The sequence below is a fragment of the Enhydra lutris genome, unplaced genomic scaffold, assembly GCF_002288905.1.
Source record: "Enhydra lutris kenyoni isolate GAN:26980312 unplaced genomic scaffold, ASM228890v2 scaffoldscaffold119, whole genome shotgun sequence".
NCBI classification, from domain to species: Eukaryota; Metazoa; Chordata; class Mammalia; order Carnivora; family Mustelidae; genus Enhydra; species Enhydra lutris.
In genome coordinates, this window is record NW_019154203.1 from 475,779 (window position 1) to 536,726 (window position 60,948).

The window sequence follows — 60,948 nt, forward strand, 5'->3', positions numbered from 1 at the left end:
AACTGTTTCTTGGTCCTGGGTCAAGCAAATCACCCTCATTAGACTTTTTATGTTACTGGATTGGGAAGTAGTTGGGGTACAGAAGCTGATACAGACCCTGGCACATAGTAAGTACTGTTATAATGGTGGACAACATGAGGAGCTATGTCTCAGCTCAAAAACAAAAAACAAAAAACAAAACCCTGCCCTTTTCTCCCCCATTGTCAAGACTGCAATAGGTTGTGAGGTTTTAGTCCTGACTTTCCCCCCTAAACTCATTGGGGACCAACATGGCTCCAGTGTATCTGCTTGCCCACGACTCTTGAGATACTAATTCTGTTGTCTAAGGTGTAACCTACTGCCTTAGTTTTTTGTCACCCACTGACTTCATCAGAATGCAATCAGTATACACAGGGCCCTATAGCATGCCTCTAGAGAGTTCTCTCTCCAGGCCAACATGAATTCACTCATCATTACCAGTATAACCATCCAACTAGTTCTAACTTTAATTGAGCAAAATTGACTGACCACCTGCTGTGTGTCAGGCCTCCTGCTCTGCACTGAGGAGCCAGAGATGAACAAGGTGTGTCCCCTGACACAGAACTGTAATTCAGTGTGGCCAGTGCAGTAGCCATGGGTACAATAAACTGTGAAAGCCTCTGAGGAACATAGAAGTCAGGTCAGGGGACCAGGAAAGATTTCTTAGAAGAGATGGCATATCAACTGAGCTTTAAAAATATAAGTAAGAAGCTTCTGGATGACTAACAAGGGACTTCTGATCTCAGACAGAAGGGAGGAGGATAGTCCGGGCAAAGGGTACAACCTGGGCAAAGGCCCAAAGATAGGAAGCAAATGATGTGCACTAACCTGCCTAACTATGATTACTGTACACCTGTCTTTCTTTGAGATCATCCTGAGATACTCTAACACCAAAACCCAGATATGAGGAATTGGTGGGCCTCCGACATATCAAGGTGTTCAGACTCCTCAGAAAAGTCATGAAAAGTTGGTCAGACATGACTGCCCATGAGCTTGTCCACACTAGCTTCCAATGTCCCTGGATTCCTTATCTAGACCACGATGTGTGACCTGCTTCCTTTAGGCTTCCCTGGGGTTGCAGTCATTCTCACTCTCCTGGAGATTAGAGTCTCCTTCAGCCCTATAGGATTCTCCCTCAGCCCTATAGGATGGGATAGGATTCTTCAGTGGGAACACGGGAAGTAGTGTTTAAGGGTGGACCCCTCTTGAGAGGTGGCCTGTTTTGGCTATTTCCTTAGTGCACAGCAACACCCAATGGGGGAACAGTGACAGTGAGGGATTAATTCGGGGCAAGGGATTTCCTAAGCATTTAATAATGCTTTTCTCTTCAGAACATACCTGTCAGTTACTAAGAGGCTTTAAAGGGTGTGACAGCTCTTCAGGCCAGAACCTGCGTCTGTTGAGGGGCAGGGCTGCTGCCAGGATTCATGCTCTCAGAGGTAGGACTCACCGCATCAGAAATGCTTTCAATCTCTGTTTTAAAGTTTCTTGGGCCCTCTTGGAGTTTGGCAAAAGTCTCAGTCTTAGTAACCATCCCAGACACAATCTGGAGGATATGGACAGGAGGAGGGTATCAGACTGGTGGTGAGGCAAATTTGAGGAAACCGTGTTAAAAGTGAAAGTTCAAGAGATACAAAAAAAATTTTTTTTGAGAGAGAGAGCAGGGGGAGGGACAGTGGGAAAGGGAGAGAGAGAATCTCGGAGACTCCATGCCTAGTGCGGAGTCTGATATGGCGCCCAATCCCACGACCCCAAGATCATGACTGGGAGCCTGCTTCTCCCTCTCCCTCTGCCGGCAGCTCCCCCCTGCTTGTGCTTTCTCTCTTTCTCTCAAATAAATAAATAAATAAATAAATAAATAAATAAAGTCTTCTAAAAAATCTACAAAGATAAGGGGCACTTGGGTGGCTCAGTGGGTTAAGCCTCTGCCTTTGGCTCAGGTCATGATCTCAGGGTCCTGGGACTGAGCCTCACATAGGGCTCTCTGCTCAGTGGGGAGCCTGATTCCCCTTCTCTCTCTGCCTGCCTCTCTGCCTACTTGTGATCTCTCTCTATCAAATAAATAAATAAAATCTTTTTTAAAAAATCTACAAAGACGAATACCATTTGCTTTGACATGGATGGAACTCAGTGGGATTATGCCAAGTGAAATAAGCCAAGCAAGGAAAGACACTTACCATATGGTTTCACTTATATGTGGAACATAAGGAATAGCATGGAGGTCATTAGGAGAAGGAAGGGGAAAATGAAGGTGGGGAAATCAGAGGGGAGATGAACCATGAAAGCCTATGGACTCTGAGAAACAAACTGAGGGTTTTAGAGGGGTGGAGGGTGTGGGTTAGCCCAGTGATGGGTATTAAGGAGGACACATACTACATGGAGCACTGGGTGTTATACGCAAACAATGAATCATGGAACACTACATCAAAAACTAATAAATGGTTTTGGTGACTAAACGGTTTTGGTGGTTAATGGTGGCACATAACATAATAAAAAAATCTACAACAAAGGAGGCAAGAATATAGAATATACAACAAAGAAAAGACAGTCTTTTCAATAAATGGTGCTGGGTAAACTGGACAGCTAGGTGCAAAAGAATAAAATTGGACCACTTTCTTATACCATACACAAAAATAAACTCAAAACGGATTAAAAACCTAACCATGAGCCCCCAAACCATAAAACTTCTAGAAGAAAACCTAGGCAGTTATCTGTTTGACATTAGCCATTTTAACATTTTTCTAGATATGTCTTCTCAGGCAAGGAAAACATAAGCAAAAATAACTTACTGGGACTACACCAGAATAAAATACTTTTGCCCAGCAAGGAAAGCATCAACACAATGACAACGCAACCTACTAAATGGGAAAAGATATTTGCAATGATATATCTGATAAGGGATTGTATCCAACATACATAAAGAACTTACACAACTCAGCAACAAAAACAACAACAAAAAAAACAATCTGTGCAGAGGACTTGAATAGATGTTTTTCCAAAGAAGACATCCAGATGGCCAACAGACACATGAAAGGATGCTCAACATCACTGATCATTACGGAAATGCAAATCAAAACCATAGTGAGGTATCACCTCAAACCTGTCAGAATGGCTAGAATCTTTTGGTTCTCTCTTTTTAGATAAGAAACAAGAAGTGTTGATGAGGTTTTGGGGAAAAAAAGGAACTGTCCTGCACTGTTGATGGGAATGCAAATTGCTGCAGCCACTGTAGAAAAGAGTATGGAGGTTCCTCAAAAAAATTAAAACTTGGGGTGCTTGGGTGGCTCGTTTGGTTGAGCATCCAACTCTTGATTCGACTCGGATCATCATCTCAAAGTCATGAGATCAAGCCCCATGTCAGGCTCCATGCTCAGTGCAGAGTCCGCTTGAGGTTCTTTCTCTCCCTCTTCCCCTCCCGCTGCTTGCATGCTCTCTCTCTCTCTCTCTCTCTCTCTCAAATAAATAAAAAATCTTTAAAAAAAGTTAAAGGGGCACCTGGGTGGTGCAATCACTTGAGTGTCCTACTCTAGGTTTTGGCTCAGGTCGTTATCTTGGGGTCATGGAATCGAGCCCTGTGTCAGGCTCCATGCTCATCTTGGTGTCTGCTTGAGATTCTCTCTCCTCCCCCTCCCACTTGCACTCTCTCTCTCTCCAAAATAAATAAATAAGTCTTTTTAAAAACAAATTAAAAATAGAGATGCCATATGATCAAGTAATTCCACTACTGGATATTTACCTAAGGAAAATGAAAACAGTAATTCAAAAAGAAATACGCATATCTATATTTATTGTAGCATTATTTACAATAGTCAAGATATGGAAGCGACCAAAGTGTCCATTAATAGATGAGTGGATAAAGAAGTGGTATATTACTCACTCATATAAAAGAATAAGATCTTGCCATTTGTAATAACATAGATGGACCTAGAGGGTATAATACTAAGTGAAATAAGTTGGACAGAAATACAAATACCATATGATTTCACTCATATATGGAATTTAAGAAACAAACAACAAAGAAAAAAGAAACAATGAAACAGGCTTAAATTCAGAGAACAGGTGGTTGTCACAGGGGAGGTGTGTAGGGGGATGGGTGAAATGGGTAAAGGGGATTAAGAAGTACAGACTTCCACTTACTAAAGAAATAAGTTATAGAGATGATCAAAGTACAGCATAGGGAATAGAGTCAATAAGATTGTGAAAATGTTGTTTGGTGACAGATGATTACACTTATCACGGTGAGCACTGAGCAATGTATAGAATCATTGAATCATTATGTTGTACATCTGAAACTAACATAACACTGTATGTTAATTTTATGTTAATTTAAAAAGTAGAGAATTCAGGGGAGCCTGGGTGGGTCAGTCAGTTAAGCTTCTGACTCTTGGTTTCAGCTCCAGTCATGATGTCAGTGTCCGGAGATAGAGCCCCACGACCCACCCACATTGGGCTCTGCACTCAGCAGGGGCAAAGGAGGGGTCTGCTTCCCCTCTCCCTCTGCCTATCCCCCTAGTAGCATACTCTCTCCCCTCTCTCTAACATAAGTAAATAGATCTTTGAAAAAAAAGCAGAGAATTCAGAGGGGCCCACTTCCCAACAAACCATATTTTTACCAGACAACTAATTTCTGGTTCACACAACAGCCCCCTGGTGCCCTAACTGGTGAGCTATGGGTCTGTTTCCCCAGACTCACTCATAACCTTACCCACTGACTTCCCCAGAAGTGTGTTTTGTAAACTCTTGTAAAGCTGAAGCCAGACTATGGCCAGGTTATGCATGCCTGGGCATCTTCACCTAATAATAACCTCAGTGACCAGCTAGCTGTGTGCTGGCCACTCACATTTTCAAAACAAAAGGTGCATTGCTTAGCAACATATACATGGGAGGTAAAATTTTCAAGAAAAGCTGGAGAATGATCATGTAAGGCTCAGGATAATGGTTTCGTCTGGGACAGAGGAAGGTGATACATGAAGGAATGCACAGGAGGCTTCTAAAATACTCTAATGTTCTAGCTCTTAACCTTGTTGGTGGATATATAAGTGGTTTATTATTTTTCCTTAAACTGTAAAAATAAGTTTCAGAAACTTTTCCATATGTTGAATGCAATTAAAATTTTAAAAGAAACACAGTTTTCAAACTTAGTAACATTTACCCCTGAAGGAACACATAGAATCAAAGAGAATCAATAAATGCATTAGAATGTCTTCCTATGGAGAGAGGGGTTGGAAATGGGAGTGGAGAAGGAAGAGAAAATGGAATGCTTGAATCAAGAAAAAAAGATATGCATTCTACTGATCAAAGATAACAATGTGATACAACCAGCGGAGTACAGTTTTTTCTAACTTCTGCACCTCAATATTGAATGTGATCAAAGCTGGGCCTTATTAAATCTGGTCTAGGGGCGCCTGGGTGGCTCAGTTGGTTAAGCGTCTGCCTTCCACCCAGGTCCTGATCCCAAGGCCCTGGGATCGAGTTCTGCATCAGGCTCCCTTCTCAGCTGGCAGTCCGCTTCTCCCTCTGCCTCTCCCCCTACTCATGCTCTCTCTCTCTCAGATAAATAAATAAAATCTTCTTTTTTTTTTTTTAAATCTGGTCCAAGACCAATAGGTACAAAGTCAAATCACATGAATATCCAAAAGATTATTATAACCAAGCAGGTGGTGGCTACAGAAAGGTTTTCAAGGTGGAGGATTTTGAAGTCCCCTCTGAGTGGTCATTTCTCCAAAGTTTCATCTGGGAACTACTGCCCAGTGTTCCTGAAGAAATCCAAATGCAGCCCTTGGCTCATCAGCCCGTTTTACAGTAAAACTCAAAAACCAGCAGAGAAAGCAGGGAAATAGACTCCTGTCCCTACAAGAGGAAAAGACCATATACCCTCATATGTTAGAAGTACAGTCCCATGTTGGACCATGTCTTGGAAATTGCCTCTGTAGTTTGTTTTTTTTTTTTTTTTTAGAGATGTTTGTTTGTTTGTTTGTTTGTTTATAGAGTGCATGCAGGCAAGAGTAGGGGCAGAGGGAGACAGAAAGAGAGATCTCAAGAAGACTTCATGGTGAGTGCGGAGCCCCACATGGGGCTTGATCTCACGACCCTGAGATCTCGACTTGAGCCGAAATCAGGAGTCAGTCACTCAATTGACTAAGCCACCCAGGGGCCCCGGAAATTGCCTCTGTAGTTTAAAGACAAGAAACTAAAACCTGGCTTTTGAACAAATAAGTGCTGGAGTAAACCTCAGCCATCCTCAGTCTGGAAAAAAATCACGGGTGTTACCATCAGTCTACTCAGATCACCTGTAACCACACTACGCCTCCTTTTGTGTCCCAGTCTTAGTGTCCCTGTCTCCTTTGATGGACAAATGAACATTTTCCCCTCTGTATTAAAGTCACATATTCTGTGTTGTCACTCCGCATTCAGTTTGCCTTGTCAGATCTATTTGCTGCAGTTGAAATCAAGATCAAGGCAAGTATTCCTTATGTGAGGAAATGACGCCCTCTTACCATGGGATGCCTCACTGAGGTATGCGCCTTCCTGGCTAACCCCTGCATGCATGTCTACTAATATATCTGGTAGAACTATTTCTTGCAAATTAAACAGAGTAATGAGCCGTAGGCAAGTCGAATGGTAACCGGACCTCCCCCTGCCATCTGTAACAATTTGATCTGACCCACAATAGCTGACTTTCTGGGTTGGGCACTTGCAGAAGTCCGAGTCAGCTGGTGGACAGCTGGCCTTAACAAGGGATGGCAGCTGCTTAGGACACGCCCGTTTAAGTCAAAATTACACAGCACCTGTTGCCACCTCTCTCCCAGGGCCCACTTTCAAAACTGGCAGAAGAGGGAAGAGATCCTGTTATCAATGTCCTCCTCAAATGGGGCATCTTAATGCCAACTCAGAATCTATGCAATAGCCCTATTCTGGTAAGAAAGTCAGGCGGATGTGGTTTTTTTTTAATTTTTTAAAAAAATTTACTTATTTATTCATGAGGGGGGGGCGGTAGAGGCAGAGGTAGAGGCAGAGGGAGAAGCAGGTTCCCTGCAGAGCCGGGAGCCCAATAGGGGACTCCATCCCAGGACTCTGGGATCATGACCTGAGCCAAAGGCAGACGCTTAGCTGACTGAGCCAACCAGGAGCCCCTGGACAGATGTATTCCTTTTTTTTTTTTAAGATTTTATTTATTCATTTGACAGAGAGAGATACAGTGAGAGAGGGAACACAAGCAGGGGCAGAGGGAGAAGAAGAAGCAGGTTCCCCATTGAACAGGGAGCCTGATGCAGGGCTCGATCCCAGAACCCTGGGATCATGACCTGAGCTGAAGGCAGATGCCCAATGACTGAGCCACCCAGGAGCCTTAGCAGATGTGCTTCTAAGAGCAGACAGGTCTGCCACCATGATCAGGACCCATACTGTATCAGTGAGTATGTCACCCCTTTATGCTAGAGTTCTAAAGCCGCTGTCATCCTCTCCATGAATCCAGTTCAGGCTTCTTTGAGGTTGATCTGACCAATACTTTGTTTTTCTGTCTCAGGACACTCCAATTCCCCCAAATTCTGCCTTCACCCACCATCAGCAACAGACAGCTTGGACTGTCCCTTTCCAGGCCCCACTAACTTGACAGTGTTATGTTGGTCCTCAGTATGCCTCAGCATCACCTGAGAGCAGTAAGTCTCCACACATGACTCCAGGTACATTTTACTATCCTGAAATGGAATTCAGTAGTAATGAAACCCACCTCCACACCTACTTCTTAAAAATAAAGCTAAGGTGCTCACTTCAACATAAAAAAGGAATATCTCAAAGGCTTGCTCTGCATCAGTTGAGCTAATCTTATGACTTTTATCCTTTAGACCATTTATATGGTGACTTTTAATGTTGAGCCATAACATCTTTATATTTCCGAGGTAAACTCTCTCTGGTCATCAGCTTTTGAATATACTGTTAATATCTGTTAGCTAACATTTTATTTGGGATTTTTGTTTCATAAATGTAATAACCCTAGGATTTTCTTTTCTTGGGCTCTCCTTATCTGGTTTTACAATCTAAGTTACAGTAGGCTCAAAAAGTGAAATGGATAAGTTTCACTCTTTTGTCATGCTTAAAATCAGAAACCCACAAGTCTGCTACAACTCACCTACAAAACCAACTAGGGTTTTGAAGAAGGAGAGTTCTTTGACTACCATTTCTATTTCTCGAATACTCATTGGACTGCTAAAAACCTCTCTTTTTTGTGCCAATTTTAACATGTTCTGGTTTTCTAAGAATGTATCCTTTTCATCTAGGTTTTCAAATTCATTGGCATATCATTCATGCTTCTTTTTGGAAAAATCTATTTTGTCATAGTTACTGCCCCCCTTTTTATTCTGCATCTGAGTTTTTAAATTTTCTCATTTTTTTCTTGATCACTCTTGTCAGAGATGTGTTCTCCTTTTTTTTTTAAGACTTCTTAAAATTTATTTGACAGAGAGGGAAAGAGAAACACAAGCAGGGGGCGCGGGAGGAGAAGTAGGCTCCCCGCTGAGCAGGGAGCCAGACCCGAGGACCCCAGGATCATGACCTGAGCCAAAGGCAGACACTTAACCCACCAAGCCACCCAGGTGTCCCTGTTCTCCTTTGTTAGTCTTTTCAGAGACCAGATTTTGTTGGGCTAATTTTGACTATTGTCTTTTGTTCTCAATTTCATTTATTTCTGCCTTATATAATGATTTCTTTCTTGTTTCTTTGAATTTAATCATATACACTGTGTAGCTTTGGCACAAAAACAGAAAAGTAGACCAATAGAACAACATAGATGGAGACCTGTGTGTATAAAGAAACTTAGCATATGAGATCAATGGAGAAAGGACAGTTATTTAGTTGATGGTTTTGAAAACTCTGGCTCGTGAGTGACATGGAGAAAAATAAAACCATATCCCCACCTCCAACCACATACGAAACTGCACTCTGGATAGAGGACCTAAATGTGGAAGATAAAACTCTAATGTTAATAGAAGAAATTGTAGGAGGATATCTTTGTGACCAAAAGGCTTGGAATAACTTCTGAGATGAAACTTCAAGTCTGTAACCTATATAGTAAAGAGTTGATTAATTTGATTGCATCAAAGTTAAGGATTCATGCTTGATGAGAGACATTATGGGCAATGGCAAGACATCTACAGATTGGAAGAGGATATTTGTAATGTCAAAACCAACAAAGGGGGACACCTAGGTGGCTCAGCCTGTTGAGAATCCGCCTTCGGCTCAGGTCATGATGCCAGGGTCCACATCAGGATCCCTGCTCAGCGGAGAGCCTCCTTCCTCCTCCCTCTGCTGTTCCCACTGCTTGTGCTCTCTACCTCTCTGTGAAATGAATAAATAAAAATCTTTTTTTTAAAGAAACTAATAAGGGATTTAATATCCAGAATATATAAACACCTTGCATGAATCAACGAGAATACCACCAGCAATATAAAATTGAGCAAAGTGTAGAATAAGCAGTTTGAAGATGAAATATTTGAAAAGCCAACAGCATAAGATGAGTATTCAAGTTCACCGAAAATCTGGGATGTTAAAATAACAGTGAGATATGACTTCGTATCTCTGAGATTGACAAAATTAGAAAGCAGGATGATGACAAGTGATGGCGGGGATGTGAGGACCTACAAACGCACCTGTGTGGCTGGGGGGAGTATGGAGTTGGGCAGCGGTTCTGAAGGGCTGCCTGACAGTACATTGTCAAGTGAAATATGCATGTTGTATATAACCCAGCAGTTCTGCCCGTGGGGTAGTAAGTCCCAGGGAAATACACAGAGACATAAGGGGACATATGTGAGGGTGTTCATCACAACATTAAACCCAAAAAGAAAAGGCAAAACACCAAGCCTCCAAGGGCAAAAATACAAGCCCTCAGTCATTAAAGTGAAGTTTTCCAACCCATGTACTCAGGTATCTTACAGTGCTGCAAAGCGTTTCTGGAGTGGGGGGTGGTTATTGACAGCTGTAATTTTTAAAATAATGCTAAATTTTTAAAAAATATCTCTAACAAACATTTACAACTTTTTTTTAACCTGTTTTGAATTAGTTGGAAACTGGGGCACCTGGGTGGCTCAGTGGGTTAAGCGTCTGCCTTCGGCTTGGGTCATGATGCCAGGATCCTGGGATCCAGCCCCACATCAGGCTCCCTGCTCCTCAGGGAGCCTGCTTCTCCCTCTCCTTCTGCCCTGCTAGTGCTCTCTCTCTCTCTCCCTCTCTCTCTCTCTGTCTCTCAAATAAATAAACAAAATCTGTAAGAAAATAAGTAAAATAAATAAATAAATAAATAAAATCTGTAAGAAAATAAGTAAAATAGTTTGAAACCATGTTTCAACGGTACAGTATTCGGTGGTTCCCTCTGTGAACTTCTTTAGATCCAGTGGTTATTACTCTGATACGAAAGGCTTAAATTTCGGAGAGAAGCTCTGTGCAGGCTGCACCATGTAGGACTCCTCTGACCTCTGGGAATTGTTTCCCTTGATCTGATTTTCACTTTGCTCCTGTCTTGTGTGCATATGTATGGCATTTAAAATTGTGGGGCGCCTGGGTGGCTCAGTCGTTAAGTGTCTGCCCTCGGCTCAGGTCATGATCCCAGGATCCTGGGATCGAGCCCCACGTAGGGTTCCCTGCTCTGGCAGGAAGCCTGCTTTCCCTCTCCCACTTGCCCTGCTTGTGTTCCTGCTCTCACTGTCTCTCTCTCTCTCTCTCTCTCTGCCCAATAAATAAATAAAATCTTTTTAAAAATAAATAAAACAAAATAAAATAAAATTGCGGGGCGCCTGGGTGGCTCGGTCTTTAAGCGTCTGCCTTGGGCTCAGGTCACGATCCCAGAATTCTGGGATCGAGCCCCGCGGGCGGCTCCCTGCTCAATAGGAAGCCTGTGTCTCCCTCTCCCACGCCCCTTGCTTGTCCCCCCCAACCCCCGTCAAATAAATAAATAAAATCTTTAAAAAAAATTTTTTTAAATATTGTGTTAGATTCACTCTGTTCTTTTTACCATTTTTTTTCATGTAACACAGAAGTTATGTAAGTTACATCTTTGTTATCAGAGTCATGGGCATCTACTGATCGGTGCTGCTAAAAGGAGCACAGTTGATTTTGCTTATTTTCTCAGTTGTTATTTCCCCCATTTTTTTTCTGCTTCCTCCTTCCCTCCCACCATTTCTCCTTCTCTCCCTCCCTTCTTGCCTGCCAGCCTCCTGCCTTCCTTCCTTCATCCTTTTTTCTTCTCTCTCTACTTTCTCTTTGTAATTCTCTCTCCCCAATTTCTCTTTCTTCCCCGTCTTTCTGTATTATTGGATTTTGATGTTAGCAACTAGCCGCATGCTGATTTTTGATAGAAATTCATTCTGAATTATTTCCTCTAAAAATATGAAAACGTAATATCGGAATTATTTAATTAGGTCAATTCATTAGAGTGCGCTGATTATAACCCCTTGCAGCTTCAGAAAAAATCTGTTACTGAAAATATATTCATACATGAGTATAAGTAACCTTTATTTTGAATATTTAGAATTTTTAGAGTTTTCAATTAGGAAATTAATCAACAATTAATATTTCATTTACCACATGTGGAGTTTTTAAATTTTCAATGAAATTTATTTTAAAGCATTCTAAATGCATCCTGATAATAAAAACCATTTTTGAGAACCTAACATATAAATAGGTGTAATTTATACAAATATTTATTTCTAAATCCGTATTAGAGTTCTCCAGAGAGACAGAACCTATATCCATGTATATGGAGAGGGAGGGAGAGAGAGAGAAAGGGAGAGAAAAAAAGGAGGGATAGATTTATTATAAGGAATTGGTGCAGGCAAATCAGGTAGGCTGAGAACCCCCAGATCTGTGGAATAAGCCAGCAAGAAGAACCAGGAGAACTGATGGTGTATTTCCAGCCCAAAGGCTGGCAGGCTCAAGACCCACAAAGAGCTGCTACTTCATTTTGAATCTGGAAAGGATTCAAAAGGCAGGAATAAGGTGATGTCCCAGTTCAAAGGCAGTCAGGCAGAAAGAATCCTCCCTTACCCTGGGGAAGGTCTGTCTTTTTGTTCTATACAGGCCTTCAGTGGATTTGGATGAGTCCAACCCACATCAGGGAGAGCAACCAGCTTTTCTCAGACTACTAATATAAATGTCAATACCATCCCAAAGCACCCTAATGGAAACACTCAGAATAATGTTTGGCCAAATAACCGACACTCTGTGGCCCAATAAAGTTGACACATTGAGTTAACCATTACAAGTTTACCCCCATCAACTTGACACTTATACACATCTCCTTAAACCAGACTTTAATCACCAAATGAAGACAATAATGAGGTCAAGCTTCCACCTAAGATGATACAGTTATCTGGCATACAACCAAAAATGCACTATCCACTTCCCCAGAATGGAAGATAAAATCCTTGAGAGATGTTAACTTTTCTTTTTGATATTTCATAACTTAAATCCTCTGGTGTAAAATTAACCATACTGAAATACCTTGATACAAAGCCAATGCATCTTATGTTACATGGTAAGGGGATAAAAGAGGGCAAAAACAAAGATATAGATAGATAATAGATAGATGATAAATAGATAGATAGAGGCTATGGGATAAACAGTACACACCCACATATATTCATATCAAAATAAGGAGAAAATAGTCATGACAATTATAGTCCTCCTTTCTGTAAATAGTAACATGGTCATCGTTATATTTATAGCCCCCTTCTTCCACCACCCACTCTATATTTCCTTTGCCTTTAACAAGCATCTCAGCTGGTTGTGCTCCTTTACTGGTGGGGTAACTCAAACCTTCATTCCTGAAGGGTCTGGGCCATTAATAGTCCTGCCTGGATCAAATTGCTGTTTTCCACTGACCTTAATCCCAGGGCACAGTAACGCTAAGAGATGCCAGAAAGGGTCATCCATACGCAGACAGACTATTCCCTACTACCAATGTGGGGGAGCAGTCCAATTTCCCCTGGGTAGTCAGGATCGATCACACAGCCAGCACAGTAACTGTCTTCTTTGCCTGTTGAATCAGAGGCCTGGGCAGCCCAGAGTGTCGGAGTGGCAGACTCAGCTTCCAGTTCAATGGACTCATTGTGTCTCCTGGTGGAAGCCTTCCTGCCTTTGGAACTAAGGCCTCTAGGCCAGCGGAGGATAAGGTTGTTGGAATAGGAAGCAAACACTTTTGTGAATGGGTCACTGGGTGTAACAGTGAGAGGTGCCACTTTATTTCCAGTCCTTGATTCCTGGACCCATGGATTTTGGCAATGGGAGAAATAGCACATGGGCGGATGCTGATTCAGAGCACATACAGCCTTCTGGAGAACCTTCCTCCAGCCCTGCAACTAGTGCCACTTAACTGGCCCCATAACTGAGCCTTCAAAAGGCCATTCCATTAGTCCATGAAGCCAGCTGCTTTCTGATGGTAGGGAATTCCGTGAGCATGGGCCCATTGCTGCATTTTTGGTGAGTTCTTTGACGGAACCAATGCTATGTAAAATAGTGTGATAGTGGGTAAGGCATGCTGTAAGTCCACAGATGGTGGTTTTGGCAGAAGCATTAACTACAGGGAAGGCAACACTGTATCCAGAGTAAGTGTCTTTTCCAATAACAACAGAATCTTGCCCCTTTCATAATGGAAGGGAACCAATGTAATCAACCCTCCGCCAGGTTGCTGGCTGATCATGCTGGGGAATGGTGCCACACGGGGGACTCAGTGTTGGTGTCTACTGCTTGCAGGTTGGGTACTCAGCAGTGGCCAGAACCAGGTTGGCCTTGATGAAGAGAAATCCATGCTGTGCACAACCTCCATCCTTGCTACAATGGCCATTTTGTTCCTGAGCCCTTTGGGTGACAAGGTGAAGGAGTCGGAGAGCCATGGAACAGGTCATCTTATCCACTTGACTATTAAAACTCTCCTCTGTCGAGGTCATCCTTTAGTGACCATTCACATGAAACACAAATATCTTCTACATGGTTTGCCCATTCAGAGAGATCTGTTCACATATGTCTTCCCAAAACGTCCTTGTCACCAGTTCTCCAATCATGTTTCTTCTAAGTCTCTTGACCATCCAGCCAAACGATTGGCCACAGTCTATGAACTGACAGATAAGCACACAGCTGGACATTTCTCCTTCCCATCGAAGTGAATTATGAGGTGCACTACCTTAACTTCTCCCCACGGGGAAGATGTCTTTTCACCACTGCCTTCAGGGATGTCCCAAGCTCTCGTGCATGCTGCTGCCTGTTGTGGAGAACCATCTGTAAACCAGGACTGAGTCTTCTCTCCCTCTGTCAGCTGATTGTAAGGAATACCGCATGAGGCTCTAAGGGTGGGCTGGGAGAGCGAAGGCAGTGTAGCAGGAGTGAGGAGCACGGACACTGGGGCTACTTCTTCATATAACTTACTTGTGCCCTCAGGGCTTGTCCGGGCCCCATCACATACACGTAAACACTGTTTCCATGGAGTGTCGGAATGATGCTGTGTGCTGCCAACTTTATGGCATAGTGGGTCAGATAACACCTGGTTCATGATGGGTAGCTCACATCACATGGTGACTTGGTGGCCCATAGTTAAGCTTTCAGTCTCTGCTGAGGTCCAGTAGCAGGCCAAGAGCTGTTTCTCCAAAGGAGAGTAGTTGCCCCCAGAGGATGGCAGGACTTTGTTCCAAAATCCTAAAGGCTCACACCGCACTTCATCTCTGGGAGCCTGCTGAAAGCTCCAGATGGCATCCCCGTCTGCCTCTGACACCCCAAGTCCCATTGGATTTGTAGGGTCATTTGGCCCAAGCGGCAGAGCAGATCGCATGGAAGCCTACATCAGTTGCAGAACCTTCTCTTGTTCCGAGCCCCACTCCAAACTAGCAACTTTTTTAAGGGCGCTAGAGGAAGGAGGCAGGGTAATACACCGAAATAAAGAATATGTTGCCTCCAAAAGCCAAAGAGGCCCACGAAGCATTGTGCCCCATTTTTAGTTCTCTAAGAGGGGCCAGCTGCAACAACTTATCCTTCCCCTCAGAAGGGATATCTTAAGACACCCCCATACAACCAGATCCCCCCAAATTTCACTGAGGTAGAAAGTCCCTGAATTTTTGTTGGATTCATTACCCACTTTCTGATGCCAGATGTCTTACCAATACATCTAGAGAGGGCTTGCTACTTCTCACTCACTAGATCCCAGTCAGCAAAACGTCATCAATGTAATGAAGCAGTGGGAGACCTCATGGAAGGGAAAGGTGATAAAGATACATGTGAACTAAATTAGGACATTGGGCTGGAGAGATGATATACCCCTAAGGTTGGACAGCGAAGATGTGTTGCTGGCTTTGTGAGCTGAAGGCAAACCACTTTGGGTGGCCCTTATTAGCAGGTATGGGAGGGGGAAGAAGTTTGCTGATCAACAGTTGCATACCAGGTACCAGGGGAAACCAGGGGATGTGTTAATTTGCTCAAGCAATGAGTCTGCATCTGGTACAGCAGCTGCAACTGGAGTCACCATCTGGTTAAGCTTACTATAATCCACAGTCATTCTCCAAGACCCATCTGTCTTCTGTATAAGCCAAATAAGAGAATTGAGTGGGGATGTGGCGGGAACCACTACCCTTGCATCTTTCCAGTCCTTGATGGTGGCGTTGATCTCTGCCATCCTTCTAGGGAGGCAGTACGGCTTTAGATTTACTATTTACTATATTCTTCAGTAGGTGCAGCTCTAGTGGCATCCATCTGGCCTTTCTCACCATAACAGCCCTCACTGCACAGGTTAGGGAAACAATATGAGTATGTGCATTCCGATTATGTACTTAGCGGCTGAGTATATAGATTGCAATTATGAATTCCAGACTAAGGAAATAACCACAAGATGGATTTGGGGACCCACCAGGGACATTGTGAGATGGAACTGAGCTAGAACTCCATGGATCACCTGGCTTCCAGAATCCCCTGCTCAGACTGGAGGTCCACAGTGAGGTTCAGGTGATTGTGGTATGTCACCTGCTAGATAAATATCACAGTGACATTTTGGATCTCCTGGAGTCAGGGTCAGTTCAGAGCTAGAGTCCAGGATTTCCTGCAAAGATCTGATCATTTCCTTTTACCCAATGCTGTTATCCTGGGGAAAGGCTGGAGGTCCCTTTGGGGGAAGGTTAAGAGAAAGATTAGCATTGTAAATCTGTGTGTTCCTCAGTGTTCCTCAAGGAGACCTGGCCTCACCATTCCAACTCTCAGGATCATATTCCTTCCCCCATCAATGCTTTCACTTTAACGGTAGACACCCTGTGAGCGGCAAGTTCAACTTGTGTTATAATTCAGCCAGCTGTAGAGTGAGATTCTGTGTTTGATTTTCAGCCATCTCGGCCATGTGGCTACAGAAGATAAGGGTCTCCAGGGCAGACATAGAAGCTTTCAAGTCATTTATATGGCTCTTGCACTGGGAATTCAAATCCTTGGGCTCATCTTCCAGTCCCCGTCCCCAGCCCCATCCCTGGCTAACTTTGTCCAGTAACATTAGGAACAATCAGCCAATCTCATTACATTTGTTAATTTGTTCAAAAGTAAATATAAGATCACCCAGATCCTTTCTTCTTTTAAGTGGTTGATTAGGAGTATTACATGGTAGTATTTTTTGTATCTCCTTAAGTCCCTGCCGTGGACTATCAGTTCTCTATTCCTGGAATAGAGTCCTTAGTGTTTTTAAATGTAATCAGATTAGAGATCCAGTTCCAGAAATCCCAGAACCAATTCAGAAAACTCATCCTTAAAATTCTGTTCCTCTAGAACCACTTTCAGTACCCAAATCTGTATTGGTCAGGGTTCTCCAGGGAAAGACAATCGATAGGATGCAAATATAGAGATAATGAGATTTATTATAAGGAATTGGTTTATACGATTATAGAGGTGGACAAGCCCGAAGACCTGCAGGATGACTTGGAAAGTGGGAGACCCAGGAGAATTGACGGTGTAGTTCTAGTCCAAAGGCCATCACAACCAGGAAGAGTCATTGTTTCGTTTGAGTCTGAAGCCAGGAAAACGCTGCTATCTCAGTTCAAAGAGAGTCAGGCAGAAAGAATTCTACTTTATTCTGGGGAAAGTCAGCTTTTTTCTTCTATTCAGGCCTTCAATTGACTGGCTGAGGCCCACACACATTCGGATCAATCTGCTTTCCCTGATCTACTGGTTTAAATGTTAATTTCAGCCAAATGACCCCAAGAATAATATTTGACCAAATATCTGGGCAACCCATGGTCCGGCAAAGTTGACACATAGAATTAACCATCACAGTATCATAATGGACAACTTTTGGAGTAAAGCTGCAATGGCATCATATTTTCAAGACCAACTCCAGGTCCATGAATGATAAGTCATGGGGATCAGCACACGTTTGGATTTGGGTGCCTAACAAGCCCTTCTTTCTCAGCTTAAATGTCTGATTTTCATGGAGAATTATTGAGAGAAGCAACAATGCCAAGCAAATGATTCCAAGTTAAAATATCCAAGCAAATATTTCATGAATTATCTTTTCTTAAGATTTTATTTATTTATTTGACAGAGACAGAGACAGCAAGAGAGGGAACACAAGCAGGGGGAGTGGGAGAGGGAGAAGCAGGCTTCAAGCTTCTGATCAGGCAGCCCAACACTGGACTCAATCCACCTGAGCCAAAAGCAGACGCTTAATGACTGAGCCACCCAGGCGCCCCATGATTATCTTTTATTTTGGAACAGTCACAAAGTTAAAGAGAAGTTGCAAGAACAGTATAGAGAACTTATTTTCCTGAAACACTTGAAAGCAAGTTGCAGACCCATCTCTTCTGAATATTTTAGTGGGCTTTTCTACAAATAAGGACATTCTCTTACATAATCATGATACAACCATCAATGTTAATATACCACTACAAGATAATCCTCATATTTCATTCAAATTTCACCAATTTTCCTGATAATGTCCTATAATTTATAGCCAATGGACCCAATCAAGGATCATACATTGCATTTTTATGAATATTTTGAAACAAAGAAATTTGTGTAGTGAGACACAGTGATAAGATATAAAGGCTTTGCATCTAGAGTTTGTTATAAAAATCCCGAGATTCTAGTAATACATTGTTTTATTTATTGTTTTATACAGACAAACCCTTATCTGTTGTAAGAGTATGCCTTTTGATCTGATTTCCATCGGAAATTTTGTACTGTTGGCATGATGACTCTAATTAAAATATAAGACACTAACGTCCCACCTGTTTTCATCTTTAAGACAAAAGATCAGAACATCCTTCTTTGCTGTTTCATAAGTGTGTAAGCTGATCCAAAGGAATAATATTTTCCAAAGTTTGTAAGCAAAAAACCAAATTGAGTTTTTTGCCACAAACCATTCTCACCTGGTAGATTTGTTGAAAAAAGATTAGCTGACTTCTTTGGGTCCTTGAATATAATTTATAGAAATTTGGAAGGACCACGTGAAAATAGATTAATGTGCACTGACAAAGATTAGAGGGTTCAAAGCAAAAATTCAACTTTGGAAAAGTGAGCTTTAAAAAAATCATACCTTGGGGCACCTGGGTGGCTCAGTGGGTTAAGCCTCTGCCTTCGGCTCAGGTCATGATCTCAGGGTCCTGGGATCGAGCCCCACATCGGGCTCTGTGCTCAGCAGGGAGCCTGCTTCCCTTCCTCTCTCTCTCTGCCTGCCTCTCTGCCTACTTGTGATCTGTCTGTCAAATAAATAAATAAAATCTTTAAAAAAAATAAAAAATAAAAAATCATACCTTGGTAGTATAGCTATTATAATTCAAATCAAAAAGAAAAAAATTAAAAGAAGTAGGGTAACATTTGTGGATAAGTTGAAGAAAGGAACCATTATTTAAAAACTATTAAAAGGTTCAACTGGATTGAAATGATTTCAAGAATGAAATAGATAGGTGCCTGGGTGGCTCTGTGGGTTAAGTCTCTGCCTTCGGCTCAGGTCATGATCCCAGGGTCCTGGGATCGAGTTCCGCATTGGGCTCTCTGCTCAGCAGGGAGCCTGCATCCCTCTCTCTTTCTCTCTCTCTCTCTCTGTCTGCCTCTCTGCCTGCTTGTGATCTCTCTCTGTCAAATAAATAAATAAATAAAATCTTTAAAAAAATAAATAAAAACAGGCATCAATGTCTTTAAAAAAAAAGAACGAAATAGAAATTCTGGCTAATAGAGAAAGTCTGCTTTTCCATTTCCAAGTACCTGCACCTACTTGAGAAAAAAAAAAAAAAAGCTTTTCTCATTAATAGCAACAATCAAGATTTAAAGGTCATTAGCAAAAAGTCCTGATCAGGAATTGTGTCCATATTAGAGCATAAAACCTTATGTAAAATGCATATTCACAGAAGAGGCTAGATTATATCATTAAGAATCTGAAAATACAGGGCGCCTGGGTGGCTCAGTGGGTTAAGCCTCTGCCTTCGGCTCAGGTCATGGTCTCAGGGTCCTGGGATCCAGCCCTGAGTCTGGCTCTCTGCTCAGTGGGGAGCCTGCTTCCCTCTCTCTCTCTGCCTGCCTCTCTGCCTACTCGTGATCTCTTTCTCTCTGTCAAATAGATAAATAAAATATTTTTTTAAAAAAGAATGAAAATACTTAGATATTTGTATAAATTAAAGATTTACTATCTTCTCTACTACTGTATTTTCTTTTTTGTCATAATGATATATATGTTTATTTATTTAAAGATTTATTTGTTCCTCTTTTTTAAAACTTACTTTATTTTAATTCAGTTAGTTAATATATAGTGTATGATCGGTTTCAGAGGTAGAGTTCAGGGCCACCTGGGTGGCTTAGTCGGTTAAACATCTGCCTTCAGCTCAGGTCATGATCTCACGCTCCTGGAATCGAGTCCCGCACTGGGCTCCCTGCTCAGCTGGGAGCTTGCTTCCCCCTCTGCCTGCTCCTCCCTCTGCCTGCCGCTCCCCCACTTATGTTCTATCTCTTTGACAAATAAATAAATAAATAAATATATTTTTTTAAAAAGAGGTAGAGTTCAGTTATTCATGGTTGCATATAACACCCAGTGCTCATTCCAACAAGTGTCCTTCTTAATGCCCGTCCCCAGTCACCCCATCCCCCTACCAGTTACCCCATCCCCCCCCCCCCCCTCCCGCAACCCCTAGTTTGTTTCCTATAGTTGAGTCTCTTTCTTTTTGTCTCCCTCTCTAACTTTTTTCTTTTTTTTTTAATTTTTTTTTTTTATTTTTCAGCGTAACAGTATTCATTATTTTTGCACCACACCCAGTGCTCCATGCAATCCGTGCCCTCTCCAATACCCACCACCTGGTTCCCCCAACCTCCCACCCCCCCGCCCCTTCAAAACCGTCAGATTGTTTTTCAGAGTCCATAGTCTCTCATGGTTCACCTCCCCTTCCAATTTCCCTCAACTACCTTCTCCTTTCCATCTCCCCTTGTCCTCCATGCTATTTGTTATGCTCCACAAATAAGTGAAACCATATGATAATTGACTCTCTCTGCTTGACTTATTTCACTCAGCATAATCTCTTCCAGTTCCATCCATGTTGCTACAAAAGTTGGGGATTCATCCTTTCTGATGGAGGCATAATACTCCATTGTGTATATGGACCACGTCTACCTTATCCATTTGTCCGTTGAAGGGCATCTTGGTTCTTTCCACAGTTTGGCGACTGTGGCCATTGCTGCTATAAACATTGGGGTACAGATGGCCCTTCTTTTCACTACATCTGTATCTTTGGGGTAAATACCCAGTAGTGCAATTGCAGGGTCATAGGGAAGCTCTATTTTTAATTTCTTGAGGAATCTCCACACTGTTTTCCAAAGTGGCTGCACCAACTTGCATTCCCACCAACAGTGTAAGAGGGTTCCCCTTTCTCCACATCCCCTCCAACACATGTTGTTTCCTGTCTTGCTAATTTTGGCCATTCTAACTGGTGTGGTTTTAATTTGAATCTCCCTGATGGCTATTGATGATGAACGTTTTTTCATGTGTGATAGCCATTTGTATGTCTTCATTGGAGAAGTGTCTGTTCATATCTTCTGCCAATTTTTTATATGATTGTCTGTTTTGTGTGTGTTGAGTTTGAGGAGTTCTTTATAGATCCTGGATAAGGAAGATGTGGTCCATATACACTATGGACTATTATGCCTCCATCAGAAAGGATGAATACCCAACTTTTGTATCAACATGGATGGGACTGGAAGAGACTATGCTGAGTGAAATAAGTCAAGCACGGGCGCCTGGGTGGCTCAGTGGGTTAAAGCCTCTGCCTTCAGCTCAGGTCATGATCCCAGGGTCCTGGGATGGAGCCCCACATCGGGCTCCCTGCTTGGTGGGGAGCCTGCTTCCCCCTCTCTCTTTCTGCCTGCCACTCTGCCTACTTGTGATCTTTGTCTGTCAAATAAATAAATAAAATCTTTTAAAAATTATTAAAATTTTATTTAAAATTTTATTTTATTTTTTATTAATTTATTAAAATAATAAAATTTATTAAAATTGTATTAAAGTTCCATATGAATTTTAAGATCGGCATTTCCATGTTTCTGCAAAAAGGCTGTTAGACTTTTGATAGCAATTGTGTTGAATCTGCACATTACTTTGGGTAGTACTGACATCTTAACAATATACAGCCTTCCAATCCATGAACATAGAATGTCTCGCTTAAGTTCTTTCAACAATGTTTTCCAGTATACAAGTCTTTGTGTACAAGTCTTATACAAGTCTTCCATATACAAGTCTTTGGCCTCCTTGGTTACATTTATTTTTAGGTATTTCTTTTAGATGCTATTGTAAATGGAATTGCTTTCTTAATTTCATTTTTGTATTGTTCATTGCTAATGTATAAAAGCACAACTGATTTTTATGTGTTGATCTTGTGCAGTGCAACTTTGCTGAATTTATTAGCCTTTTATGCATCAGTTGAGATGATCATGTAGGCTTTCCCTTTGTTCTATTATTGTAATGTATAACCTTAATCAGTTTTCTGATGTTGAATCAGTCTTGCATTCCTGGGATAAATCCCACTGATCATAGTGTATAATCTTTTTAATACACTGTTGGGTTGGTTTTGCTAGTATTTTGTAGAGGATTTTAGTGTCTATATTCATAAGAGAAATTGGCCTATAATTTTCTTTTCTCGTGATGTCTTTTTTTTTTAAGATTTTATTTATTTGACAGACAGAGATCACAAGTAGGCAGAGAAGCAGGTGGCGGGGTGGGGGGGCAGGGAGGCAGGCTCCCCGCTGAGCAGAGAGCCCGATGTGAGTCTTGATCCTAGGACCCTGAGATTATGACCTGAGCCAAAAGCAGAGGCTTTAACCCACTGAGCCAACCCACTATACCAAACCAAGCTATAGTCTCAATAGCTTGGTTTTGCTTTTATTTCCCTTACCCTAGAAGACGTATCTAGAAAAATGGTGCTCCTACTGATGTTACAGAAATTACTCCCTGTGCTGTCTTCCAGGATTTTATGGTTTCCTTTCTCACATTTAGGTCTTTAATCCATTTTGAGTTTATTATTGTGTATGGTTTAAGAAAGTGATTTCATTTTTTTATAGATAACCGTCTAATTTTCCCAACACCATTTGTTGAAGACAATTTTCCCCACTGGATAGCCATTCCTCCTTTGTCACAGATGAATTATCCATATAATCATGGGTTTATTTGTGGGTTTCCTCTCCTATTCCATTGATCTATGTGTCTATTTTTATGCTAGTATCATACTGTTTTAGTAACTACTGCTTTGTAATATAACTTGAATTCTGAAATTGTGATGCCTCCAGTTTGGTTTTTCTTTTTCAAGATTGTTTTGCCTATTTGAGGTCTTTTGTGGTTCCATACAAATTTTAAGATTGTTTTAGTTCTGTGAAAAATGCTGTAGGTATTTTGATAGGGATCACATTAAATCTGCAAGATTGCTTTAGGTAGTATAGACATTTTAACAATATTTGTTTTTCCAACCCATGAGCACAGAATGTCTTTCCATTTCTTTGCATTGTCCTGAATTTCTTTCATCACTGTTTTATACTTTTCAGAGCACAGGTCTTTCACCTCTTTGGTTAAGTTTATTCCTAGGTATTTTATTGTTTTGGTGCAATTATACATGGGATTTTCTTAATTTCAATTTTTGCTGCTTCATTATTAGTGCATGTAAATGCAACAGATTTCTGGACATCGATTTTGCATTTCACAATTTTAGTGAATTCATTTATCAGTTCTAGTAGTTACTTGGTGGAGTCTTTTAGGGTTTTCTCTATATAGTATCATGTCTTCTGCAAATAGTGAAAGTTTTACTTATTCCTTAGCAGTTTGGCTGCCTTTTATTTTTTTATGTTGTTTAATGGCTGTGGCTAGGACTTCCAGTACTATGTTGAATAAAGGTGGTGAGAGTGGACATCCTTGTCTTGTTCCTGATCTTAGGGGGAAAACGCTTAGGCTTTCATCATTGAGTATGACGTTGGCTATGGATTTTTCATATAAAGCCTTTATTATGTTGAGATATGTTCCCTCTAGACCACCTTTGCAGAGCCACCTTCATGAGTGGCTGCTGTACTTTGTCAAATGCTTTTTCTGCATCTATTGAAATGATCATATGGTTCTTATCCTTTCTTTTATTAATGTGGTTGTATCATGTTGATTGATTTGTGAATATTGAAACACCTTTGCCTTCTGGGAATAAATCCCATTTGATCTTGGTGAATTTTTTTTAATGTATATTTGGATTGGGTTTACTAATATTTTGTTGAGGATTTTTGCAACTATACTCACGAGAGATATTGGCCTGTGGTTCTCTTCTTTTGTGGTGTCCTTATCCGGTTTTGGTAACAGGGTGATACTGGCCTCAGAGAATGAATTTGGAAGCTTTCTTTCCTCTTCTATTTTTGGGAACAATTTGAGAAGAATAGGTATTAATTCTTCTTTTGTAGAATTTGCCTGTGAAGTCCTCTGGCCCTGGACTTTTACTTTTGGGGAGCTTTTTTGATTGGTAGAGTCAAGCTTTTCAATATAGATGCACTTATCAGCAATCCTGGATGTACCGTGTTAGTCGAAGCAGGAGGAGCATTTGTGAGATTTGTTCTATTGATCGACTGAAACCTGTACTCAATAGCAGTCTGTGTTAAATGAGGTTAAGATGCCAGATATACAATGTAGAGGGAGGAATCACTAAATGCCAGGTGTAATCCATTTAACTCACCTTCTGGCCACGTGGACAGTCCTTTCACAAGGGTGTTGAGAAATACATTATGAGGTGTGGCAGAGACTAGCTAGGTGGTCGTTAAGCCTGTTTCCTCTTCCTTTTCAGAACAAATTCAGACTACATTTTCCAATGTCCCTTGCAGTTGTGTATGACCTAATCAAGGAACTTCCATTTGCCCGGCTAGATTTCAGACTTGCTATAGACCAGCGACTCCTTTGTGTCTCCCACTTTCCCCCTTTTTGAACTGGAATGTCTGTAGTGGTTATCCTGTGCCTGTTCCATCTTTGCATAGTGGGTGTGTTGGGGACAGATGACTTGTAAGTTTGACAGATCTACAGGTGGAGAAAAATAGTACTTAAGGAGCCATACTTCAGGAATACACCCAAGGGGCCACGTTCACACCTGGTCCTGATTTAGATGAGATTGTGGACTTTGAGATAATGCCTAAATGGAGTGGGAATGGGTAAATGTATTCTGCAAGTGGAAGGGATGTAAATTATTAATTAACTAGTCAGTTGCCAAGATGGCACCAATGATCTTCACCTCCTGGTATTGATGCCCTTTTGTCATCCCCTTCCCTTGAGTGTGACCTGAACCTAGTGACTTACTCCTACTGAGGAGAATGTTGCAAAAGTGGTGGGATGTCACTTCAGAGATTGGGTCAAGAAGACTGACTTCCATCTTGCACTCATGCAATTCTCTCTCTCTCTCTCGGTCTCATCTCACTTGACTGGGCTGGTGAAGCAAGTGGCCATGTTATGAGCTGCCCTGTGGAGAGGCCCACATGACAAGGAACTCAGGACAACCAACAGCCAGTGAGGAACCGAGGCCCTAGGCCAACAACCCTCAAGGAATTGAATTCTGCCCACACTCGTGTGAGTGAGCTTGGAAGCAGATCCTTCCCCAACTATGTGTTGAGATGACTGTAGCCTTACCTAACACCTTGACTGCAGCCTGTGAGACCCCAAAGTTGAAACCCAGCTAAGTCGTGCCCAGATTCCTGACCTACAGGAATTATGAGATAAATATGTTTTTAAGCCCCTAAGTTTTTGGAGTAATTAGTTACTCAACAATAATGAATACAGGCATGAATAGGTTATGCACAAGTTCTGCAATATAGACTTCTACCTACCAAGGCCAATCTGGTTGTAGCATTGCTGAGTTCCCACCTGCCAGTGGCAGAGATCAATAATGAGCCCCCACCATGAAATATTCTCTGGGTGCAGGCTGATTACTTCGGTCCCCTTCCATCATGCCTCACAGAGCTGTAGGTTCAGACTTGGTGCAAATCCCAGCTCTGCCAAACTGATATGCCTAGACCAGGCCTATTTTTTGAGAGGTCTGCTTCCCACGTGTCCAACAGGAACTTTGTGAAATGTCTCCCATAGAACTGCTCCCTTCTCTTTCCTAAGAGTGCCCCAGGGGCAGAGGACCTATCTGCCTTGATATCCCTCTTCTCCCATCACCACAATTTCAGGACTTCTGAGAAGCATGATCAGTGTCTGCTTCTTCAGGCCCCCGGTGACCATGGACCTGGGCCCCAGACCTCACTTTCATAGGTTAACACCTTTACCAATGAGATTTATGTAGTGCAAAGGGAATAGAGTTCATATGCAGTGGGGCTCCAAATGCTGCTCCTGTCCTCCCTCCTTCTGAGCCCTGACTGTGCAGGACCCTGACTAGAAGTAGGGACAGAGGATTTGGGTCTGGGCCTTGCCTTCCCTCCAGGAGCTCCCAGAATGGTGGGAGAAACAGACCCATTAATCCTAGAGTGTTTCAAACACCATGTAAGGCACAGTGGAAACACTAGCAGGAGGGAAGCTGTCAGTTGGGCTTCAGAGAACGAGTTGGGGGTGAGTCCTCAGTGGAAGTGCTCTCTTCTCATCCTTGCCACCTGCAGACTCAGGAGCCATCCTGAGCGACGTGGTAACCTCTGGGAGGATGCTGCCGCAGCAGCAAGGATGTATCTCTATAGAAAATGACTTCTAGGTGAAGATAGCTTTTTTTTTTTTTTTTAAATTATGCTGTGTTAGTCACCATACAGTGCTTCATTAGTTTTTGATGTGCTGTTACATGATTCATTGTTTGTGTGTAACACCCAGTGCTCCACGCAATCCGTGCCCTCCTTAATACCCATCACCGGGCTCACTCCTCCCCTCAGGCCTCTCCCCTCTAAAACTCTGTTTCTCGGAGTCCACAGTCTCTCACGGTACGTCTCCCCCACTGATTTCCCCCCTTCATTTTTCCCTTCCTTCTACTAATGTCCTCCATGCTATTCCTTATGTTCTTCAAATTAGTGAAACCATATAATTGACTTTTCTCTGCTTGACTTATTTCACTCAGTATAATTTCCTCCTGTCCCATCCATGTTGATGCAAAAGGGGTATTCATCCTTTCTGATGATGGCTGAGTGATTTTCCATTGTATATATGGACCACATCTTTATCCATTCATCTGTTGAAGTGCAATCCTGCTCCTTCCAGTTTGGCTCTTGTGGACATGATTGCAATTAACATTGGAGTGCATGTGCCCCCTTTTTTCACATCTGTATCTTTTGGGGTATATACCCAGTAGTGCAATTGCTGAGTCATAGGGTAGCCCAATTTTACCTTTTTAAGGAACCTCCACACTCTTTTTCAAAGTGTCTGTACCACCTTGCATTCCCACCAACAGGGTGGGTAAGAGGGTTCCCCTTTCTCCACAATCTCTCCTGTTGTTTCTTGCTTTGTCAATTTTTGCCATTCTAACTGGTGTAAGGTGGTATCCCAATGTGGTTTTGATGTGAATTTCCCTAACAGCTAATGATGTTGGACATTTTCTCATGTGTCTTTTAGCTATTTGTATGTCTTCTTTGGAGAAGTGTCTGTTGGTGTCTTCTGCCCACTTTTTGACTTTTTGGGTGTGGAGTTTGAGTTCTTTATAGATCTCGGGTATCAGCCCTTTATCTCTTCTTTAGGGTTCCTCTTTCTCCCCAACCCCCACTCATCTGCTCTCCCCCCCCCCCCCCACCCCACTCACTGCCAGTCACTCCTTTTCTAGGTGAGTGCCTGGGAAGGGGGACGTTTGTGCCACCAGAGCAAACTCTCTGGAAGAGGCCATGTTTGACCAGTGTTACAGGATCAGAGCTAGGGCCTCTCTTGCAGAACTCACAGGATGCACATCCACTGTGAGGAATGGGGCAGGACTGTGCCGAGACGGAAAAAAGGTTGTCTGCAAACTGCTGAGGGCTGGGCCATAGCCTGGAGGACCCCAGCCTAGGCCCAGCAGTTTGCTGGCCTGGGAGCTGCTGGAGGTCACAGGTGCCCCTTTTCCTCTCCTGTTGGTCTGCTTCCAAGGGGCAGACTGCCTTGAGTGGGAACGGTAGTGAAGTGCTGAGCCTAAGCCCCCTCCCGTCTGTCATAGCTCACAAGCCCGTCTCTTCTGAGATGTTTCTTCCAACCCTCCTTTCATGATCAATTCTGAATAGGTGCGCAGACAAAAGGCCGGCCTTTTCCCCTAGACGGAGGGCTGGGGTTGAACTGGGTCCAGGACCTGGGTGTCCATTGGCTTCTGCTTCCCCTTAACTTGTACAGCCCAGGCCTCCTGACCAGAAGACTGGAGGCAGGGCTAAGCCAGTCCCTCCCACCAATCAAAACTACCAGAAGAGGGTGGGCTTTCTCACTCATCACTAGGTTCTTATCAACTGGAAATCTTGGAAGGGGGAGAAATGGAACCAAATGAACCCACTGAGACAGCACCCACGATGAGAAAGGGTGGACTAGTGACAGTCCCTGATCTCGTCCAACACCCTCATTTTCATGACTCTGGGGGTGCTGGGTGGCTCAGCTGGTTGAGCATCCAACTCTTGGTTTCAGATCAGGTCATGCTCAGGGTCGTAATATCAAGCCCCTGGTTGAGCTCTGCACTCAGTGAGGAGTCTGCTTGAGACTCTCTCTCCCTCTGCCCCTCTCTCCCGCTCACACACACACTCATTCTCTCTCTAAATAAATGAAATCTGAAAAGCAAAACAAAATTCTGGGGCCCAGAAAGGGGGGGGGGGAAACTCTGTCCAACATAAAGGAACCATTCATATTTACATTTAAAAGCAAACTCAGCTTGAAACCATCACACTAAGTGAAAGAACACAGTCACAAAGGATCACAAATTGTATGATTCCATTTATATAAAATGTCCAAAATAGGCAAATCCATATAGATTAGTAGTAGCCTAGGGTTGAAGGGCCAGGGGGGTGGGGGCCAGGGGGATGGGGGGACAGGGGTAATGCCTAAGGAGTGTGGTTTCATTTTGGAATGATGGAAAAAACATTCTAAAATCTTTTGCAGTGACAGCTGCACAACTAGAATATACTAAAAGCCACTGAATTGTATACTTTAAGTGGGTAAACTGTACGATGTATAAATTATATCACAATAAAGCTGTAAAAGTGAACTTGGGCTGCAAATGACCACACATCTGAGCTTTAGTCTCCATTCACAGGGGCAGAAGAAACCCTTTAGGGTAAAGAAAAGTCAGGGAAGCATCCCTGAACATGGCATATGGGTTGGACAGGAAAGCATTCCAGAAAGAATGAGATTATAAATATAACCTTGATCTTAAGGGCAATAAAGCATCATGGATGGTTTTAAGCAGCAACAGTGACATGATCAGATCTGTACTTTAGAAACATCGCTCTAAATCACTGGATTTTACATTTAAAACAGGTAAACTTTACGATGTATAAATTATATCTCAATAAAGCCAAAACCAAAAATGCCTCTGGGGGGCTTGAGGAAGATGGACTGGAGGGCGTAAGGTTGGAGGGGACTGTGGCAGTTTAGGCGAGAGGTGTCAGGCCCACCTGCTGGGAGATGGGGAAACTGGTCTGGGGATGGGGTAGGGGGAGACTCAGGATGTCTTGCCCACAGGTAAGGAGAACCCGGTAGAACTTGTTTTCAGAACCCAGAGCTCCCAGACTTCAGCCCTAGTGCTCCCGCCAGCACTGCAGCTGCTCCGCTGACAGGTGATGGAGGCACTGTTCTCCCCCTTCAAAGAGAAATGCACTTCAGAAACATATTTCAAAAAAATGTTGCTAAGGGTTTTATTTCTAACAAGAGGAAAATAATAAAATAAAATTAAAATAGGCTTCAGTTGGAACCAAGTTTCTTGTTTTGCTTTTTTTTTTTTTTTTTTGAACAAATTAATTACACACCAACAATCTTCTTTTATTACAACATGAACCCAGGAGGAGGAAAGGAGACAGGGTAGGACAGGGAGAGAAGGTCAAGGTGATTGTGAGGACAAGCACCAAAAGCTTTCTTCAGATCACAGGGAGCCAACTCAGCTCCCCAACAAAATTCATTTAAAATAAGAACTGTGAGCACAGCTATGTGAAGTTTCCTCCTCCTGGGTAGAACAGTCAGGGGAAGGGGGGCGGGGAGAAAGGAGAGGAGAGGGAAGGGGATAGAAAGTGGGTGGGGTGGGGAGGCAGGAAAGGGGAAGGAGGAGAAAGAGCGAGAGGGAGAGGGAGGTGAGGTTAGTGTAGCATGGCCTGGCCAGGGCCAGAACTGGGGAGAGAAGGGAGAGGAGTTTCCCCCAGTTTGCATACGCACTGGCCTTGTCTCTGGAATGGTACTGGCCCAGCCCCAGCCACCCCCCTGCCCACCTGCCCATCCATCTATCTGCCTCAGGTGTCTGGGAATGCTGGTTAGAGGCTACCAGGGAGGGGGACTCCAGGGGCCGGCCCCCAGGAGCTGAGGTCTGAACAATACCTTGGAGTCAGAATATAAAAGTCAAGGGACTCAGGGGTGGGCTTGGGGGGGTGGCCATCCCCCCTTCTTGCCCACCTCCCAAGAAGCAGGCTTGATGGTCAGAAAGAGGATCCTTGAGGCCAAGGGGGGGTCTTTGTTGGGGGTCTGTGCTAGACTCAGCCACTGTCACAACTGTTGCTGAGGTGGCTGCTGTGGGCAGGGCACATGCAGCCGAGGAGTCAGAGTAGAGAAAGGGGCCGAGGGGCCTGAAGTGGCCCCTAGCGCCGGCTCCAAGCCATTCTGGTTCTCCTGGGTGCTGGGGCTGCCAGTGGTGGGCAGGGGTTGGGGGGGGCCCTCACCCCCAGTCTCCTCCTCCAGCTCCTCCTCCTCCTGGGCCTCCTCGGCCTCTGGCCCTGAGCTCCGTACCCTCTTTGGCTCTAGCTCCTCTCGGGCTGGGTCATCGCCCTCCCCACCCCGATCCACCTTCCGCCGTCGCCGCCTCTCCAATGCCCGGCCCCGTGCCCGGCTCCCATGGCGCTCTGCCTTCTCCAGCTGTGTATCAGACAGGCAGAAAGAGGTGTGGGCCAGTGGTCAGGCCGGGGATCTCTGCCTCCTTGGCCTGACCTCCTGGCCCTGTCCATGATCCCTGTCCTCACCTCCAGAAGTGTGCGGATCCGCTCCACGTCTGGAGGCTGCCCAGCCCGCAGTAGCTGCCAGATGCTGTGGTTCTCGTCCAGGGTCACCTCAAGCAGGTCCCCTTCTAACATGAGCTCCTCCAGAGGGGCCCGGGTTGCTTCAGGCAGCTCTAATGCGGGGCCAGTCAACTGTGGCAACAGTGAGGACAGCAGCTCCAGGTCTGGTGGGTTGCAGGGACAGGCTGGGTTAGAGGATGCTCCTGGTTGTATCCCCACCACCGCCACCACCACAGAGCTGAGGAGCACAGGGGTCACTGGGGATATGCAAAAAACAGCCTACCCACACCTAGACCTACCTCTCTTACCTGAGCCCTCCCCAGGGGCTACCTTCTCAGGACTGGTCACACTGTCTCCGTTCTCCAGCAAGCCCGGGACCTGCCAAGGAGAGCAAGGACGGATGGTGGTAACTGAAGAACCAGGTCCTATTCCCCACTGAACCCACACTTGGGAAGCTGCGCCTCCTGGAGGAGGAGAGCAGACAAAGACTGTGGCAGGGAGCAGTCTGGGTATCTGGACAGAATGTAGAATGGGGCAGGGAGGCCAGGCCGAGAGAGATCAAAGTCAGAGAACAGAGACGGGGCTGGAGCCTACACGGGGGCAGGGGCTAGGAGACAGGAATGTGAGGGCAAGAGCTGGGTCGGGCAGCTCACCTTGGGCATATCCTTGCCACTGCCTTCTCTGAGAGGGTCAGAGGCAGGGGCTGAAGGGTAGGTAGGGGGCTCCTCAGGCTTGGGTTCAGCCTGCAGCCGCTGGCGAAGCTCAGCCAGCCGTCCCAACAGAGCAGTCACATCCTCAGAGGCCAAAGCCTGCCTGGCGCGGCCTTGCCAGCTGATGGCCCTCTCTGTGAGACACTGCAGGGCCTCGCCCTCAGGCAGCCGCACAGGCAGTCTCTGCAGGGCCACCAGCAGTGCCAGGATGGTCTCCAGGCGCGGGCGCCGTGAGCGCATGCACAGCGGACACAAGAATTTGGTGTCCCACTCCCACCAGGCCAGCAGTGGAGGGGGGGTGGGACTGGGCCTTGGGGAGCTGAGGAGGCGGGGTACCGACACACATCGCCCATGGAACCAGTCCTGGCACAGGTCACACTGCAGAGCTCCCACCCCAGCCGGCACCTGCCCACACACACAGACAGAGGTTGCAGAGGAAGCCGTGGCCGATGAGGCCAGTGGACTGGGCTTGGCGGAGTTGGTGCGACGCAGCTGCAGGATACCCTCCTTCTCCTTCTGTTCCCCCTCCTTGAAGGCCACGATCTGGCATGCCCAAGACAGCAGGAGAGGAGATCAGCAGCCTATCCCCTCCCCGCTCTGACACCATTAACATCCTACTCCCAAACCAGGAGAAGCGAGGCCCAGGGAGCAAGCAGTCTGCCCAGGGTTGCTCCCCTCAGACACTTATCACTGCCAGGCTCTCCTCTCACTGTGGGCCCCAGCTCCTTACCACAGAGCCTGGGTCCCTGAGGTCCTGTGCAGACAGTCCCAGCAGCTCCGTGTCAGATTTGTACAAGCCCAGCTCCTTCTCCATCCATCGGCTGCGCTTGGTGCTGTCGGAGCCGGCGTCTGCACACGGGCAGAGCACCTAAGGCAGGCAGACAGGGTGCAGATGAGTAGGCTTCCCCTACCTCCCACTCCCAGTACTGCCCGACCCCGACATCCTCCTCTGAGCCATCTCACAACAGCAGGACTGGAGGCAGGAGAGGCTGGGGATCGGGGTCCAGGCCTCACCTCCAGCAGTGTGTAGCAAGAATTCTTCTTGAGGAAGGTCTTGGAGGCCTTCTCCCTCCAGGAGTGCGCTGTCAGCACCTGCAGCTCTAGCTGTCTCAGCTCCTCCAACCCCACAGGTAGGTCCCGGCCCACAGCCACCAGGCCCTCTAAGTCATCCAAGCAGGGGTAGTGGTCACCATTCTGGGACAGGGACAAAAGAAAGTTCAAGTCAACTTGCTATCATCTACCGAAGTTTCTCTGTGCCCAGCCCTGAGCTGGGAAGAGGCACTAGACTTGCAGTCTTCGGGCAGAACAGAACAGGGATCGTGCTAAGGAAAGCACTCCTACAACTCCCGCACTCCTACAACTCCTGGGTCAGCCCGCAGATGATCCAGTGAGTCCCCGTGACCATCAGACTCATCACTTAGTTGTGGTCTGCCCCTTACGCCCTCCCCTGCCTCTACCACTCTGACCCTTTCTTCAACTTCTCCACCCTCAGGCTGGCCTTGTGAGCCCGCATCACATGGCTTACCACCAAGCATTTTCCCTCCTCTCAATGTACTGTGCCTGCTTATCTAGGCAACCCAACCCAGCACAACCCAACATATGCCAGCTCTCCTAGCTGGACTGGACGCTCCAGGGTGGAGGGCCAGGGGGCAACAAGGTCCTTACCTGGATCTCGTCCACATCAGCAATCCAGGCCCGGGCCTTAGCAAGAGCCTCCTTGAGAGCCTGGATTTTGGGCAGGTGAACAGGGATGTTTTCTGCCTCGTGGATTATGGCCTCAAGCGTGGCTGGTGGATGCTTCTGCCTAAAGACAGGGGGAAAAAGAGGCCTCAGTCTCGAGTGACCTGCCTAACAAGCAGCCTGGCCTGATCATCATATGTATCAGCAGGGGCCCCTGGAACTGCCACGTAGGCCTGCTTGCTAGTACTCCGCCTACAGGGGTCTGCCAGTCCTGCCCGCTCCAGACTGCACGCACCCACCCAACTTCCACCATAGCCTCTGCTTGTCTGCCAGTCTGCCAGCCTATTCGCATTGCGTACACGACTGGTGATATTCATCTGGTGCTGTAGTTTGTCAGGTTGCCCTGTGTGTGGCTTTTCCCGACATCTGTCCATCTGCCTGTTAGTTCTTATGCTCCTGTGCATGTGCCTACATTAGCCTGTGGAGCTAGTCCTCTATGCATCTCTGTATCTGTCCATCTCTGCTTCCCCGTAAGCCTGTTTCTGCCTCTAGGTATACATGGAGTTTAAAAAAAAAAAAAAAAAAAGCTAGGGAACAAAAAAAAGGGAAGAAAGTCAATACACCAACACCAGAGTCTGGTACTCAAGGCCACCCATGGGAATCACTGTCGGCTTTTCCACTAAACTGTGAAGGTTGGGGCAGAGGTGGAAGGGCGGTTGACCTACCTGGCCTCCAGGCAGAGGTGGGCTTTCTCCTCCCAGCGTTCAGCAATGGTCAGCAGCTCCTGCAGCTCAGCCCGGGCCTTATCGACAGCAGGGCTAGGGGCCACGCTAGCACCCGCGACCAACAGTCCACGCATGACAGCCAGGGTGCCCCTTCGGGCTGAAGGGGCCAACGTGCGTTTCACCTCATCCAGCCATCGCGCCTGTTCCACCTGCCGCTGGAGCTGCTGGGCCTCAGGCACCTCCACCCCCAGCTGCTGCCCCCTCTCCAACAGGGACTGCAGGAGCCCTGGACTGGAGGGCAGTGAGGCCAGGGCCTCACGGGCCTCAGCCTGGTAGGCCTCCACCTGTTCCAGAATACCCTACCAGGATACAGAGGAAGAACAAACTCCTCAGCTGGGCCCATCAGAGGTCCCACCACCAAATACCTTTGCCCCACCTACCTACTTACCCTCCAGTATTTGGGAAGAGAGCCTAACATGGACTGTGCTCTCCTCTGCCATGCCCTAAGGTTCCCTTCTCGTTAGAATACCCTGGGGAACTTGTTAAAACACAGATTCCTGGGCCCCACCTCTAGAGAGTCTTAATAGGGTTTGGTCAGAAGTCTATGCTTTAAATTCCCAGAGCATTCTGATGTATACACAAGGAGACCCTCTGCCCTAAAAACACTCTGCTATGCTTGGCCTCCTTACAAACCCCTATGCTCACACTGGTGTCTACTGCCCTCTTTGTCCCACCTCTCCTCTCCCTTCCTCAACTTGACTCAGCTTTCCAGGCCCACAAACATCCTTGTTCCTTTCTCCTTTTACACCTCTACCTCTTGACTCCATATCCCATACTTACATCACCTGCCCCTTATGCCTTGTCTCCCAGCTCCTGTTACTCTCACAGGGGCATCCTGTCTTGCCCTAACATTTAACATTTAAGGAAGCCAAGAGTAGCCTGCTGCTCAGGTCTCCCAATCCCCCTGAACCCTCATCAGCACTCTGAGTGCACTCCTCCTCACCTTGACATCCCCAATCTGGTGCATGGCACAAGGCAGGTTGTTCATCTGGTCCAGAAAGGCCCGGAGCTCAGCCAGGGTCATCTGTAGACCAGCCGCCCTGTGGGGCCTATGGAGTTTCACATGGGGGGTTTCAGGTCCAAACCCAGTCCCCTCCCTCCATCTCTGTGCTCAGACCCAGTGCTTTTCCTCATACCTGCCCACCTTGATCTTTCCTACTCCACAGTACCCCCAACTGTCCAGATTGGGGGGGTGGTGGTGGTGGTGTAAGAAACCAACACATTCATATGATGAAAGCAAAGAATGAGAAGAGGGGAATACAGGATATATTGGGTAGGGGGTAGCTTAGAAATTAAATGACGGTAACAGAAGCTGGACTTTTCAACTCATCCTCTACTCTGAACTCTCTGATCAGGCTGATGCTTCTCTTCTTGTCCCCTAAGCTTTCCACAGCTCCTCTCTGCCCACAAAATCCCTAAGCCCACTGGAAATCTCCAGGTACTGATAAAAAGAACCTTTTCTAGCTTTTTTAGCACTCTTCTCCATTCTAGTTGCCTGATCTCCTTGCCCTCCCAACACCTCTTAGGCCACCTTGCGCCACAGTACTTGTCAGCTTCCTACTGACGTCATCTGCCTAGTGGCACTCAGAGTCCACTTCCCCTAGACGCTGGCTCCTCAGCAGGCAGAATCTGAGCCTGCCACTTCCCACTGCCATACCCAGCTTCTTGGCCGCTGACAAGTCCCAGAGCCCGGGACACGCAAGCCTCCGCCTCGCTCAGGCAGTTCTTCAGTCGCTGCAATAGCTCACTGTTCGGGAACCTTCGTTCACGGGCCTCGGACTCTAGCGCCCTCAGCTCTTCAAGGCCTGGAGAGAGAATGAAAGCAGCAAGGAGTAGGCAGTATTGAGTAAAGGCCAAGGAAGGGGGTGGGGGGGGTACAGAAGAAAAGGGAAGAGAACTTGCCTGTGGAGTCCCTCCGTCCCCCCATCACTCACTGCGCTTCCGCCCATCCTCCACCTCCAGGGCCACTCGAACTTTGTTGGCCCAGGTGTCAAAGGACTCAGCCCGAACCTTCAGCTTATGCAGCATGGCAGGGAGCTCATCCAAGGTGTATCGATACCTGGAAGAAGATGGCAGGGAAGCACACGTCTGGCCCAGCTCCGCAACCCCCTGCTCAGACCAATTCCCTCAGTAGGTCCCCTGCTCACCGCAGGTACTGCCGGCTACTGGAGCACTTGCAGAGGTCATTGATGTGGGAAAGGCAGACAAGGCCGTCTGGGCAGTCATAGCAGGCCAGGGCTGATAGGAAGCACGTGGTCTTGCACTTGATGCACTGGCGCTCATCATCTGGGAGTAGCTCAAAAGCCTCTCGCTCAGCTTCCGTGATGCCCTGGGGGCATTCAACCCATGCACGTTATATTGAACCAGAACAGGGCTGCAGATAGGCCCTATCTCTACCACGACTGAGCCCCACGTTAGTTAGACTCCAATCTGTGCTGAGAGTTCTGGAGAGCAAACTCCACAGAATATACTGCCTCTGTGAAGTTCAAGCTCTTGAAACCGGGAAATCAGATGAACCAGGGCAAGATCAGTGTGGGCTGAGAGGGAAAAAAAATCAGGCACGATTCAGATCAGCAGAAAGGGCCTGTAGGGTGAGAGAAGATGAGGAAAGTGGTGGGCCAAGGCACCAGAGAGGTAGCACTGTGTGCGAGTGGCCAAGGGAAAGGCTGTGAACAAGGCTGTGCTGACTTGTAGTCACTCAGCACCCACCGTGTTCCAGGCACCGCGCTGGCAGCTTGGCAGGCAGGACACACTGCAAAGCACATATAGAACTCACAGAAATAAAACTCTGTGCTTGTGTCCAGTGTTTAAAGATACTATTTTTTTTTCAACAACATGGCTTCCAAACCTATGCCAATGGCTTCATCTGTTACTCAGATGAAGAAAAAGAATCCTGTTCCAAAAATGGAGGAAAAGACAGCTATGCTGAAGTAACTGAAAGACAATATGATGCTATGGATTATGGCCAATTTTAGGGATTTTTAAAGGGAAATTCTTGACTAACAGTTTTTGTTCTATACTGACTGTAACACCTAACCTCTGCATCAGAAAGGAGCCTGTTGTACATTACAAATCCCACTCTGCCACGTACTAGCTGTGTGACATGGAGTAAATTAAATTTACACCTCTCTAGGTTTCTATTTCCCCATCTTATAAAATGGGAGATAATGGCACCATCTTCATTGTGTTGTCATGAAGATTAACAAAGGTACAGCAACTAAGGACTTAGAAAAGTATCGTAACATTTAGAGTAAGTGGAATCACCAAAGACCCATAACAGCCAAAACAATCTTGAGAAAGAAGAATAAAGCTGGAGGCATCATACTTCCTGATTTCAAACTACACTACAAAGCTATAAAAATTAAAATAGTATGGGACTTGCATAAAAAATGACACAGACCAGTGGAACAGAATTAAGCCCCAGAAATAAACCCTTGCATATACAGTCAACTAACACTTGGTAAGATAGCCAAAAATACTCAACAGGGAAAGGACAGTCTCTTCAATAAGTGGCACTGAGAAAACTGAGTAACGATGAGCAGAAGAACAAATATGGGTCCTTATACTACTCACGAAAATGAACTTGAAATTGCTTAAAGACTTAAACATGATACCTAAAACTGCAAAGCTCCTAGAAGAAAACATAGTGGTAAAGTTCCTTGACATTGGTTGGCAATGACTTCTTGGATAGGACACTTAAAGCACAAGCAACAAAAGCAGAAATAAGTGGGACTACATTAAAGCATCTGCACAGCAAAAGAAATCATCAACAAAATGAAAAGGAAACCTACGGAATGGGAGAACTATTTGTAAACCATCTATTTGATAAAGGGTTAATATCCAAAATATATAAGGAACTCATCCAACGTCAATAGCAAAAAACCCCCTCAACAATCTGATCAAAAATAGGCAGAGAACCTGAACAGACATTTTCCAAAGAGATACAAATGGCCAAGAGGTACATGAAAAGATGCTCAATGTGACGATCATCATCATCAGGGAAATGCAAATCAAAGTATCACCTTACACTTGTCAGAATGGCTATTACTAAAAAGACAAGAGATAATAACTGTTAGCAAGGGATATGAAGCAAAAGGAACCCTCATGCACTGTTGGTGGGAATGTAAATTGATAACACTACCTGGAAAACAGGATGGAGGTTCCTCAAAAAAATTCAAAACAGAACTACCCTATAATCTAGCAATCTTACTTCTGGATATATATCCAAAGGAAATGAAATCAGAATCTCAAAAGAGGTACTTGCACTCCCATGGTCACTGCAGCATTTTTCACAACAGCCAAGATACAGAAACAACCTAAGAGTCCATCAGTGGATGAACAGATCAAGAAGACACGGTATAGACATAAAACGGAATATTATCCAGCCATGAGAAAGAAGGAAATACTGCCAATTGTAACAACATGGATGGACCTTAAGAGCATTATACTAAATAAGTCAGACACAGAAAGACAAAAGACTATAAAATGTCACTTATATGTGGAATCTAAAAAAGCCAAGCTCACAGAAACAATAGTAGCATGGTAGTTTTCAAGGGCTGGGGAGTGTGGGAAATGGAGAAATGTTGGTAAAGGCCATATTCCAGTTAGAAGTTCGAGGAAACCAAATATTTACTATTATTAGCTCTAATTTTCATATTAAGGATACCTATTTCATAGGCCTATCCCATTTTACTAAGGAGGAAACTAAGTCTCAGAGAGAGGGTCTGTAACCTGCTCAAAATAAGAATCTGACTACAGTGTATTTTGACTTTAAAGCCAGAGAATGCTCTAAGTTCAGATGCAGCTCCTAGGCATTTTTGGATCACAGATTCCTCTGAGAATTGGATGTGAGCTAGGAGCACTCTCCCTATAAAATTATTCAAATACACACACACACACACCCACACACCCCTTTTACAGATTTTTAAGACTGTGAGGGGTGGGTCCAGAACCCTTCTCTAAAGTAAAAGCCAAGTATAAATACTTCTCAATGTCAGGATGAGAATACCTAATCTTCCCACCTTGCTTTGACTCCCTTGTTATAGTCTGGAACAACCCCAGGGTCATTTAATAACAGCATTGAACAGAGAGAGAAAATGATGCCTGGGAAAGCCCAGGGGCTTACCAACTAACACCATAAACTTCCAACATTACCATAGTTGAAATTCTCCTTATAGCCCATACTCACGGGAAAGTTATAAATGAGCTTTAAAATAAGAAAGTGTTACCCTAAATGGGCATCAAGGGGTCCCTCAGGACCGGCAATCCTTTGTAATACTACAGAGGACTCTTACCAAGTTACTTCCTAATTGGGCAAGTGTGCGGCTTTAGGAAGGCAGCTGAACTATATGAGTAGCAGTCCCACTCAACTATAAACGCAACTAACCACACACTTATGAGAGAATAAAGGAGAACTACCTTAAAAAAATAAAATACGGGCGCCTGGGTGGCTCAGTGGGTTAAAGCCTCTGCCTTTGGCTCAGGTCATGATCCCAGGGTCCTGGGATTGAGCCCCACATCAGGCTCTCTGCTCGGCAGGGAGCCTGCTTCCTCCTCTCTCTCTGCCTGCTTCTCTGCCTACCTGTGATCTCTGTCAAATAAATAAATAAAATCTTTTGAAAAAAAATAAAATAAAATAAAATAAAGGAGGACTGCCTTGTATTTGGAAGTATCACCCCAGTATGAACTACTAAATCATCTGAATGTAACATAATGGGCACTTCCTAAGAAATGTTCCATATTTCAATCATTTTCTTCATGTATTAATATTACCAATAATAGCAGCTATTAAAATGCAAGTCCAATTAATAAATGCATTGACATAAATCACCTTCCTCAAGCTTTACAATTCCCTTGCAAGTTAGGTATTTATTCTCATTTTATAGAGTGGGAAAGTGAGACTATCAGAGGTTAAATAACCTGAAAAGGCCACCCAGCAGTTGTAGTTTCATACGCCAGCCTGTCCTGTTGGGTTAATTAAATAATGACAAACAGCAGTGACAACAGCACTTGCTATGTGTCAATTACTTAATAAACATAATCTTTAATCTATCAACTATCCCAAAAGACAAACATCATAATCCCCATTTTTCAGAGGCAGATACTGACAGTGAAGTAAATTAACTTGCTCATAGTTGTTGATAAATGGCAGAGCAGAGAACGGAATGTGATTTTTTTTTTTTAAAGATTTTATTTATTTGAGAGAGAGCGCATGAGCCAGAAAGAGCACAAGCAGAGGGAGGAGCAGAGGGAAAGAGACAAGCACACTCCCTGCTGAGCAGGGAACGCAACGTGGGACTTGATCCCAGCCTGGGATCATGACTTGAGCCCAAGTCAGACCCTTAACCAGCTGAGCCACCCAGGAGCCCTGGAATGTGATTTCCAATCCAGATGGATCTAGTTCTTTTTACTATACCCCAAGAATAGAAGCTACATCTACTTTTTCCTTCCCCCACTTTTGCCAGGATAGCATGCCTCATTCAGGGCCCTCTTCCTCCCACCCTACCTTCTCAAGCAGGGCCTTTCGTAGACGCCGTTCCTCCTGTACCATGATGAACATTTCCTTATGCACAGCTGCTGCCAGGTTCAGGTCCAGCTTCTCTGGGCAGGCGGCCATCTTACAGATGAGCTCCTCATGGGAGAAGACGCAGTATCTTCGGAGCCGGCGATAGTGCTCAATGCACTGGCGCCCAGCTGGCAACTGTGGACAGATTCAAGGCTGAGTGTGGCCAAGTCTGAAGGCTGTGGTGCCTCAGCTTCTCCACAAGCCTCCTGCTTTTCCCTGCCAGCCCACCACACCCCCGACTCACCCAGTCAGCAGTGCAAAAGTTGACAGCCTCTGCAAAGTTGTAGCCTTGGTTGAAGCCACTGTGGTAAGCACGAGGGAAGGTAATGACGAATTCTCCTGCACACTGGTTTGTGCGGACAACCTGAGGAAGAAGATCAAGGTCACTGAGATAGGTTTTCCAGAGTTGGGAGAAACTTGATTTAAGAGCAGGATCCTTAAGGAGACAAAGAAGGGAGAGCCTGAAGGAACAGTGTGACAACAGATTCTCAGTTCCTCCAATTCTAAAAAGAAAGGACCACTGGCCTCGGCTCTCAAAGTTGAGATTTATGTTGGCAGCAACAGGAAGATTTGAGTCAAAAGTAGGAAATGTACATATCAAAACATCTCAACTTTTTAACTTTTTTATAAAATTTAAAATACCACTTTTCATTAAGCTGGCAATGGCATTTTCATTAATAATTATTTTTATCAGTCACTTAGGCAGTTCTAAGAGCCAAATGGTCTACAAGATTTGTTTTAAAATCAGCAGTCCCTGCCATTCTCCACTCCCCAGAGCCAATCACTTTCACCTCTTCTGATTATTTTGGCATTTACCTTAACAACCCTAAATAACCTGCCTCTAAACTTTAAAGATAGCCTCCTGTAATTTCTCAGTTTGCTTAGTTTTCGGCACATGTCTTAGCAATTTAATCCCAACCTTTAAGACAAGTGTCCAACCCTGCTCTTGCCTGTCAGTTTTCACCTTTCTGCAGCAGAGCCCTATGATCTGTTCCAACCTGAACCAGCTGTCTTCCCCAGACCATCCCTCTCCTGTGATGATCTCTCCTGTTCCCTAGAACCCAGGTCTTCCTCTTTCTCAGTGTTTACTCTTTGGCTATACTTGAGCACATTCTCCAATAGCTTCCCAGGAAGTGGTACAAAGAACCTTTTTTTTTTTTTTTTTTGGAAAATTGTCTCTACTCTTGTACTTCATAATTTGACCATGTAGAATTCTAAACTGAAAACCATTTTGAAGGCATGGTGCTAGTCTTCTAGATTCTGGTGCTCCTTTTGAAGTCTTAAGCCATTCTGGTTTCTAATGCTTTGAATTAAAAATTCACCAGCTATACCTTGGTGTGCATCTATTTTCATTCATGTACTAGATAGGCCCTTTGACTGAAAACTCAGTCTTTTGGTTCAGGGAAATTTTCTTAAATAATTTCATTAATAATTTCTTTGTTTTCATCTATTCTCTTTTCAGAACTCATTATTTGCATATTGAACCTTCTGAACAAAATCTCCTTTCAACTTTACCATTTCCCCATCTTTATTTTTTATTCTATTTTCTGAGGGATTTCCTTAAATATTTATCTTCTAAACTTTTTTCTTCCCCTTTTACTATCACAGTTTTAATTTCCAAGAGCTCTTTTTTGTTCTCAGGATGTTTTCAAATAGTATCCTGTTCTTACTTCAGTTTGCACTATATGCTATCTCTGAAGAGCTTCATGAGGTTTCTTTCCCTTTTTGAAGTTTATTTCTCTGCCTGCCTAACCTGTTTATCCAAGTTGCTTTGTTTGGTTGGTTCTATTTTCTAGAGTCTCCTCAGCTGTTAATCTGTGACTGTCAACTTTAAGAGTTAGAAATGGAAAAGCTGAATGGAAGTTCCGAGTATACTAGTGAAATCTGTCAACTGTGAGCTTCACTGTAAGGTAATCTGGAAGTGCCACTGGGTCTTTCTTTTTGGGCCACTTATATTCTCCAGAGAGAACTCTCTCTCATTTTTTGCCTGAAGGAAGATCTGTCTGCCAGTGTTCTAAGAGCCAAGTGGAAGAAGACAGCTGGGAACCTTGGCATCCACTATGTACACAATGATGAATCCTACTTTTGTCACTATTACCTCCACCCTCAACTGTACCTAGAAGACCTCAGTCCAGAGTTCTTTTATTGTAATCTCTTCAAAAGTAAAGTCTTTTTCTTTAGTGAGGGATGGTCACACTTCCAGCTGCCCAGTGTGGAAGGGGACCTCATAGTTATCTATGTAGGTATCCTTATTTTCAACTATCTTTCTTCCCAGAATGCCTGGTGTCACTGACTACTGAACCTCTGGAGGATTTCTGAGGTATAAATCAGGTTGGTTGGTTCTCAGATGTCTCAATACTGGCCTAAGACTCAGTTACCTCATCTATTTTCTAGCTTCAAGAATTTTATTGCTGTATCCTGTTTTCTCCATTTTATTCATTTTTTAAACCTTAAAATAACAAACAAAAAACCCAAAAAAACCTCTGTGCCATTTGAGCAGAGTTTCAGAAAGGAATGGAAGCAGCCACATGTATGTTTAATTTGCAGTCTATAAGGAGAAATCCCACAAAGGTTTTTAGGATGAACATTCAGTGCTGATGAATACACAGTGAAATAGATACACTACTGGTAATGGTACCAGTAACTTCTACTCTCTGGAAAACCAAATTGTTGATATAGATCAAGAACCTAAAATGTTTATATCCTTCAACCCAACAATTCCTCTGTGAGGATTCTAGATTACTATGGAGAGAAATAACATACACTACTGAATCTGCCCATTCATGAATACATCTCCACATTTATTCAGGTCATACATCAGTTCCCACCTCCAGTACATTTTCTTCTTTGCAAAGCTATCCCTACTTAGGGGCAACACCAGCATTTGTGCTTGGATTATTGAACTGGTTCCCATTACTAAGCACTAGAATGATCTTCCAAAAAACGCAAATCTGACTGGCAAGCCCATGGCTGAGAACCCCTTACTTGAAACCCCATGTCTACATGATGTAGCCAAGGCTCCAAGGCTCCAACAGGCAAACTCTTATCTTCCCTCAAGGATCACCACTTCTACAAATGCTTTCCTGACCCCCCGTTTCTAATGACCCAGTCTGTTGTCCTTTTGAAGCAGCTCTAACATTTACTCATCTTTATTCTCCACTCAACTGCACATACCCAAAGGCAGGGACCGGTTTATTTGTCTTCAAGGTGTTGGCCAGAGACTTTGCACACAGAGGGGGAGTTGTAGCAATACTTGCTGAACTATCTAGACCCAGTTAATTTTATAGATGCGAAAGCGGAGTCCCAGAGAAGCTTTAAGCAGCAGAGCCATAAACAGAATTTAAGGCTCCTAACTCTTCCACCCTCACTTTGGCCATGTGCCTTTACTATTTCCTATGCAGTTATCTAAAAAGGCTCTCCTTACATTCTGCAGTCATTAAAAATGACCCAATGTCCATCGAGTGGTGAATGGATAAACAAAATGTGGTACTTCCATAAAATGTAGTATTCCACCATAAATTTAGGAACAAAGTTCTGACACATGCTACAACATGGATGAACCTCGAAAACATTATACAAACTGAAGTAAGTCTGATGCGAAAGACTACATATTATCCTGTGTATGTGAACGTCTTGAAAAAGGAAATCTCTAGAGACAGAAGGCAGATGAGTGGTTGCCTGGGACTAAGGATTGGAATGGAGACTCACTACAAAAGGGCACAAAGGATCTTTCTGGGGTGACAAATGTTCTAAAACTGGATTGTGGTGATGGTAGCACAACTCTATAAATTCAATGAACTGTGTGCACTTAAAATGGGTGAATTTTATGGTATGTAAATTACATTGCAATAAAGTTGCAGTGTTTTTTTTTTTTTAAAAGATGGTTACAAACAGTTCACAGTAAGGAAGCAAAAATCATTCTAGACCAGCATGATCCAATAGAAATATAACGCTAGCCATATATATATTTTAAATACTCTAGTAGCCACATTAAAAAAGTAGAAAGAAACAGGTGAAATTAACTTCAATGTATTTTAATATATCTACAATATTACCATTTCAGTGTGTAAGTGGTATATAAAAGTATTATTAGTGAGATATTTTCATACTAAGCCTTGGCATCCAACATGTGTTTTATACTTTCAGCACATTTCAGATGAGATTAGCCATGTTTCAAGTGCTCAGCAGCCACATGTGGCTAGTGGCTACCAAACTGGACAGTGCTGTTCTAGATCATTTAGACTTAAAAAGAAATGACAATATCCATACACTGATTATTGTTACGTCAAAATTCATGTAGAAAAATAACAGAAACATAATGAAGTGTGAAGGAAATAGGGATGACCACTCTAAATTTCCATTTTCTGGAAAGGGAACAGATTTCTTTTATAATGAAAATAATACTTACTCTATATAGCTATAAAAAGAAATGGCTGCCTTCCACCCAAGGGGAAATGGGGGAGGGAGTGGACTAAAGATAGCTCCTTGGGGAGCTTCAGCTGGCCCAACTACAGCCTGCCAGCATGAGAATATGAAAATCAAATGCCTTGGATTGAAGGGATACTGCCAAGTCCAGAAAGCCTGGAGCTGGTGGGAACCACCTACAGGAGGGGCAAGGCCGGGGGTGGGGGTGGGGGGGTGAAGCAGCAGCTGGCCAGAAAAGCTGGTGAGCCATGAACAGGACAAATGCTGTGGAGGTGGAAGCAAAGAGCACATGTTTAAAAATCTGTATTAAAGTTTTCTTAAAAAGAGGAAGAATTAAACAGCTATATATCTTAGCTGCCTAAATCCTTAAGGATCCTCTTCCACTCTTATAATTTTTCTTGACCCTGTAGGCAAGGACTAAGGTTGTGCTGTGGGTCAGGAAGAAAGGAATGTAAGGAAAACTCAGACCCAACACCTACTTATGAAGAGCAGAAGTGGAAGGGCCCTTGATCACTTCTACCTCTCGAGTCCAGTAGTTCTTAAACGGAGTGAGGCAGTGAGGGAAAAGGATACCTAGCCCCCACTGCCTCCAATAGAGGAAGGCTGCCTGAATTGCTGTGGGATACACTTCCTCTAATTCCCTAGATCCCTCAATGCTTAGTTAAGTATCACTAAAGTATACAATAAAAAATACTGTAGCTTATGTAGTGTATCAAAACAAGTTGAAGGCAAGAAGAAATGTGGGTGAGAACTACTGACCTAGTCCAAAGCCCTACTGTACAGATGATTGGGGATCTCAAGGAGACATTAATTCAGTATGTAGTGATTGCCTGCCACATCCTTCCATTAGACTAAATGACAGGGCAGCCAAGGTGGTAGCGGCGGGGGGACACGTGGGGAGGGGAGCTGAAGGAAGCAGGGAGGAGTAGCAGCACAGAATAAGACTCAAAACACAGGTGGAGGATGTACTAATTACTGTTCCTACAGAACTGATTAGGCTGTCTTAAGATCCACACCAGAAAACTGGCTGATCAGCTAATGCCAGAAATTCCCTTATAGGCAAGCCAGACTATATAGCAACGAAACATTTTATGGAGTGGGAGAGGAGTCCACAGAGGAGGAGAATAGGTTCAGTCTAGGACTCTGGGTTCAACTTTATTTATTTATTTTTATTTATTTAAAGATTTTATTTATTTGACAGAGGGAGACACAGTGAGAGAGGGAATACAAGCATGGGGAGAGGGAGAAGCAGGCTTCCTGCGGAGCTAGGAACCTGATGCGGGGCTTGATCCCAGGGTCCTGGGATTATGACCTGAGCCGAAGGCAGATGCTTAACGACTGCACCACCCAGGCACCCCTCAACTTTTTAAATTTTAAATGTTGATGGATATTAGCACTTTTTAAAAAGAGATTATGTACCTCCTCCAACTTGAAATATGATATAAAACTATGTAAGTATAAAGTGTACAACATGTTGACTTGATACACTTACATGTTGCAAAAGAATTACTACCATAGCACTTACCACCTGTTACATAAGTAAAAAACCTACCCATTGCTCCCAGAAGGGCTACTATATAGAACACGTCAGACTGGGCTAATTACCCCCATTATTCATTCTCACCCTCTTTCACAACAGTATGAATTTGTAACTGGTACATTACCATCCAAGATAAGAATCACATTTTCCAATCTTCTCTGCAGCTGGATGTGGCCTTGTGACTAACAGGAGATGAATGAAAACGATGTAGGTCTTTAAAAATAAGGAGACTTGTCTTGCCCTGTCCTTCTCCCATTTCCCTCTTCCACTGGGTAGAATACAGACATGAAAAGAAGCCATCCTGAGGTGTCGCCCTCAAATGCATGGCCTAGTGGGCTCACCATCACATTGTGTATCTAACCACTATTAGAGTCTCTATTACAGTTGTCAAAATAAAACAGAAAAGGAATGAGAAAGAAGCAGGAGTAGATTCCACATGATGACCACCATGACCATGACCACCACAACCACCGGCACAAAGGACATGCTACATCATTCCTACCCTTTGTCCCTATTTCCTAAGCACTCACCGGCACACCATGGGACATGAGGGTGTTGGGATTCATGAGGGTGACAAGTTGGTGCAGGAGGTCAGGCTGGCTATCAAAGAGCTCAGGTGTCAGCTTCTTCATCACCTCTTCCAAATGTTCTGCCGCAAGGGAGGGTACCCCATACCAGGTCTTCGGCTCACCCCTGGCCACGTGGAAAGGGGACATACAGAGTGGTCACACATGTGGTCCTGAGGGAGCCTACCCTGCCTCCCTGGCTTCCCAAGGCCCCGCTCACCAATGGAGGTAGTTAATGGAGTAACTCCAGTGATCCTCAATATGCCAGCAAAAGGCTGAGAATACCATGCCCACATACAGCCAGGGCACCTTCATGCCAGAAATATCCGCATTGATGTGGCACAGTACAGACTGCTCCAACACTGGCATCACATTCAGGTTCCAACCACTGGTGGCATACTCCTGTCAGGTTGGGTATTTGTGGAAAGGGGATGAAGGTTATGTTAAGAAGCTGAGATCTTTAGTCCAGGGAACCTTAATTTTGAGGTCCCAGACCTTTCACACATCTGAGAAATATTACAGATGTTCTCCACCTCCTACCCACCCCCACCCGCCAAATGCATACACACAAAATTCCAATTCCCTTCCATTTTAGGGAGTTTTACAGATATACTCAACTCACCAAAATACCTGCAAGCTAAAAGCCCTGCTCTGGACCAAAATGCCCCCTTCTCTGGAGGTAGGCCTGGACCCTCATTTTTTCCTGCACATACAATACTAGTCTACTTCTTATGAATAAAGCAGGCACCCTGGCATGTATTTCATACACCTTCTCATTTAACTCTTAACAACAAATTTGTAAGGTAGATACTAACCCCACCCTACAAAGAAATAGCCAATCTCGTGGCTAGAGATGCCATGCCAGATACCGGACTGTGTTTTTTACATATACCATCTTATCTAAATCTCAGAGCAGCTGTGGGAAGTGGGCATAATTATCCCCACCCAAAAGAGATACTAAATGACCTGCCAAAGTGCACACAGCTGATATATAACCACGAATCATCCACTCACCTCCTCCTCGGGGGTTAGGTGCCGCTTACTGTCACTGACAGGGAAACCACTGCCAAATTCTTTAGAATGGATGTCAGCCCCATACTCAACAGTCACATCTTCCTCAATGCTGTTCACCAGCCGCCAGAACTCCTTCTCCACAAGTTCTGTAGGCACCATCTGAGGAACAGGGGTAGCAGATGGCCATGGCCCATCACATCCTGGCTCCAGTGACCCAGAAGAGCTAGCCCATCAGGCACCAACAGCTACGACCCTAGCCCTGACGCTACCCCAGCCCTCCATCACCTACGTGCACGGGCATGTTGAAGTAATCAGCTTTAAAGGAATCAGCCATCTCGCCAAAGCTCTGCAGTGTGTATTCCCGGGTAGCCTGCTCAAAGCCAAAGGCTTCAGGGGGCCGCTTACACTCCTGAAACCCAAAGGAGAACAGATCACCAAGACAGAGGGCACAGAGGTGGAGAATCCTTAAAAACAAAGCTGGAATATGGGGGAGCGGGGAGGAAGAACAGCCCAAGGTCTGCACTCAAGGCCCTGGAAGTAGACCTCACTATAGCTCTACCTTTTTCTCCCAGCGCTTCAGCTTAATTAGTCTTTTCATTCCCCACATGCGCTGCTGCCATTCTTTTGCTCTTCTCTTCCTTTAGGACTTTACTATCAAAACCGTGACCTCTGACTTAAATATGCTATGCTATGCTCTTCTGCCACCGTTGTTTCCTCTTGAGCTAAAACAGGGAGTTTAAACAGGATGCCTAAGGAAGTTTTCTTATACCCAGACTGGAACTACAAGCCTGGGGAAATGGCACCGAATATTCTAGTAGCTCAGAGGATGGTAGTCAAAGGCATCAGCTTCTACACTGTTAAATCCTACACTATTCCTGTTCTTTAGGTGGTCTCGGAAGGGAGGATGTGAGACTACCTCACTTTACACCGAGGTTCATGGTTTTAGAGGAGAGCTTTATGTATCCCAGAGTTAGACAGACTCACTCATGTCTGAAAAAAAATCAATGTCGATCTGGTTCACTGGCCCTCAACCACTTACAGAGAGCCAAGTAGAGCTGACAGCCTTCACTGTCTATCATACTGTTAGTGTCCACACTCCTCCCTGAAGGGATTTCCACCACTTCCAAGGCCATTATGCACCACCCTGATCTCTTTCCTCAGCCGTGTGTGTGTGTGTCTGTGTGTGTGCATGCATGTGCACGCAGCTGGTCTCTAGGACCACAGATGAGTCCCTAACATAAGACAAGAGACCATCAACATCTGTTCTCCAGAGAGAAATGCAAATGAGCACCCAGAATTTGGATGAAGGAGGGAAGCAAGCTCATGAAACAGACCTGGCAGACTTACTGAGCCTCTTATCCCTCGCTGTTGCTGCAGCTTCAGATGCTCTCCTGACTGCCCCTCTTGCCCTAAGTACGTCCTCCCAAAATACCCCTGCTCCAGCATGCCCCATCCCCAAGGTTACAAGGCCTGCCCACCTCTTCTAGTTAAAGCCTGCACCACTGCAAACTTAATCAAATAATCAAAGGAAAACAAAGTATTATACTCATATGATAGTCCCCCCCCAAGAAAAATGAATCACTACCCATGAATAAATGCAATGATATACAAAAATAATTATAAAATAGCAAATGAAAATACACAGTAAGAGCCTAAACTGCTTAAAGATAGTTATATATATGCAACAACAAAAAGATGAGAAGAAAATACACCAGACTATTAACAACATCTAGGTGATGAAATGATAGGTGATTTGCCTATTTTCCAAGCTTTCTAAATAAAACAAAGAATAAAAAACTTGGAAATCAAAAGAAAGATTTTTCTCCATATTCCGGTCCTCCAAATCTCATTCCTGACACCTTCCCTGATTACTACCCTTAGTCATTTTCCTCTCCTCTGAACTTCTATGCCTCAGAATTTCTAACACATAATTTAGCATCTGACTACACGTCGGCATACAATCTGTTCAATAATGACTCTCACCTCCCCAGGTAGTCTGGGGTCTCCCAGGGGACATAAATAAAGGCTACGTCTCCTCTTCTTTCTCCCTAAACTCTGCCTAGCCTAGCCCCACTCCAGGGACCCAAAACATTAAACCAGGGCTGAGCTGGGAAGTTGCTGTCAGTAAGGCCTGATGGAGGCAGGCAAGAATACCCTCTGAGGCAGACATGAACTAGGGCTGGGAAGGGCTTACCGCCATGACACACTTTGGGCACCGCCAGACACCCTTGGGAATCTCAGGCAGAGGAGGCAGCAGGCAGAAGATGTGGTAGTTATCATCACAGCCATCACACAGCAGAAGCTTGTCATCTTCATCCCCTCGGGAACACATCCGGCACACATATGACTCGATCTGCCAGGAAAAGGAGGCAACAGTTCATCAATCGACGCTCTGTCCAGCCTTCAAACTGTCCTCCAAGCAGCACCCTAGTCCACAGAGCTTTCTATCAGAAACCCATCGAGCTTGTTGGCTAGAGCATTCACAGCCCCGTTATGGGTGAGTCGTGCTTATTTGGGAGCTTAACTGTATGCATGTACCATCTCCCCAAATGAACTGGTAGAGCTGTGAGAGCAGTCTTTATCATGCAGTTGTGAAATCTCCCATTTTTATTCATTCAATAAACACTGAGCACTTACGTGTTCAATGCTACGTTAGACTCTGAAGTACAGCAATGAATAAGACATGGCATCTGCCTTCAAAAGGCACAAAGTACTCCAGAAATACATATTCATAAAAATTAAAAGGTAACATGGAAACTGCCAATACCAGCTCACAGAGGGTACTAGGGGAGCCTAGAGAAGAGAGCACTCAAATCAGCTGGAGATAAGGAGGGACAGCCTTGAGGAAGAACTTCACTGAAAACGTGACACTTGACAATGACATCTGAAACTGACTGGAATCTGAAGGCCAACTGAGTTTGGCAATGAGGCAGAGCACGGGGAAAAGTCTTCCAGGTGGAAGAAACAGCAGGTGCAAAGGGATGGGGGAAAGAAAGAGCATGGCGCATCTCAGGGGAAAAAATGAACATACCTACAAGTAGTTCAGTGTGGCTATAGCAGAGGAGTGAGGTGGGCAGTGCTGGGGAATGAGGCTAGAGGTCAGCAGGGACTGGATCATGCATGGTAATGAGGAGCTTAGCCTTTATCCTGAAGCAATGGAGGGAGCCTCCTTCTCTGGACCCTTCCAGCACTTCCTGTTGACAGCACTTGATCACCCTTTCTTGTCCTTTGTTCCATTTTCCTTGTGAGTTGGCCTTGTTTCCCCAATTAAGTGAGCTACCTGAGGGCAGGGCCCAGCAGGCCCACTTTTCTGCTTAATGCAACCTGGTCCAGAGCCATGCTGGGGAAATGCTCGCTGAAGGGATGAGAAGCAGAGCATTAAGAAGTCAGGGCTGGGTCCTTACAAACTGGGCATTGCTGTGGTTCCTCCGCAGTCTCATGGTCATCTTGGTGCAGGGCTCTGGGCTGTGACTCAGCTCCTCCTTGCTCTCCAGGAAGGTCTTAGGTGAGGTTGACTCCACCTTCACATCCCCGCCTGACTCCTCCTTCACCACTACGGTGGGGGGACACTCAGGCCCTTCCTTATCTGGGAGAGGGAAGAGGGGCTCTAAAGCACAGGTCTAGAACAGTCAGGGCCCCGCCTCCTCTCCCCAGGTGGGGCCATCCTTCACACTGCCTCAGCCTGTCAGGCCTTACCTTTCTTCCGCAGGGTCTTATCCTTGGCCATGAGGCCCAGGCCCATCATCTTGGGGCCTGCCCCATAGATCTGCAGCTTCTTCAGCTCTGGATTCTTTTCAATATCTTCCTCCGTGGGTTCCGGCTGGGAGGGAAAAAGGAAATGAATCAAATCTGCTATCTAAGGCAAACTGCCCCATCTTAAAAGAACAATAGCTTGGACTATATACCACTTGGGCTCATGCCAGGAGGCAGAGGCAGGCCTGGGCAAGAATTCAGAGCTCCTTTTGGAGACTAGGGTTAAGTGAGCTCCCCCGTTAGCCCTCTTGGAAAGAAATTAAGTGGAATTCCAGTTTTCCCAACTGTAACATGAGAATATTAACTCCTACCTTACAAAGTTTACAGAGCAATTTAGGAGTAACATATAGAAAGAAATCTAATAGTGTGTGGCACTACCAATAAATGGCAGTGACTAATACGATCTACTAAATGACATGCTTTGGTGAGCCCAGGGACAATGTCTACCTTGTTCTCTGTTGCATCCCCAGTGCCTAGAACAATGCCTCGTACATAAGCTTCTACCTGAAGTTAGGATATAGGTATAGGGAAAAAGAAGAGGTCTACCCCAGAAGCAGAGTGAGTCCAGAAAGAACAAGACAGGCAAAAAAGGGCAGACACACAAAAGATACTGTATGAGCAGATCAAGACCCAACTCAGAAGCTCAGCTGAGAGTGAAGGAAAGAGCAAGAGTGAAGCAAGAGGGGGGCACACTACTGCTCAGAACTTAGAGAACAGAGCGAAGGGAGAGTGAAACAGGGAAAAGAACTTTGGTCAGAACTTCGTGGACTCCCACCCTCAAAGCTCTGGGTTAGAAGTACTCACATCAGGCTGCAGCCTCTTGGCCCGCCGGCCATAGCTATTGAACTTGGAAGGCTGCACGGACTGTCGAAGGGGGATACTGTGGGGTTTGTATTCCTTGTCCTTTTCCTCATTATCAAATGGACGCGTGTTGCACTGCTAGAGACAAGTGAGGAGTAAGGCTCAGGATAGGGGCCACAGCCCCCAACGATGCCATCCCTCTATCCTTAACCAATGGCAAAAAAAAAAAAGCTGTGGCTGCACTCACCTGACTCACAACAAGAGGCCCTGTTCCACTGGTCATTACCAGGGACACCAGCACACACTTTGAGAATTCTTCTTGTCTTTGCTTATGTCACTCCACCTTCAAACCACCTCCCCCCAAGCATCTCCATAACTAAATCAGATGCCATCTCTTTCCAGACCTCTCTAGCCCAGAATGTCTCTCCTTCCTTGGAATTCCTTTATCAGTTACGACCTTGTCACATACTGGATAGTAGGCTGGCCCTGCAGGTAACTCCCGGACCTCTGACCCTGGGCAGCATGGGAAGAGAATAAGCACTACTAGAAAAGGATAGAGTCTAGCTCCCAGGTCTCGAGCCCACTGAACCAGTTCCATTAAGAGCAAGTATGAGAAATCTGCATCTGGTCTAGGGGAAAGCCTTCTTCCACCCCAGCCTGGCATCCTTACCACCAGGTTGGCTCCAGACTGGTACATCTCATAGGGGTAAACGATGCGTTCATAGTGGGAGCGTAGCAGGGAGCCAATGTTTTTGCCTGGTGGGTAGTTGAGGCGCTGGGCTACCCGGGCCCACCGACGGTCTTTGCAGATGGCTTCATAGCCACCTTCCTCCACCACGATCTGCAGGGACAGGAGGAAGGGATGTGGATGTGCTGTGTGTATGTACATAAGGGTGAAGGCCTGAGGAAAGGGTGATGAGGACAATTCCAGCCCCTCACCTCACTGGAGGCTATCCCCTCCTCCTACCACCACCACCGCAGTAAGAGATGCCAAGAAGTTCCGATGACACCTCATGTGTTATGAGGTTGTGTGTGCCCCTTCCACTGCAGTGTAGAGCTCTAATATCCAAACCAAGGGAGCCCCCGGAGTACAAAAGATATTAAGGGGTGGGGAGGGGCTTGAGAAAAGCCTTTTCTTACTTTGCTGAGACTGTAGAGATCTAAGATCCGTCGTTCTACATTGGGAATCTTTAAGGAGGAGCCCTGGATTTCCCAGAATTTGGCAATCTGGTCCAAGTAGTTCAGCTTCACTCTTGTCTGGGCCTGGAAAAGAAATGGCTCAAAGACGCTGGCCTCCCCCTCCACCTAACCCTTGTCTTCTGGCCTATTCTTAGGAGAGGAGAAAGGGTACAGAGCAGCCCACCATCCAGGGCCTCTCCCAGTGAAATGGGTCCAAACTCTAGGCAGTGCTTAGCCTGCCTACCTCTCTTCTCTGCCACCTTCCAGTCAATAGTATAAGCCGAAGGTCCCAACACGGAGAAGGTTGGCTTTATATGCCTTACATGCACACCCTCTCAAACTCTCTGACAGGGCTATATGAGTATCATCATCTCTTTTACAGAGAGCCTCTGCTTTCTTAAGTCACAGAGCAGATACCATAAGATCTGAATGTCAAATAACTTAAGTTTTAGCTACTTCCTACTACTGATTTGCTGTACAGCCTCTGGACCTCCATCTTCTGATTATAAAAGGGAAATAAAATAACTGCTTACTCCAGAAGGGTGAACTTACAAGAGAGACAGTGAAGGTCCTCTGGAACCTCCAAAACTGCATCTAAGCTCTAGGCATGTTTCAGAGATTGAAGGTCCAAAAAAGCACATTTACCTCTTCTTACGCACCACGAAACTTGTCCCATGGTAGCTGAAGGCTGAGTACCTACTGAAGAACTAAGAGATAAGTGTACCAGAGCAGCACTAGCACCTGGCCAACCCAGGACCCTATGTGGGCCGAGGATCCTGGGAACAAGGCATGTTATCATGCTTCCCTGAAATTTCACTGACCCAAGAAAGGCTCCCCAAGGTCCCAAGTCTAGAACCACCTTGCACGGGTCAGAGCGCCTGATTCTAGGAAGAACTAGAGGAAGTCATTACCGTTCACTACCTTGCTCAGATCCTATGAGAGGAACAGAAACAATTTTAGATCATAGATTGGGAAAACTAAGGTCTGTATGTAGGAAAAAACAACCTATGGCTATTTAGCTGTGAGAACCTGGAAGAGGCCAAGAACTCTACTCCCTCCACTTTAACCCCTTAGCTTTCCAATCTTGGCCTCATCCCTGCTCTTCCCCATCATTAGCCAGCACAGTATCTCTAGAAAACCTGTTCTTGTCCCATGCTAGGTGACATCTTGCACTAGCTGTAACCCCACAGATCTGGTCAGATCAATTTCTTCAAGAAACTTATACCCTCTTCATGAGAAGATTTTTGCTCTGACCAGGGCAGCACATAGACTGACTCTAAAACAGTGGTTCTCAATGAGGGGAACAATTGTGTCCACCCCACCCCACCCCCACCGGGGCATTTAGCAATGCCTGGAGACATTTTTGGTTGCCATTACTGGGAAAAGGTATTACAGGCATCAAATAGGTGGAAGGAAGCCAGGGATACTGATACACATCCTAAAATGCACAGGACAGCCCCTCCATGACAAAGAATTATCTGGGCCAAATGTCAATAGTATCAAGGATGAGGAACAGTGGTTTAGAAACAAGTAAGCCTCTAGGTCATGGGTTTCCAGTTTGGCCTAATATGCCCCCTCCCCAGGACATCTGGTAGGGTTCATGGATATGTAACAATGAGGCAGAAAGGTGGAAGCAAACTTCTAAACTACATCTTCTGTGGGAAACTCCAGGATCTTCCCTGGAATTGGCTTCAAAAGACCCACTCTTATGACCCTAGGGCATTCTCAGGCCTTTAGTGGAGAACCTCATTTATCCATGCAAAGGGCCTGGACTTCCTGTACAGAACAAAAGGGAGAGGGAAAAGCCTACCTGCCTGACCCTGGTTCAAATTTATAACCATTCTAGCCTCCATACAGAACAGTTCTTGTGTTGTTCCTGCCCATCCACCTCACATCCCACCTTATCAAGCCACATAGAAGGAAGGTAGGAAGCACAGGGCTGTGGATGAAATGGATCATGAGGCCACATTCAGCTGGCCAAGAAAGGCCTAGCCAACCTGTTTCCCTTTGTTGACTCAGGTATAGTAGGTTAGCTGGCAGGAGAGCTTCATAAGTAGCAAACCTTTAGGGAAATGGACATGCCCAGTCTTTGAGCTATCAAACTGGAGATACTAAATGCTCCTGCTCTTGGGTTATATTCAGAGCTCTAAAGCTTCCTCTATGACCTCCATGCAACTTCACAGAAGAGAGAATAAAGATTGGTTGGGTAAAGTACCTTAGCCCGAGAAGGAATGGGGAAGTGGGATCAGAGCTCAGGTATCCATTCACCCAACCCTGCCACCAGTTGCTAGTCTTCTCACCTCTAGTTCATTCAGCCTCTGAATTCGGGGAGTAAACCTGAAGTTGTCCACTTCTACAGCAAATGGTGGCTGCCAGTCCTGGGGGGTTACAGAGGGGAGAGGGAGTTGGGTTATTCCAGCACAGTGTAAGACCCGAAGGGCCCCACAAGCAGCTCAGCATCCCATCAGACCATCACACCTCTGGCCACCTCAGACCCTTAAACCTAGCAAACACCCAACCCACTACCCACTCCCCAGAACTCACAACAAGGCCCTACCCACCCCTCAAGTCCACACTCAATGCCACAAGCACGTGTCCTGGGAAATTTCTCCCAAGTCCCTCCCAACAGTACAGTGCCAGGATTTCAAGAAAGAGAAATATGGGGCCCAAAACAGTTGGCCCCAAACTCTCCCTACATCCACATTAATTCCTTGTCCCCCAGGCATGTGCTATAGGACATAGACTGGAGGTACTATTAAGCACAAAGGATCTGGAGTCAGAAGACTTTGGTTCATGTTCTAGTTCTGCTACTTATGAGCTATGGGATTTTTACCCTTCTGAGCTTGTTTTCTCATCTGTAAGGTGGGAATATGAAGACCTGTTGTAGCTTCCTCATAAGACTGAGATGAAAAATTAAACTCGTTTTCAAATGAAAATGCTATCCAAAGGAGTTGTCCTTAAGACTTGGTATCTTAAGCTGACCCCGCACACCAAGGTAGCTTGGCTCCGATTTTACCAAGATTTAAAGGCTTGAGACTTTAATGTCTGTTCTCTCAGTTTAAAGGGCCTGAGATAAACACTGCAGGGAAAAGCAAAAATCTGCATCACTCACCCAGTCTGGAAGGCTTCCTGTGATTCCTCTCTCAAACACCTGCCCAGTACAGGAAGAGGTGGGGGTGTGTGGGGGTAGGGTTAGTGATGGAACAGCCAACTGTAGTGGCAAAGAATGGGAGAATGTGGGGAGGAGGAAGGAAGTCAGGGAAAAATAATGGAAGTGGGGGGGTGACTGTGCCCTGCCAGGTTGGCGCTTGTTGTGTCCTACCCAAAGGGTGGCTGTGGGGAGCCCCTCACTGATGCCCTTTCCCCCAGAACCTCCTATGCAGTCCCCTCCTCCTCAGAGCCCCGGCTCCTGCTGGAGTGGTAAAAAGAACCTAGAGTAACCCAGACCAATGCCCTCATTTTACGAATGGGGAAAGTGAGGCCCAGAGAAATGTGATTTCTCAAAATCACATGCTGATTTAGTGGCACAGCCAAGAACCCATGTCTTCTGATCTCCAGTCCAAAGCTCTTTGCACGACACCAGTGTTCATACACACACACATGCATACATATGGAAGCGGGCAGTAATAAAAGAAAAGAAAAAGCTGTTGGCCTCTTCTGCACACACTTTTAGAAAAGGGCTAGAGGATTCATACTTGCATGCACACATACTCCCCCCTAACCCCCAGCTGAAGCAGGTTTGCAGCAAACACCTGAGGCTCAGTGAAGCACGGGTAAATTAAAAAAAGGAGAGAGAGAGAAAAGACTAAAATGGTATGGCTCAAGCCCAGACAAGCTCCCTGTGCCCTCTTGCCACCCATCAGTAGTGCACACCCCTTAGTGCAGGTGGAAAGGTACTCAAACCCAAAATTTCAGGCACCCTTCTTTCCTGCTGAATCAAATTCTAGATAAGTATACCATCAAGCAGTGTGACAGGAAACAATAAAACCAAATCCTAGAGCAGGAGCTGTGGGTGCAACAGATAGCTGGGGAAGGTCCAGCACACCTCCCTAGGACCTGCGAGCTCTCTCATCCTGCCTTCAGTCTCATACACCTGTGTGCCAAATACACCAGTATTATCAGGATGGTGATTTTAAAAAGTTGGCGACCTGATGCCGGAAGCAAGGCCCTTCCAAGATCCCCTGGGTCTCCTCCAGGGTACCAACACTCTCCTCCCACCCATTTTCTCCAAGACTAGCAGTAAACCGTCTAGCAACTCAAAACCCAAATCGACCTTCCTCAGGCAAACCTCCAATTTCCAAGCACCCACCCATACACACACTTTCCCACTCTGGGCCCAAGCATCATTTGGGCAAGTGCTTCAAATTCCAGCTAGAAGGCCTGGCTGCCTAAAGGTGGCGTAGGAGCAGCCCTACAGGAGGAAAAAAACAACAAAACCAGAGACCAGCTCTCCTGTATCGGAGGGAAGCACACTATTGAGGTAGAGACAAGAAGAACAACAAAAGATGGCCCCCTGCAGGTCTCTCTCTCTCTCTAACACACACACACACACACACACACACACACACACACACACACACACACACACTCCTGTGCTCCGGACATGTCACTGTTCCCCTTCCTGGTCCCCCAAGGAAGGGTAACAACAACTACACAAAGCCTGCCCGTTAAGTCCAAGACAGAAACATGGAAATACAGGCCTCAGCCACCCCCTATGTCAGATACACTTCTGTTCCAGGAGCCTCCTGGACCACTCCAGGGAGTACCTCCTTGAGGCTGCCTAGGACTCCAGCCTCTCCTTTTTTGCTAGCCTTCTGGACTTCTCACTACCCAATTTCAAACTCCTTCATTATGAACAACGCTACCTCAGAGATTTGTGGCCAGGCTCCAACTAGGAAAAAATCAGCTTACCCAACACCTCTGAGGAGATCCATTTGAAACTAGCCTACATCTGTGACTGAACACCGGAAAACACCAAGCTGGATAAGGAGGCCTGCGGTGCCCTCCTCAGGTGGCAGTTTAAGGCCTCCCACTCAAAAACACCCTGTTCCAAACTCAATTCCTGCCTTTGGAACCCCAAGTGGTGACTGAACAACGCATATCATCATTTCTCCTCCATGCCAGCAAGGTGGCAGCCTATCCTAGCCCTTGGGGGACTTCCTGCGGCCTGAAGCCAGGCATAGGAACAAAGATATGCCCTTTGTCATTGACCTCTGAGAATTAAGTGTTCTAAAGGAGACAGACTTCCATAGCTCCATTCTGTTTCTGGGAGTCCAAGAATCCCCTATCCTCCAGGACCGGCTACATCCTAGGACAGAACACAGTACAAATCTTCTGAGTAGGACTCATACCCCGCTGACAAGCTGACTGGCTCAAGCCTATCCACAGAAGTCAAGTCTGAGGGGTGATTTGTAGGGAAGGATATTGCCTTCAACTAGGAAAAGAAGGGGACAATTCCTAAACCTATCTCAGGGGAGCCAGATAGAGCATTCCCTGTGAGCCTGATTTCCTGACTGATCTGCCATGACATTATCATAGATGGATTGGTCTGGCAGGGTGTGAGTAAATAAATATGAGTCAACCCACAGAGAAGCAAACCAATGACCACATCAAACACCTTCGCAGTCACAATAATTACCACTTACCTAGCGCCTACCACACACAGACTCTACCTAGTTTAATCCAATTCTCGAAATAACCATTCATGGGACTCATTTCACAGGCTCAGAAAGATTAAGTTACTGGTCCAAGGTCACACAAGTGGTAAGCTGCACAGTAGAATTTTGAACTCAAGTCTGTCTCCTTTTACAGCTATGGTCTTTCCACTGCACCACATGGCCTGCCTTAAGGAAAGTGATGACAATAAACGGAAAAATGGCCTTATTCAATGCAGCCTTGACCTGGGTGGTCCGGGGTAACTAAGAGATGTGCAGGTACCTCTCTGAACTCAACCCGGCCCACTAGGCATCCCTGTTTTGAACCTTACCAAGGATGAATCTAAAAGGCGGAATGGAAGTGAGGGTGGGTCTTTGACCCCCAAGTGCCTAGAGGGCCTCACACCACGCGAGGGCCCCTGGCCCCATCATCCTTTCTCCGACCCCGCACCACATCCACGGCGGTCCCAGCCACCCCATTTCCCCACACCTCGGGATGCCCTCCGCCCCAGAGCTCTCAGCCAGCTACCCTACTTCTTCATCCCCAGCCTCGCCGGCGGCGACCACAAACCCCGGGCCTTACCGCGGGTGGGCGGATCTTGCAAATGCCCGACTTCTCGGCGATGGGTCTGATTTTCGCGATGTAGCCTAGAGGGTCTCGAAACTCGGCCCAGCTAGGCTCGAACACCGGGCACTCCGGCGGCGGCAGGAAGTCGTCTGACCCCGGCTCCATGGTGCGCCCTAGGACTGGAGGGCTCGGACCACCCTTAAGGACTCATGGCGGACGCCACTGTATGAAGCCGAGGCAATGCTCGGGGACTAGGCCCTAAGCGGGGCGGCCGCCGCCCGCCAAGGGCCTTGGGGGGCGTATAGCTGTCGAGCTCTGAAAGGCTCAGGCTGGCGCTACTGCTACCGCCTCTTCGTCCTGCTCCGTTTCTTCCAAACTCTGCCGCTGCCTCCCAGCTACCGCAGCCTCCACCACCAGTTACCTCCCAGCCGCCGCGGCCTTCATCGCCGCCGCCGCCATCTTGGTTTGTCAGCGTCTCCCCCCCTCCCCTCACCACAACAAACCGAATCCCTCCGCGGCGTGTCCCTCCGAGCGTCGTATACCTTGCGTGAGGCCAAGCCCTAGGAAACTTTCATCCCGTAGGGAGAGCTGAATCTGCAAGTGTAGGCTCCCTATTTGAAAGCGGGAACTCAAAAGCACCTCCCAGACTGAGAGCAAATAGTCCGCCTCGGCGGCGGAGGAGCAAAATTGTAATTAAACTGCCGGATCCTCTTTCCGGATGGACCGGCGGCGCACGTTTAAAGGCCATGGTGCGCATGCGCGTTATGAAGACAGACCGGAAGAGGAGCTGGCGATGGTGGGTGGTGGGCCCAAACTGGCTCCCCCCACTATGACCTCAGCTCTGGCGCGGGCCCCGCCCCAACATTTTCTTCTTCAGGGTCTTTCCGGTGTGGGATGCAAAAGACGGCTTTGGGTGCCTGATTGCTAGGGACCTCTTATGCTGGCAAGCATGTTGGGAAAGACTTAGGGAGCTCCCATCTCTAGGTGCTGACACCTCTGGGGCTTTGAAAGGAGGAAAGCAAGATGCTGCTCCCCCCCTGGGGATTATGGATTTTTAGAATTCTGGGTCCCAAGGAGAAGAAGGAAATACATA

At 45.5% G+C, this 60,948-nt stretch overlaps 1 protein-coding gene across 7 annotated transcripts; it reads right to left on the bottom strand.

The window, feature by feature from the left end:
• Nucleotides 1-28,428: 28,428 nt before the first annotated feature.
• LOC111139800 (lysine demethylase 5C) lies at nucleotides 28,429-60,398 on the bottom strand. 7 transcript variants are annotated; one of them, XM_022492193.1, is made up of 26 exons: nucleotides 59,871-60,398; nucleotides 55,934-56,011; nucleotides 53,595-53,717; nucleotides 53,125-53,295; nucleotides 52,458-52,592; nucleotides 51,597-51,720; nucleotides 51,305-51,486; nucleotides 50,095-50,253; nucleotides 48,190-48,309; nucleotides 47,901-48,059; nucleotides 47,107-47,288; nucleotides 46,851-47,013; nucleotides 40,600-40,719; nucleotides 40,296-40,490; nucleotides 35,938-36,119; nucleotides 35,725-35,849; nucleotides 35,448-35,595; nucleotides 34,734-34,839; nucleotides 33,731-34,089; nucleotides 32,991-33,129; nucleotides 32,340-32,519; nucleotides 32,056-32,193; nucleotides 31,269-31,868; nucleotides 30,915-30,993; nucleotides 30,580-30,779; nucleotides 28,429-30,475 (listed from the first exon to the last, which is right to left on the bottom strand). In XM_022492193.1, exons 1-26 carry the CDS (start codon nucleotides 60,018-60,020, stop codon nucleotides 30,110-30,112), a joined length of 4,683 nt encoding a protein of 1,560 aa, XP_022347901.1. In that variant the 5' UTR covers nucleotides 60,021-60,398; the 3' UTR covers nucleotides 28,429-30,109. The 7 variants fall into 7 exon arrangements, with proteins under 7 accessions (XP_022347901.1, XP_022347905.1, XP_022347904.1 ...); XM_022492197.1 differs by having other exon boundaries at nucleotides 30,924-30,993; nucleotides 34,734-34,830; nucleotides 51,305-51,469; nucleotides 51,592-51,720; nucleotides 59,871-60,311; XM_022492196.1 differs by having other exon boundaries at nucleotides 30,924-30,993; nucleotides 52,458-52,589; nucleotides 59,871-60,310.
• Nucleotides 60,399-60,948: the final 550 nt, after the last annotated feature.

Bases quoted from the DNA above. Each gene is read 5' to 3' on its own strand.
- LOC111139800 (XM_022492193.1), bottom strand. From the start codon at position 60,020: ATGGAGCCGGGGTCAGACGACTTCCTGCCGCCGCCGGAGTGCCCGGTG. The intron at 53,718-55,933 runs GTGAGAAGACTA...TTTCTTTTCCAG, and splicing joins AGAGGCTGAATGAACTAGAG to GCCCAGACAAGAGTGAAGCT. The intron at 31,869-32,055 runs GTAAGGAGCTGG...TGGGCATGCCAG, and splicing joins TCAGGGACCCAGGCTCTGTG to ATCGTGGCCTTCAAGGAGGG.